The sequence below is a fragment of the Nelumbo lutea genome, chromosome 6, assembly GCF_056320005.1.
Source record: "Nelumbo lutea isolate HS-2025 chromosome 6, American lotus-T2T, whole genome shotgun sequence".
NCBI lineage: Eukaryota > Viridiplantae > Streptophyta > Magnoliopsida > Proteales > Nelumbonaceae > Nelumbo > Nelumbo lutea.
Genome location: NC_142689.1, coordinates 55,246,021 through 55,318,109, shown reverse-complemented (window position 1 = coordinate 55,318,109; position 72,089 = coordinate 55,246,021). Strand labels below are relative to the sequence as shown.

Below are 72,089 nucleotides of genomic sequence, written 5' to 3'. Positions count from 1 at the left end.
TCTCTAAGATGTATAATGGATCTATCAACCAATTGTAATGCCACTCTAGTGGGTTGGGGTTCATTCAATCCCAATTTCTTGAAGATAGAATATGGCATTAAATTAATGCTAGCTCCCAGGTCACATAAAGCTTTTTCAATTATTAAACTGCCTATAGTACAAGGAATAGTGAAACTCCCTAGATCTTTAAGTTTTTGAGGCAGCTTGTTCAGAAGGATAGCAGAACATTCCTCATTTAAAGCAACTGTAGCCACATATCCCAGCTTCCTTTTGTTTGCCAATAATTCTTTGAAAAACCTTGCATAGTGTGGCATCTGGGCTAAAGCATCAGCAAAAGGAATATTAATGTGTAAACATTTAAAAATTTCAAGAAACTTGCCAAATTCTTTCTCCATTTTCTATTGCTTCAGCCTGTTAGGAAATGAACTTGTGGCTGCTGGTGCATCCCTTGTTGTGCTTCTGTTTGTTCCTTCTTCTGTTGTCCGGTCCCAAGGCTTGTTTTTGCCTTGGGTTTAGCCCAATTCTTCTTTTCTACCTCGGGCAACTCTTTTCCACTCCTTAAGGTAATAGCTTGCACCTGCTCTCGTGGATTCACTTTAGTGTTGCTTGGAAGAGTTCCCGACATTCTGGAAGAGATTAATTGTGCCAATTGCCCCACTTGGTTTTCTAGGTTTTTGAGGCTTTCTGGATCTAGAACCTAGTTTCTGCACTTGCTATAAATTTTGTCATCAATTTCTCCAAATTGGACTTTGGGTCGGGGCTGATGATAAGTTTGGTGGAAAGGCTTGGAAGTATGCTGACTTGGCCAGGACTGATTTGAATGTCCCCTCCATCCTGGGTGAAAGGTATTGTGACTTTGGTAACCCTGCTGTCTTGACGAATTGCTGACATAGTCGACTTGTTCAGTAGATGTCCTGAACTGATTGCCAACTTGGCAGTTAGCACTGATGTGGCCTCCCCCACACAATTCACAAGTAAGGGGCTGCACATGCATGGCAGCTATCTGCATTTCATCAATTTTCTTACCGAGTGCTCCTATTTGTGCAGATAGTGTCGTATAAGTATCAACATTATGTAGGCCTTGCTGCTTCCTAGTTTGAGTCCTTTCAGAATGCCATTGATAGTTGTTGGGTGTCGTTTCCTCAATAAGTGCATGGGAAACCTCATGAGTTTTATTATTTATGGATCCTTCAGCTGCAACATCTAGTATGGTCTTATTTGAGTCGGTAAGACCATTACAGAAAGCCTGCACTTGCAGCCAAATGGGGAGGCCATGGTGAGGAACTCTTCTTAGCAGCTCCTTGTATCGTTCCCATGACTCGTATAAAGATTCCCCCTCTTGCTGGAAAAAAGTAGTGATGTCATTCCTCATTTTAGCAGTTTTAGAAGGGGGAAATATTTGGAGAGAAAACGACAGGCCATTTCATTCCACGTAGCTATTGATCCTGCTGGTAATGAATTCAGCCATGCTTTGGCTTTATCCGTCAAAAACAATGGGAATAACCTCAGCCTAATGGCATACAAAATAATCATACAAATGTCCCATAAGCCAAAAATAGCAACCCATAGTGCAGCAGTAACAAAATAATCATTCCACACATTTTCAAATTCAAGGCTGCTGTATTGTAAGCTAAAGTGCATCAGTAGCAAATCTGAATTGAGTTCAAATCTTTAGACTTTTTAATCATTCACGACCGAAAATCAGAGCTCTCTAACCTGAGAAATTACAAGGATCAGCCCAGGACCATTCATAATGCCAATTTAGTAATGTTAATTGTAATACAAACTTGTTCTCAAACCTGCCCAGATTCAGCCTTGCTGTAGCAGGTCTGCTGTAGCAGCCCTGCTAGGTCTGAACTTACTAGAAATACTTAGGAAGCTCTGCTTTTCATTAGATATTTGAGGTATCAAAAACTTTCAATTCAATCATACATCTCCTCAGATACATTAACTTAAATAGAGCAAAGAAAACAGTTCATCTAAAGGTTCTGGTTCAGATGCTGCTTACCAAAAGTGCTTTTGGGGGAACCCCATAAGTCCCCTAGGGTGAATTAGGGTGGTGATAACACTCAATTCCCCTTAGAATTGCATCAGTTCTGGTTTGAGTTCAGATGAACTCAGATCTGAACTATTGCAGATCTGTAACAGCCGAAGTGATAACTGAACTCAGATCTGAGTTCCCTTGCTATCTAGATCTGAGTTATGGTCTTAAATGCCCTTCTTTGCTATCCAATTATTTTGGGGCGTGCAGATGGATATTAGGGTGAGTTGGGGTGATGATGGCTCCCAATTCACCTCATGATTGCATCAGTTTAGGTCTGAGTTCTGATGAACTTAGATCTGAACTGTTGTAGATCTGCAATATCAGAAGAGAAGTCTGAAATAGAAAATTGTGTGGAGGTGCTGCACTGCATTAAAACTATTGAGGCATCAAAAAAAATTTCTCAAAATTAACAAACTTTTCCTCAGCCAAATCAGCTCAAATAGATCAGAGTACAAGTTATCTAACATTACAAAGTCTGCCCTGTATCCTGCTCTGTTCACAACCCCAGTTCAGATCTAGGTGATTTCATATCTGAATTTCTTTACCCATGGCTATCCAATTGTTTTTGGGAGATAGCATATTTTTTCTAGGGTGTATTGGGGTGATGATAACCCCTAATTACCCTTTAAATTTACATCGCAGATCTGCTACAACATAACTCAGATCTAAACTCAGATCTGAGTTCTAATCCGAATCCTTGGTTTCCATTCTTTTGGTTATATGGTTCTCTCTTTTTTTTTTCTTCATTGTCTAAATATATATATATATATTTTTCTTTTTGTAATGAAAGAAAAGAATAACAAAGGGCTGAAATATGAACATATTTTTTTTTTCAGCTGAGTGCTACAGTTCTGCTATAGCAGATCTGAGTGTCGAATGCAACTCAGATCTGCAACACTCATGTTTTCAATTTTTTTCTCTTTTTTTTAGAAGGTAATAACTTCAAGATAGAAAGGAAAACACGTATCCCTTTATTAAAATTAAACTGAAATAGGGAAGAGAAAGTAATCTACTAAAACACAACTACAGTAGTACAACAGTTGCAATCCAAGCTGAAATGAAAAATTAAGCAAATTAAACCAACTATGAATGCTGATGGAGGGTGATTTGGCCCGACCTCTTAGCACAGGTACACATGGGCGTGACCTTACTCAAGCAATGACTCAGCATGAAAGCACATCAAGCACAATTGCAACTCGGAGGGAAGGGCCCACTGAGTTCAGCCTAGCAACTCGATGGGATAAGCTACTCACCGAGAGCCGCCTGACCCGCACCTCCACCCCGAGGCTAAGACGTTCTGAGCTACCTCCGAGCTCGGGGTCCCCTGACCTTTCCTAATGCCCGAGCTCCTCCCAGTGGATTTTGAGCCATTCCCAAACAGGAACACCCCGATCCGCCTCTAGATACCCCAAGGTAAAGACACCTTGGGTCAGGCAGCTCGGTGTAGCTTGCTACGGGCAGCTCACCACTTGTGGAATAGCTCGGCACAGGGTAACTCGCGAAAGGGCAATTTGGCATATCGCAGGAAGATCTGCCCGACCACCGTACCTGACAAATCTGGGGACAACAGCCATGTCCCTCGTCAAACAGTGCTGTGAGTACCACCTTTAGAGGGTGCCTTACACTTGACAGGCACGTACCCTGTAATGACAGCCCGTGCGTGCCACCTCAGCCTGGTCTGTAATGGCTACGGCAGGATGACAGTGGGGGTTATACCTGCCCTGTCAGAGGCTAGTGGGCCTGATGCAACCGAATTCTGTTATAAGAAGCCCAATCTCAAGGAATAGAGGTAACTTCCACATATTCACGCTATATGCACTCTTAGCCTTCATCCTCTATTTGCATCTTTCACAGAATTCTAACTTAAGCGTCGGAGTGTTCTCGCCGGGCAAGCCCCTAGGGATCCTTCATCTTCTCCATCTCAGGTACCTTTTAGGAGCCACACAAGTGCTAGCTAGGAGTGACCAAATTGCGCACCATCAATTGGCGCCGTCTGTGGGAACCGCTTCTAAAAGCCTTCCCCTAAACCTTCACAGTTCTTTCTTCTCTGAAAACTTAAGCAGCGGCACCTGTAGGTGTTCCCCTTCCCCCCTCTGTTGAAACGACCTTTGCTGAACCGACTGTCGTCCCTCTTGTGACCAGCCAAAACCAGCTCGACGATTTGATGCAGTGCATGCGGGCCATGCAAGCCCAAGTGCAACAGCTCCAGCAACACCAGCTTTACCAGCAGCAAGTGTTGCACCATGTCTCCCAGTACCACTATCAGTAGCAATTCCCTCAGTTGCCTCAGCCTCAGCTTCAACCTTAGCTCCCTCCTCGGCACCCAGCCTCACGGCAAGCTAGGTCTTGCCGCCAGGATGAACGCCCTTCTCGCGAAGGAGAAGCTTCTCAAAACCCCCCTAAGAGCCAAGCCTCCTCCCGTGGCAGACAAGAAAGACCGGCCACTCCGATCTCGCCGCGGGCAGTTAGGTCAGGAGGGCCCCAGCTTGCCAGGTCTACATCACCTCGACAATCAAAGTTCAAAACCCCACTTTTGGAGAACTGGTTCGAGATCCAAGCTGCAGACTCCAAGTAGGATCCCTCTGTCTACAGCCATCACCAGTGGTCGGAGCTGCTTCCTACACAAACCATTCCTGACAGCATGGAGGTGAGCAACACCAATGCGGAGCCCGCCAAGAAGTAGAGACGCCGCCGCCGAGCTCGCCGGTCTACCACCCACAACCTACCCGAGCTCGGAGGCAGGGAAGAGGTAAGCTCGGGTGAAGTTAAAGCTCCCCTTCTTTCTGTTCCTTCCCCCTGTCTCCCGAGCTCTTGGCTGCTCCAATGCCTAAGGACTTCAAGCTCCCCCCTCTTGACAAGTATGATGGGTCGTTCGACCCAAATGATCATGTAGACGCCTTCCAATCGCAGAGGTACCTGGTGAGGGCCAGTGAGTCTTGCATGTGCATAGCTTTCTCCACCACTTTTAGAGGAGTGGCCCGCACATGGTACTGAAACCTTGCACCCGGATCTATAAGAAGTTGGGCACAGTTCGCGCAAGCCTTCACGTCTCATTTCATCACCAGCAAGTGGTGCCCCGCGAACTGAGGAAAGCCTTCTCAGCATAGTCCAGAGAGAGGGAGAGTCCATTTGGGGCTATATCAAGCGGTTCAATGATGCATGCATGCAGATACCGCGCCTAGATCTTGTAGTGTGTCTCGCAGCAGCCAAGAAGGGCGTGATGCAAAAAGAATACAAGTGGCACATGGTTGTCAACCAGCCGACGACCATAACTGAATTCCTCAAGCTTGCGAACAGGTTCATAGCCATGGAAGAAGAGATCAACCAGAAGGGCGAGAGTGAGCCCGAGAAAAGAAAAAGAGAAGGAGAACCGTCCAGCCAAGGAGACAACCGAAAGAAGGACGTAGCTCTGGGGGCAAAGCCGGGTCAGCTGTTTTGAGCTCCTGTAGCGGACTGAACTGATTACACCCCACTGAACGCGAAGCGGGCCAAAATCCTGATGGCAATCAAGGACGCCCCATACGTGAAGTGGCCACCCCGCCTGAGGGGGTCTCCTAATGAAAGAAATAAAATTTGTATTGTAGTTTTCACAGAGACCACGGTCATAGTACCGAGAATTGTAAGAACCTATGTGACGAGATAGAGGAGCTCATCCGTCGCGAATATTTAAGGAACTTTGTACAGAGCAATAATAATAATAATAATAATAATAATAATAATAATAATAATAATAATAATAATAATAATAATAAGGCATGTCGACAAGGGGAGCACGGTAAGGATGCGCCCGAGTCCAACAGTAGGCCGGTCGAACAGTCATAGAGGCAGCCTCCGGAAGAGAGGCTGATTCGGGGCACCATCCACATGATAGTGGGAGGCTCGATCATTGTCAGGTTGTACTTCAGCAACAGCTCGGACGTCAGTTCGCGAAGCTGCCAGGGAAGAACAAAATCCTCTGAAGCGGTCAAAGAAGGAAGAACCAATCTTCTTCACGGAGGATGATGCGCGAGGGGTCCACTACCCCCACGATGACGCACTTGTCATAAAACTAAGGATCAATGATTTTGAGGTCAAGCACGTCCTAGTTGACTCGGGTAGCTCGGAAGATATCCTCTTCAAAGCCGTGTTCGACCAGCTTCAATTGCAGGGAAGTGACTTGCGGTCTGCGAACACCCCCTTGGTGGGTTTCAACGGAGAAGAAGTCAGACCCCTTGGGAAAGTAATAGTACATGTGGAAGTTGGCACATGGCCCTGCGTAGTTAGACTCAACCATGACTTCCTGGTGGTCGCGACCCCCTCCCCACACAACGCCATAATAGGCCACTGATCACCCATGTCCTACAGGCAGTGGTCTCCACTTATCATCTAGCGATGAAGTTCCCTACAAACTTCGGTGTGGGGGTAGCACGGGGATACCAGCTTGAGTCCCGCAAGTGCTATGTCGCCGCCCTTAAGGGGAAGACTAAGGTGACCGAAGACCTCGAATTGGAGCGGCCTATGGAGCAGAGCGAAGAGCGAGATGCACCCACGAAAGAAACAATTGTTATTCCAACTTCAGCAGCAGACCCAACTCGGACACTTCAGATCGGTGCTTCAGTCTAGGAACCCCTGCGACCCAAACTAGTAATTTTCCTACTTCAAAACTTAGATGTTTTTGCATGGTCCGCGGTAGAGATGCCCGACATAGACCCGTCTTATAACTCACAAGCTTAATAATAATCCTGTAGTTAGGCCCATTAGACAGAAGAAACACAACCTAGCCCTAGAGCGATGGAAAGCAGTCGACGAGGAGGTCGCAAAACTCCTCACAACTGACTTCATAAGAGAAGTCCATTACCCGAGCTGGGTAGCCAACCCCGTTCTGGTAAAGAAGGCTAATGGCAGTGGCGCATGTGCGTCGACTACACTGACCTAAACCGAGCCTGCCCAAAAGACTGTCTCCCCCTCCCCAGAATCGACCGCTTAGTGGATGCGACCTCAGGGCATGAGTTGTTGAGTTTCTTAGATGCCTATTTGGGCTATAACCAGATCAGGATGGACCTGGCCGACGAAGAAAAGACTGCCTTCATCACAGAGTTTGGTCTATATTGTTACAAGGTTATGCCCTTCAAGTTGAAAAATGCTGGAGAAACCTTTCAAAGGCTTGTAAATAAATTGTTTGATCCATTAATTGGCAGAAAAATAGTGTTATGTAGACAACATGGTCATCAAAATTTTTTCACACGAATAAATACAAGACTTACATTCTGTCTTCCAAATTCTGAGAGATTTAATTGGAAATTGAATCCAAACAAGTGTGTCTTCGGTGTTACCTCGGGAAAATTCCTAGGATACATCGTTAACCGGCATGGTATTGAGGCTAAATCGAATAAGATTAAGGCCATCTTAGACATGAGACCACCCCGGAAGTTGAAGGAGGTTCAAAGGATGAATGGCTGCGTAGCCGCCCTGAGCCGCTTTATGTCCAAGTCGGCGGACCGCTGTCTGCCTTTCTTTAAGGCAATTAAAAGCAAAGGGTTCGAATGGACCCAAGACTGCCAGCTCGCGTTTGACGAGCTCAAGAAATACCTCGCTAGTGTGCCAATCTTAACCCGACCCGAAGAGGGCGATATTTTAGAGTTGTACCTCTCAGCAAGTGACGAAATGGTAAGCTCAGTACTGATAAAGGAAGTAGATCGGGTCCAACGACCCATCTATTATGTTAGTAAAGTATTGCAGGGAGCAGAGACGAGATATCCAGAGATAGAGAAACTAGCCTACACACTGGTTATTGCAGCGCGGAAGCTACGTCCATACTTCTAGGCTCATATTGTTATCGTCCTCACCGACAAACCTCTGAGGCAAGTCTTACTTAAGCATGAGGTCTCTGGTTGACTGACGAAATGGGCTATTGAGCTCAGCAAGTACTACCTTCAATACAAGCCGCAAACTATTATTAAAGCCCAAGCCTTAGCAGATTTCATTGCCGAGTGCACTTTCAACTCCGAAGTCCCCAGGCCAATTGAGCACGAGGCCCCCAGTTTGGGCGAGCCTGGAGCTCCCAGGCCAATTGAGTCTGGGACCCGTGAAGTAGCAACCGGTGTGGCATCTCTCCTAGTTAGGCCAAGCGTGAACTAGGATGAGGAGCCTTGGATCCTTCACGTAGACGGCTCCTCAAACCAGCAAGGTAGCGGAGCCAGAATAGTCCTGCATGGCCCAAGCGGCACGAAATTGGAGTACACACTATGCTTCGAGTTCACAACATCCAACAATGAAGCAGAATTTGAAGTGTTGATAGCTGGACTAGCCTTAGCTAGGGAAGTAAAAGCCAAGCACATTATCATCTACAGCAACTCCCAGCTCGTAGTCAACCAAGTCACAAGAGATTACGAAGCTCGCGAACCAACCATGGTTGCTTACTTAGCCAAAGTAAGAGAGACCCTGCTCAACTTCCAGTCACACTTCATCAGGCAAATCCCAAGGTCGGAGAACACTGAGGCCGACACCCTACCCCGGTTAGCCAGCACCGGCGATATCACTATGAGAACAGTGCACATAGAGGACCTGCCTTAGCCTAGCATTCTCTGGGGGGGGGGGGATGGGGGGCAGAGGAGGTCGCTCCTGTCGTTCAAGCAGAGTGATGAGAGTAGAATTTATCATATTTTTATCTCCAATTACTCTGTCTTTTATACTGAATTAGCACCTAATTGGACTCATATTTCTGTTTAGGGCATGAAAGAAGGCATCAAGAGCAAAGAAAGACAAATCGGATGATTTTTCATAGTTTCGGCACCATTCAGTAATCTGGGCATGACTCGCGTATCCAAACTCCGATTGGGCTGATTTAAGATTTACTAGAAAGATAAGAGAAAAAGCCACAACTTTTATGTTTTGGGCTTTCGCAGATTCGGCATGCATTAAAATCAAATCCTGGCCTGAAGTCGAGGCAAATTCGTAGGAAGGCCCAATCCGCAGCTGAAGCCCAACTTGTAGAAAAGCCTGGCAGCAGCCCAATTCGCAAAGGAGGTCTAATACGAATCCAAGAACAAGAAGCTGAGAAGAGTCCTTCCAGATCTAAATTCTTGATGTAATCTTAGAAAGATAAAATGATTGAGTTCATTAGATAAAGAGATAAGAGTAGGATTAGAAAAGACTTTCTATTCTTGTAAGATAAACTTCAAGAGGAAGTAGGAGACCACTCCCTCCCCTTAAGCTATATAAAGGAGGGGAAGAACCAACTTTAGGCATCACACAATCACTCAATCTTGGGGATTGAATCAAGAAGCAAGGAGCAGTCAGTCAAGAAAGGGTCAAGAATTCAAGAAACTTCAAGAAGAAGGTGGCGAAAAGAAGAGGATATCTCAGCACCATGGGCGAATTCAAGAGTTCTTTCTTTCCCTTTGTTTGCTTTAATTCTTTTATCATGAACTGATTTGTTTCTTGCTAAGACTGTGGAAAGCCTAAACCATGTTGATGAATATATTTTTATCTCTATGATTTATCCAAGATTGTGATTTCCATATAGTCTATGAATTATTGTGCTTAATGCAATTAAGAGCTTGGCCACCTCTTAATTGATTTGAGTTATGTGAATGAATTGAGAGAGGAATCCACATAATCGACTAAATAATCCATAGTGTGAATTGAATGGTATATAGAGATATATATACATGATTCATCTGAATTTAATGGTTTTCTTGGACTTAATGCACTCCCATCTTGAGAGCTCTATTCGAGAGATCGAAGGGTTACCTGATGGGTGTAGGTTTAGTATATCTCGAGAGAGAATATTAAATAAAATTGGAAAGACCTCAGCTTATGGGATTGACAAATAATCTTGGTTAATCGAATCCATTAATATTCATTACATTGGTTAGGTGGACCTAAAAGTCCTAGCGATTTCATCCATTGCATATTCGGTTTGTGATCACCATTTGCTTCTAATTTTCTTCTTTTAGTTTTTATTTTCAGTAGTTTTTGCTCATATCTGAATTTCGATTGTCCAAATAATTAGGGAAGACTGTGGTTCTAATACTTATTTTGTTAAATCCCCGTGGGAATGATATTTTTATACTACTTGATAACTAGTGCACTTGCTAGGGTTATATATTTATAGCTATCACAGAGCTGAGCTGGATTGACCCACTCGCGAGCTTCTTGCTACATGGGACCCTCCCCGTAGATCGCAATGTGGGCAAAATGGTAGAGTGCCAGGCAGCCAAATATGTCATAATAGACGAACGACTGTACAGGAGATCCTACATGCTCCCCAACCTGCGTTGCCTGCGACCTACCGAAACCGAGCTTGTACTCTGCGACACTCATGAGGGTCTGTGCGATGAACACTTGGGGGGTAGAGCTCTCACCCAAAAAGCACTACGACAGGGGTATTACTGGCCAACAATGAAGGCAGGCGCCATCGAGCTCGTCAGAAAATGTGACAAATGCTAGAAGCATGCCAATATTCACCCCCAGCCTGTCGTTGACCTCAAGTATCTTACCAGCCCGTAGCCTTTCGCACAATGGAGCATCGACATACTTGGATCATTCCTGCTAGCCGCAAGCCAGAGGAAGTTCTTAGTAGTAGTAGTGGATTACTGCACCAAGTGGGTAGAAGTTGAACCTCTTGTAATGATCACGGCCCGGAATGTCCAAAACTTCTTTTGGGAGAACATATGCCACTTCGGGCTACCTTGGGTACTGATTTCTAACAACGACAAACAGTTCGAGGACATCAAATTCTAGAACTGGTGCCAAGACATGGGAATCTGACAGAACTTCACTTCAGTCGCACACCCTTAAGCAAACGGTCAGGCAGAAGTCACAAACAGAGCTATCATCCGCAGACTGAAAGCACGCTTGGACTGAGCTAAAGGGTTGTGGGCAGAAGAGCTACCTAGTGTTCTATGGGCTTATCGAACGATGGAGAAAACTGCCACAGGAGAGACTCCCTTCAACCTCACCTACAGCACCAAAGCAGTTATCCCGACAAAAATCGAAGTACCTACGCTGCGACTGGAAGCATACAATGATAAGACAAATGAGGATAAGCTGCGTTCCAACCTTGATCTACTCAACAAAGTAAGGGACCACACGTACATCAGGACTGCAGCTTACCAGCAAAGAGTAGCTCGGTACTATAACGCCAAGGTCAAGAAGCGGAACCTCCGTGTCGGTGACCTAGTCCTTCGTAAATTTATGGTACCTGAGCTCGGCGCTGGTAAGCTCAGGTCCAACTGGGAAGGACCTTACCGAGTGAAATGCCGAGCTAACATTGTCAACTTAAGACAGTATTACCTATAACAATTGAGTAGACTACGAGTCAATCCCAGAGCCTAAGGGCCAAAAATGCCAAGCTAACATGACCTCGGCGCTATAAGACCTTGTCGCCTCTTTGGCACAGGTGAACTCTAGGAGAATGGACTACAAGCCGCTTCTCCAGCCTAAGGGCTAAAATGCCGAGCTAATGAAAGACCTCAGCACCACATGTGACCCAGCCACCTCATCGGCATAGGCTAAGCACTTGTAATGCCTAAGGCATAGGCAACTCAGGTACAAACCTTGTGATGCATAGCCCACCCCGGCATGCAACAGGTTGAACCCGCTAAGGACAAACGATGTCAACTCAAACCGGGCGTAGACAGGTCGGGCATATACCCTACTATGTTACTCGCCTCGATGCACATAAGGTTACCCCTACTAAGTTCTGGAAGACGGTTCGGGGTAACGATAGTTGAGAAACCCTCATTTCAGGTGTTTAGCTTAATAGCTTAACAGTTTAGGATAAAATAATCACTTCAGCAAATAAAGAGAGTAAATTGCACAGCATGTAGCAAGGTGTATTTTCATTACAAGAAGTTGGTTACAAAATGAAAAAAGGTCAAGCTCACAAATACAAGGACTGAGCTACTTTGGAGGTTCGTTGCCTTCGCCAAGGACCTCCTCAGGGGCAGTAACCGGACCAGTGGCCTCTGCTTCATCATCGGCGCCTTCGTCCTCAGAGTTCGGATCATCCGCTGACTGACGCACTATGCCATCAGTGATCCATGAAGTAGTGATGGCACTTGTATCAAGACTAGGATGGAGATGTCTAATCAACCACCGGCTGAGCTTGAAGCCCTTGCGGTAGGCCTCGGTCATCACATCATCAAATCTTGAAGACTGGATGTAGTCGATAACTGCTCAAACCTTAGTCTCCTTGAGGGCATCCTTGCGCTCCAACTTCCCTTTTGCTTCCTTGAGGCCCTGCACCTCGAGCTTTAGGGTGTCCCGGTCTGCCTTGAGACCGTCTCGGTCTACCTTGAGACTGTCAACCTCAAGCCTCAAGGCTTCTTGGCCGTCCTTAAACTTGTTCACTTCGGCCCTTAGTTTGTCCTTGTCTCAGGCCAGCTCGCTCTTCTCCGCCAACAAACCTCAATAAAGCTTTTCTGAGCTGAGGCATCGTTCTACAGGCAGTGGATCTGACCACGAGCTGCCCTTAGCTCGGTATGGGCTGCGCGTGATGACTTCTCAACTTCCAAAGCCCGTTTCAGATGCCGATTGGATTGAAAGGTCTAAGTGCGCACGACTGAGTTCACCTACAGGAAGGAGACCAGTCAAGAAAAAAAAGGAAGAGAGAGAGAGAAGAGAAAGAAAGAGCCTTTCACAGGGAACTCACCACCGTGGTATGAGAAGCAGCCCAGGCATCAAGCTGACCAGGAGTGAGATCAGCCCATTCTGTGACCTCTTCCTGGTACGTAGCCTCCTTGCTCTTTTGGAGACTACACCGGGGGTTCAGGACACTTTTGCCCCTGACTCTCCGAGCTAGACACCATCATCTTTGCCGCATAGGCAGACTCCTCGAAAGCCTCGACGGCGGCACCAACAGGGTAGGCCCTGGCTGTAGCCTCTACAGTGTGTGCCTCAGGGGCAGCTTCTATAGCACCTCTGACAGTAGTCTCGACAGGCTCAATGGTGGGCTCTGCCACTGTCTTAGGCCCTTGAGGTGCCATGTGCTCCTCCAGATCGATGATGGGCTGAACGCTAGGGAGCTCGGGCTCTGGAACCAGGGCCTGCGAAGGCTAAGCCTCGACAGAGGCCTGCGGAGACTCAATTCACACCTTCTTGGCTATGCGCTTCTTTCTCTTCATCTGGCGGAAGAGCCTCTGACCGTCTATCTTGTCCATCTCCATAGGACTTGCATTGAAGCTCGGCGTTAGTAACCCCGAAGTAAGCACGCAGACAAAAAAGTCGGAGTAAAGAAAAACCTACCCGAGCTCAAGCCGGCCTGGATGAACTTCTCCTCGGCTGTGAAGTCCTTTTATTCAACCCAAGCTGAGCCCAGGATTGAAGTGACTTCTTGATCTTCCCATCGAGGATAACACCAGGGTCTTGAACGACCAACCTCTAGTCAGTTGGGAAGGGCCACCACGTGCTGCTCCGCACTACGAAGTAGTCTCGCTTCCAGGTTAGGACTTTACTTGGGAGCTTGTGCATTAATTTAAAACCCAAGCGGGGAAACAGATAATAAGCCCGCCTGTGCCTGGGGAGAGTGCCCAAAGTGCTCTTCTTTATTGCCAAGATAGTACTAAGGATATCTAGGTCAATGGGGAGGGAGCAGTTGAAGCAAAGGGAAATGGTCCCAACCACATTCCGTATGGAATTCGGGTGAAGATGGTCCAAGGTAATGTTAAAGTGCACCAGCACCTCAACAATCAGGGGATGAAGAGGAAGTCAGAGTCCGACAACCAATTGCTCCCTGAAGACCACGATCTCATTGGGACCATGCTCCCATGGAAAGCTGCCGAAGGGGAGACGATAAGAGTACTCCCCAGGAAGGTTGAACCTCTATATGAGGTCCTGGAGTCTCTCCAGAGTCATGGTGGAAGGGCCGAACTGATCTAGCATCCGACCTCGATGGGAGGTGGATGCTAGATGACCCAAAGCCACTCGTACATCGGATGGTTGGGCAGTAGAAGAGCCACCTTGAGCTGAGGTACCCACTTTGGGCTTGTCGATGAGGCTATCTACACTAGACGACATCACAATGCGTAAAGGAAAGAATATTCAGAAAAGGAAAGGAAGCTCGGGGACTCACCATAGGAAACATGAACTGAACTAAGGGGAATAACCGAGCTGGAAGACCCGAGCTGGGAACCTCAAACACGATCTCAACACTGACGCTGAAGACTTTGTGGCAAAGAAATGACCAAGGGTCCCCCACTATTTATAGCCGTTGCACCTGGGCATTAACGATCAAGATGGAGGCGATCCAACGACTCTCAAAAAAACCAGCTGTGGGTTCCTCGATGTGAAATTAGTTTAGCGCATTTTTTGGCGTTCGCGAAGTCCAAATCGCGTGACGTCCGCGCTAAACCAAACATGACCCGGGTTCCTTTTGACTGAGCTGGGAACTAGACCGGTCCAGCTAGGCGAGTCGCGTGACGAAGCAGCATGAGTACCGAAGCCAAATCCACCTGGCGCGACATGAATTCCCTGCGTTGGGGCAACACTGCCAACACAAGCAGTTGGTGGCAATTGATGGAGGGTGATTTGGCTTGACCACTTAGCACGGGTACACGTGGACGTGACCTTGCTCAAGCAATGACTCAGCATGATAGCTCAACAAGCGCAACTACAACTTGGAGGGAAGGGCCCACCGAGTTTAGCCTGGCAACTCGACGAGATAAGTTACTCGTCGAGAGACGCCTGACCTGCACCTCCTCCCCGAGGCTAACACATTCCGATCTACCTCCGAGCTCGGGGCCCCCTGACCTTTCCTAATGCCTGAGCTCCTCCCAGTGGATTTTGGGCCATTCCCAAACAGGAACACCCCGATCTGCCTCTAGATACCCCGAGGTAAAGACACCTCGGGTCGGGCAACTCGGTGTAGCTTGCCACGGGCAGCTCACCACTTGCGGAATAGCTCGGCACAGGGTAATTCGCGAAAGAGTAGTTCGGTATATCACAGGAAGATCTCTTGCCCGACCACCGTACCCGACAAATCTGGGGACAACAGCCATGTCCCTCATCAGACAGTGTCATGCCTGCCATCTTTAGAGGGTGCCTTACACCTGACAGGCACGTACCCTGCAATGACAGCCCCGCGCATGCCACCTCAGCCCTGCCTATAACGGCTGCGGCAGGATGACATGGCGGTTATACCTGCCCTGTTAGAGGCTAGTGGGCCTGATGCAACCAAATTCTGTTATAAGAAGCCCAATCTCAAGGAACAGAGGTAACTTCCACATATTCGTGCTATCTACACTCATAGCCTTCATCCTTTCTTTGCATCTTTCACAGAATTCTAACTTAAGCGTTGGAGTGTTCCCACCGGGCAAGCCCCTGGGGATCCTTCATCTTCTCCATCTCAAGTACCTTTCAGGAGCCACACAAGTGCCAGCTAGGAGTAACCGGATTGCGCACCATCAAATGCAATGCTGAATGAGATCAGATTAAGAATGCCCAATGTTTCCTAATATTGTTTCCCTAAATCCCCGACAATGGCACCAAAAACTTGACATGGCTCATTGTGACACTAGCAAGTGCACTAACTGTTCAAGTAGTAAAGTAATGAATCAAGTATCGCTCCCACAAGGATTTAGAAAATAAGTATCAATACTAAATTGAGTACTTCTTATATGATTAACAAATAAGTCAAAACTTTAATGAAAGCTAAAAATCCTAAACTAACATCTATCTAAATCATTGGCCCAATTGCCTTCAAATCAGGTTAGAAGAGTAAGCAGTAAATTTCAATCTTAGAATTCATCAATCATTCAAATAAATCATGATTGAGCCTTGGTTTGGTCAGACCCCAAGCTCATGAACCTCTTTCGAGTGCATGTTCAATCTATGCATGAGTGATGATCCCCATATCTCTATCAATGATCTAATCCTCATGCATGCATTTCTTCAAACACATCTAACGTATCAATTCAAAATTGAATTGATCACTAACTGAATTGTGTAAGTTATCTCTAATCTTGCATCAAATTCAGTTCTTGAATAGTAGATCTAAATTCCTTGAGTCTCTTTCAAGCGCTCTAGGAATTGCAAGCTTTAGATCCATTCGGCCAATCTGAAATTTATAGAATTCTCTTTCAAGCAATTCAGATATTGTATTCTCAGATTTAATTGCTGAACTAAAATTTTACAAGTTGAAATACATCAAGGAAGAATGGAAGGAGAAAGATAAAAGAAAATATAATAAAGAAACTGAATTCAAATCAAAGGAGAATGAAACTATAATTGATTTATTACAAAAGACCTCTGAATCACAAACCCCCAATTTCGAACTCACCTTCTCTTCTTGCTTGCTTGACTTGAACTCCTTCAACCCTTCTTCTTCTTTTTCCTTGCACTTAGCCTTCTTCTCTTCTCTTCTCTCAAGGTGGTTGAACCTCTAAGAGTGGAAGAGCCTTCCTCTCAAGCAATTGAACACATCTCCCCCCTCCTAGAGGCCTCCTTATATAGTTTTTCAAGGGGCCTCTAGCCCCTTCTTGAAGCCTCTAGAATGGGGTGTATTACACCCCTTTCTTGAACTTTCTAGAGCCCCCTTGAAAGCCTCCTAAGGGCTGTCGTAGCTTTTTGGGCTGCTATTTGGGCTGCACTTAGGCTCTCTCTTAGCACATGATAGCTATGCTTTGATCTACTCTTTTGGGCTGAGAATGAGCCTTCTTTGCTGGGCCGAATTCTACTCTTGGCTATGATTTCTTTTCTTGGGTTTTCTCAAGGAATCCACTTGCTATTCTTGGGCCGAAGTGCTCTCTCTTGCTTCTACAACCGGGCTGGGCTGAATTTGGTCTTTTTGAACCTTCTTTCCTTGCCTTTTTCCTTCATTTTCTTGGATTAATTACCCTTGAAACTTATTCTTAGCATTAAGCTAAATTAAGGCAAAAATTAAGAAAACCAACATAAAAATCCATGCTAAAGTCTTCAAAAATTATAGATAAATTGTAGGTTCATCAATTGGAAACATCTCCGGATGATAATATCAGAAATGATGATGTCATCATCGAAAGATGCTCCTAGTACACAGTAGGGATGTGCTGTGGGATTTTGTGGGGGGCTGGTTTGAATTTTTATTAGACAATTTGGAAATGTAAGATGCATGATCGATACAATGATTGACTATACATGGTAATTATACCCATGGTTTTTAAAATCGGATTAAACCGGACCAAAAAATCGGGAACCGGTTAAGTGATTGGATCCGTTTTACCCCAAAATCATTATTTCCCAAAAAATTGTTGATTTTGTTAACAAACCGCTAACTCGGGCAGTCAAGCCATTCGAACTGTTCAACGGTGTAGCCGTTTTATTTTTTTTATTTTTTTGTCAAAACGAGCCATCTGTTCAATTCAAATGGTTGGACCTTCGACCTAGGAACCAGACCCCCTAACTGGTTCGTTGTCCAATTCGGTTTTAAATACCTTGATCATACCAACACATGCCACTTTCTTAGGTCTTAAGAACATGCTCTAACAATTATGTGGTTCCTAGAGATAGATGTTCTTAGGGGAGAGAAAAAATAGGGGATCTACATCCTTAACCACGGTTGAGGCTTAAGAATTTCACAACTTGCAAGTCCAGCTCAACTAGGGCAAAGAAGTTGAGCAAAGCCCGTTTGAACAACCTTTACAGCAAAATATCTTCCTACTTATGTGCTTTATTTCATGCAAGGTTCAAAATGTCAGCACAGGCCAATACATCCGGCTTGTATCAATACTTTTTTTTAGGTTTTATTTACCTTTTTTTTTTCAAAACCAGTTCAGAGGGATCAATTTAAGCCCCGACTACTCTCTGAACCATGGTCTTAACCTGATACAACACCTAGAGGGAAGTATCAAGAACCCATCAGTATGATAATATATCAATTGATACAGGTCGATACGTATCGATACTTTGAACCTTGAGTTCATAGATAGATATTCCCAATGCAAGGTTGCAAGAAGATGTTAGAACGGAGTGAGCACAGGCTTGCCCTGACCGAAGCCAAACTCTCCCTTCCAAGACTCTATGAGTTTGATTACAAGTAGATCCATATTTATTAAGTGTTGATAGACTCGGACTAGACTGGACAGTTGACCGGTGACAAGGTGATTCTTTTGGGTCCCGATTAATTGACAATCCTCACGGGCTGAACTAATAGTTAAACTGGTAAAACCATGACCCGGTGAACTTTTCAGCACTACTTGGTCCAAGTCTGACAACAAAGATTTCTTCAAATTATAAATATATTGAATTGAGATTGTCTTAATGAGATTGAATTTAAATTTGAAGTGGATACCTTTTGCAGCCCTAATGCAGAACCCAACTTCATATGCATTCCAATATAAAGCTATGAACCATCTAAATTGGATTGAAAATCAAATTCAAGTTTGGACAAACGATACCATTACCAGTTGCAGCCCAAATGAATAACCGCGACTTCAATGTATCCATCCTACATGCTATCCTTTTCAGAATTAAATAGCAAAACAAAGAAAAGAGGCAAACATTAAAACTCATTTCATTCCAAGGTGACCTCGGCCTCCACATTCTGAACACATAATGTTGCCACCGCCTCCACAACCTATATCACAATGAGTACAAAGAGCAACTATTAATGACCTGACCCAATCAATTATGTGTACATATGCACATGCATATACACGTACATAAATATAGTCATATATGTAAAAGAAATCGATTTTGGACTCTACCATGTATCAGTGGTAACAGGTGTTGGTGGTAATATGCAGGAGAAAAGAAAGGGATAAATTAGAACGATAGCCATTTAACCATTTCAACTATGCTGCTGTTATGCACTTGATTAATTAGGTGCCCCAAAGGACCCTTATCAGTACTAGATTAAAAGAAAGAGATATAAATTGAAAAGATAATCATTAAATCATTTCACCTGTGCTGTGAAGCTGTTGATCAATGTTCTAAGACTTGGACCATTCACAAAACCGAGAAGGCTGCCGGTTACATATTTGAACAATATAGATATTAAAGAGACAAGAACAGACACAAATACCATGATGGATAAATGGTAGTGTGTTAATTTATGCAAGGGAGAGGTCACAGGTTTTAATCTCATCATTTCCATTTTATGGTTTGTAATAAATCAGAGAACCAAGCAGGCCATTGAAACAAGTCAGTTTTCAAAGGTTCTCATGGGTTTCTGGCAGGTCATCCTCTTTTTCAGAAATTTGAAAACCAGAAACAGGTTCCCAGTTTTACAGTCCGACCATCTGGTCCAATCGAAGTCTTATAACATATCTGTCAATAATCTAACTAATAGAAGAAACAAATGACAGGAACCATATTAACAATGTTACCTAGACATTGAACTTTGACAATGATTCCTTGGCTTTCCAATATAGAGTCAACATATAAGCCCGACCCAGAGCAAGTTGTGCAAAGAACAACACCTTTGGCTTCACAATGATTGCAACGGGGACTGTCTCCAATTTTTCTTTCTGACAGAGGCAAACCAACTGGCTTTTCAATTATTTCCTCTGGTATAGTCTTATCATAGCAAAATAAAGATTCAAGACTGCTGCTTATTTTATGCACCTTTACTGCTGAACTTGACTTGGCCTGAAAACAAGTATGAAGTATTCCCTGTTAATTCCTTTTATCAATAAAAAAGGGTATAACAGTTTCTTAAGGCATCAGAAGAAGAGAGGAAGAGTTATGTGGACGGCAGTAATAGTAGCATTGGTATGGACTGTATGGGTAAAAACTTTAGACCTTTTTCAAGAATTTTCAACAAATGACATAATAAGATCCTGGACTGAAGTGGCACAGTCAGACCTGCAGAAAGTGTAAGAGTGGATTGGAAACCTCAAGCTACAAATAAGCTGAAGTTGAACTTTGATGGTAGCTCATTGGATAATCTAGGAAGGGTATGGAATCTAATGGTCTAAAGCAAATATTGAGAAGTTTCATTGGAGCGTGGTGAGGGAATGGAATCTAATGGCTGAGGTTGTAGTGGTATTGTTAATAGTGGGTTTGAGTGTTTCTTTGGTGGGTGTTACTATGCCCTTTCTTTGAGTTTTGGGGGTGTGTTTCTTTCTTTCTTTTTTCTAGTTGAGATGTTGATGGGGTGAGTTGGGTATAAAGTTTGAGGGTAGTTGGTTCTTTCTTTTATGTGTGGGTGCATGATATCCTTTCACCTATATGTATTTTCTTCCTTCCTTCTGATAAAATTTTCTTTTAAGAAAAAACTTAATGATTCCTTCTTTAGGTGGTGTCCAACACATTTGAACCACTGTCTTTTTAGAGGAGGTGGCTGCCACTTCCCCTAACTTTCTTATGATATCATTAGTTTAAGTTAGAAGAGAAAATATCTATAGATTTGGTCTAGTGTATCACCCTAATCTTAATACATTCAATAAAGGCCCTCTTGCTCCTTTTATGCTCTACAAAGATTCTTGAGTTTCTTTCCTCCCCAAATGTATAGATTGTTGCTCTTGTGCATCTCCACATGATTCTTCCTCCTTTCTTTGGCCACATGAAAGTCGCTGAGCAAAATAAGCTAGCTGTGCCCATTGGAGGATTCCACTTGCACGGTTGCACCCAAATAATGAGAGAAACCACTCCCAAATGCGAGTAACAAAAAAAAAAAAAACAGGAAATTAGTAAAGTGGTGACACACCTCACCGTCATTTTTCCAAAAAAAAATGCATCAATTTGGGGATAAACACCAATTAGACCTTTTTCTTTTGTAAAAGATCCATAGTATTAATTTTATTATGAAACACATTCAAACAAAAAGCTCCAATCTTGATATGAACATGCTTGTTCCATAAACTGAACAATGGTTACTATATCAAGTTCCAAGGCAAAGTACATTCCATGTGTTGTGAAACCTAATTTATATGGGCATGGGCTGTAATGGTTTTTATTTCTTTTCTTTTCTTTGGGCTGAATGGTCTGGGCCATAAGTCTTTCTTATGTATTTATATTACTATTGTATAGTTAGGGGCAGAGTTGTCTTTTTATCTCTTATTCATAGTTTTCAAGGTGCCAAGGCGAGGCTAGGCAATAGGGGGTGCCTTGTCGCCTTGTTGCCTAGGCAAGCGCTTGGTGTTGCCTAGTTGATGGATTTTTTCAAGTAAAAACCATATATCCTAGGGTAGTTCCCTAGGTTTCATAACCATATTTCCTTAATAATTATCCACAATTTTCATAATAAAAGTACAAAATTCATGTTAAAGTCTATAAAATCAACAAATTTATGAGAAGAAAAATAAAGAAAAGAAATTTGTAAAAATATAGGGGCTAAACCCCTATTTTTGTTATAGGAAAAGAAGAATTTTAGGTTCTTCCTTACTTATTGGTTCAGGTTTTGAAGTCTTTGAGGGTTCAATACAGCAATTAGCAATGTTTGTGTTGATTAAACCCTAACAAATAAGAAAATAATAACAAGAAATTAGTATATAAACACACAAAACGAATATTTTAGTTTAATAATGTCTATTTTATAACTATGATCTCAAAAAATTAATAATACAAAAGCATTTTATAACACAGAATACAAAACTGCTTGGCGATTGAGTGAGGCAAGCCTCCAAGGGTGCTTTGTTGCCTAAGGCACCCAACTAGGTGTTGCCTTGACAACCATGCTTATTAGCATTTCATATAAATGATAATGTTAGGGCTAGTCAGATAAAACAATCTGCCGCTGAATTTCTAACTTCTCCTTTTCTTCTTAAATACTTTTCTTTTCTTCTCTAAATCTGACTGTTTACATGGTATCAAATCAATCAATACTGTTATAGAATCTGATTGGACCTTTTCTTGATTTTTTTATTTTTTTTATTTTTCTTGAGTGTTTGTTCTCCATTGCTATCTCGTGAAGATACCCTCTGGTCATGGTTTATTGTAGAAAGTTCTAGGGTTTTTCTTGGGAAAACTCCAAGGAGGTCCATAACAGGTTCTGTTATACCCAACTAAGGTAGACAAGTTGTAATAGTCCTCAGACTACTAAAGAGAACTGAGTTTTTTTCGGACTGGATTGTCAAGAAGGGACACTAAAGATTCTTGTGACCTTTCAAGTGGGAGTTTTCAAGGTTACATGAAGGTTTTTCTGGTTGTTCTTTTCTTCACGCACTTGTTAGTTTGTGAAAGATTGAGATATCTTCCAGGATTCCAGCACAAGTGAGGTCACCCCTATAGATTCCAAATTAGCTAAAGGTGTCTCTAACATAGAGAACCCTAATTTATCCAGCTACAGATCACCAATGTGAAGTTGGATGAGTACAATTCAGAGAATGGGCCATTTCAGCTAAGCTCGTTATTTCTGGATGTGGGCTGCTAGGATGAATCAATGGGAAGATTAAAGAACCCAAGTAGGATCCAGAGTACAAGATTTGGTGCAGAGAAAACACAACTATTATGTCTTGGTTGCTTTCCTTTGTGAAACCCAAAATAGCTCGGACAGTTTAATACTATCCTACAACTTACAGGACGTGGAAAAATTGTCTAATATCTATAGGTTGACCCAAGACCTTGCAGCCTTAATTAAAAGGGACATGTCAATTTCAACTTATTTTGCTACTTTGGATGATCTCTAGAGGAGCTTGACCACCATGTAATCATAGATTGGGACTGCTGTACAGAGTCTACAGACAAAGAGAAGCATGATAAATATGTTAAAGAAGGGACGGTTTTCAAGTTTCTTTCTGGCCTTGATCCCTTGTATAAAAGAACAAATTTTGGGGAGAAACAAGCTACCTAATTTGCAACTTTTGTACTACTAAAATAAGGAGGATAGAGATGAGGACTGATGTCCATGTTCAGCCTAATGAGCAATCTGCTCTTGTTTTTGCTACCTCAAAAGGAGGAAAAGAGGTAGATAGGAAGAATCTGAAGAGTTCCACTAGAAACATACAAGGAAAACATGTTGGATTTTGCATCTCATTTTGAAACCAGCCACTTTAAGAAAGGAGAAGAAACCTCACAAGGATCCAGATGCTTTTGGACATGTAGCTAGTTCTAATGTGGTGGAAAAAGTGCACCTCCATTAGTGCTCCTCATTTGGGACAGATCACTACTCCCACTAGCAGTTTCCCCGGCTTCACAACTAAAGAGTAGCCATCCTAAATCAGGCTATGCCTTGACTGAAACTCCTTTTTCCACTTCCTCATTCACTAAGTATTGCTTCTGCCCTTAGTGTCCATCTTGCTCTTGGACCATTGACTTTAGAGCTTTTAAAAACATGGCTAGTTTATTTTCTTTATTCACATCTTTTTTTTTTTGATAAATGAGAGATTTTATTCACATGACATCCAACAGTTACAAGGTTGGAATTTGAAATATTAGCTGGTCATACTTTGCTTACTGTGGCTTACAATATAACATATAGTCACTGATAAGAAAAATAAGATATCATTTAAGTAGGTGCTAGGTAGACAATACACAAGCAGCTGATCTTAGGGTCCCAAAGGCTGAATCCTTGTGGGGAAGTTAACAGACAAGACACATAATAGTTACAATGTTGAAATTTGAAATATTCTTGATGAACAGTTGCAATTTGGAACGCTAGCTGGTTATTTTTTGTTTACTGTGGGTGGCATTACATAATTCAAATACTAATAGGAAAAAATGTGTCATTTAAGTGGATTAGGTAGTTCCCCTATTTGTAGTTTATCACGAGTATAGACTGCATTTATATGTTTACATAAGAATTCAAGATTTCTTCTGCATCTTTTCTTCCTGATAAATATTCGCTTGAAGATTTATACATTAGCTGGTTATACCCTTTTTTATTTTTATTTCTTTATCAGCAGAAATAATTTATTTATTAAAATTAATTAAGGAAGTAGTTAATACAATTTGATGACAGGAATGTTATCCCCAAAGCTTTCAGGCCACAGTTACATAGAAGCTTAACAACAGTTAATAGGTCATCCCAACAGCCCAAAGTGCATCAGATTACAACTTTGCCCAAAACAAACTAGGTCTGCCTACTCCTTTCTTTGCCAAAATATCTGTAAATCCATTTGCAGTCCTTATACAGCTAAAACTAGAATTAAACCTATTTGCTAGGATATCAATTTCCCTGAAAACATGTCTGTATTTCCAAGGAGCTGAATTGAAACTCTTGGACCAAGAAATGACTAACTGAGAATCTCTTTCAACTTCCAATTCCCTTACTCCGAGCTGTACTGCAAGCCTCAATCCCTGTAAGAGAGAGAGGATTTCAGCCTGGACTGAATCTCCAAAATCAATTGGTCCTGAAAGGTCTAAATTTTTTACCCAATGTGCTGTTCTTACTGTTATGGCTTCAATCAGTTCCTCCTTTGAAAAGATATCATGCACCCACACATAAAAGAAAGCACCAACTACCCTCAAACTTATACCCAACTCACCCCATCAACATCTCAACAAGAGAAAAAAAAAAAAAAAAAAAAAAAAGAAAGAAAGAAAGAAAGAAAGAAATAAACACACCCCTAAAACTCAAAGAAAGGACATAGCAACACCCACCAAAGAAACACTCAAACCCACTACTAACAAGCATGTTCATATCAAGATTGGAACTTTTTGTTTGGATGTGTTTGATAATGAAATTAATAATGTGGATCTTTTACAAAAGAAAAAGGTCTAATTGGTGTTTATCCCCAAATTGATGCATTTTTTTTGGAAAAATGACGATGAGGTGTCACCATTTACTAATTTCCTGTTTTTTTTTTTTTTTGTTACTCACATTTGGGAGTGATTTCTCTCATTATTTGGGTGCAACCGTGCAAGTAGAATCCTCCAATGGGCACAACTAGCTTATTTTGCTCAGAGACTCTCATGTGGCCAAAGAAAGGAGGAAGAATCATGTGGAGATGCACTAGAGCAACAATCTATACATTTTGGGAGGAAAGAAACACAAGAATCTTTGAAGAGCACAAAAGGAGCAAGAGGGCCTTTATTGAATGTATTAAGATTAGGGTGATACACTAAACCAAATCTATAGATATTTTCTCTTCCAACTTAACTAATGATATCATAAGAAAGTTGGGGGAAGTGGCAGCCACCTCCTCTAAAAAGACAGTGGTTCAAATGTGTTGGGCGCCACCTAAAGAAGGATTCATTAAGTTTTTTCTTAAAAGAAAATTTTATTAGAAGGAAGGAAGAAAATACATATAGGTGAAAACAAATTATGCACCCACACATAAAAGAAAGCACCAACTACCCTCAAACTTATACCCAACTAATCCCATCAACATCTCAACGAGAAAAAAAACAAGAAAGAAAGAAACACGCCCCTAAAACTCAAAGAAAGGACATAACAACACCCACCAAAGAAACACTCAAACCCACTATTAACAATACCACTACAACCTCAGCCATTAGATTCCATACCCTCACCACTCTCCAATGAAACTTCTCAACATTTGCTTTAAAACTCTACTACTACATACTCTCAACCGGAAAGACTTTGTTCCTCAAGTATCCCCTCCTTGCATTCTTCACCTTCTCGCTAGGCCCAACACCATAATGTCCTTTTAATCTTGCGAAAACGTGAACCATTTGCTGAGACTTTTTACTCATGAATATTCTAACAATATTAGGAATTATTTTAGCACTTTGTTCACCCTTTGTATGGTATGTTTTGCCAATATAATGAGTCTGTTCCTCTGTTGTGCATCTTTTCTGCTATTGTCCCTTTACGAATGCTGTTTTGTTTTCTAGCTCTTGGAATCTAGTTTTTCCTGCAGGTAGGTACAATAATTTGACTGATTTCCTGTTGGTTGTGTTAAATTCAAACCTGTTAAAAACTGTGATAAACAAAATGCTCTCTTGGTTGGCTATTGCTTATTATTTCATTTGGAAGGAAAGAAACAATCATGTTTTTATAAGTACCCATCGATCAATTAGGTCGGTTCTGACCTGTACTCAGAGTATCAAAAAACAAAGAGTATTTATTATGGAAACCTGCAAGTTGTGAATCTGAATCCGAATGTAACATTTTTTACAAAATCCTGGAGATTGTGCTACTCCTGTGATTCAGTCTGCTTTTCTTATTCAATGTGATAGAGGATGGATGGAAATGGTAAGAGATACTTTGGTTTCTGTGTAGTATGATTATAGTAAACAATTTCTTTTGGCTGCAGAAGGTCCGTTGGCCTAAATGCTGAACTTGGAGATATCCTGAAAGCTATGGCTTTTGCTAATGAAAAGGGTTGGAGTTCTCTTTATATGGTTTCAGATGCTAAAGCTGTTTTGCAGAAGATCCAAAATCAATTTCTAGATTTTTCTTGGAAATCTAATGGCACTGTGGACCAAATAGTTTCTCTTTCTAAACATTTTAATTAAATTAACCGTATCTATAGGACTAGGAAGTTTATTCTATCGGCTCATTGTTGGTTCAGAGAGCAAATTTTTTAAATGATGTTTGCATATGGTGGAATGATCCGCCTGACTGGTTAGCTCCTTTTGTGTATAATTTTGTTCTAATCAACGAAGGGTTTGTTTATCCAAAAAATAATCCCAAATTTTCGAAGGACTTAAAAAAGACACATTTTTTTATGGTAAAGAAGAGTAAGAAAGACGAGTAAAAAAGGAAAAAACAAAAAAATAAATAAAAAGAGAAAGAAAGGCGAACCAGATTCGCACTGTTGCAAGAAATCGAGCCGTCGTGGGAGATGGCACTGAGCTTTCTGATGGATTCTCTTCCTTTGAACGAAAACCTTGAATTCTTAACGACAAAAGAACCGAATGAGGGAATCGGCTCCATTGAAGAAATCCTGAACGTAGCCTCCATTACTGAAGATTGATAACGTGTTCTAATTGCTCTGATTATAGTTTCTGTAACCGGCAAAACAAGGGTGAAAAATGAAAATTCATTCCGAAGAGCTTTGAATGTATCGCCAGCCGCTCTCTTTCTCTTGTCTGTCCCTTTCCATCCCACACGCCCATCATTGACGACCGGATGAAGCCCGGTAGTGTTCGTGAAAGGCAAACCTCAGATGACACGTTAGTTAACTTCGGGTCAACTTGCTTTCCACACACTCTGTCTCCGTAATCTTACACCTGTTAACGGGCCGGCCCGGGTTCGAGCCGGGCTTTTTCTTTTTATAAATAGGAAATGACCAGGCCCGAGACCAAATCCAAATGATCGATTTAGACAATTAATTTATACTATATTAATTATATATTATTAATAATATATTATATATTCTATAATCTTATCTATCTATCTATCTGATGATGACGGGCATTTTGGTCAACTTAATTGATGTGGACATGTAAACGCTGTCAACAACACAACGTCCCACTCAGCAAGACAATTCGCCAATTTGACGCGTGGCAGCCAGCATCAGGTACACAGCCGAGTTAGGGTGAGATCAATCCATAGCATCCAGCATAGAAGAGCAGCTCACCAAAGTGATATGTGAAAGTCAGCATCAGGTACGCACCTAAGCTGGAGCGAGTTCGCTCGAAACCGTCCCGCTCGAACACCGTTATCGCGACTACAAGAACAGCTCGTTGAAACCGTACACCACAAGACTCGTGGGCGATATGTAACCACCGCACGGATCTAGCAATCAACTAACCAGTGCACCCTAGAATTTAGGAAACAACTCTATACAAGGCTCAGAAACATTACCCAACAGCACCTGAACCTCAGGTAGCTATAAAAAGACCCCAAGACCACTCCAAAAGGTAGGCACACATAAGCTCTCACTCTCTCCCAATTTCTTTGATAGAACCACTCACTGACTTAAGCATCAGAGTGTCCTCCTGGGCAAAATTTACCCAGGCACTCTAACCTCTCTTTCGTTTCTACAGGTCTCAGCTCAGCTTCACAGCTCAGCTCACTGCAAATTGAACCCGGTTCGAGCCACCTCATCAGACACGAGGGAGTGAACAAACCCTGTACTTCATCCATTGGTGGGCATACTTTGTGCCTCATCACCATATATATATATAGAGAGAGAGAGAGAGAGATTGGTGAACACATATCATGTATGTTTTAGATTATGTTTTCTATTTTTTTGGAGTGTTAAATCCTATTTTTTGAAAGTAAACTCTATATCATTCTTTAGTTTTTTATCATTCTGTATTGTGTTCAAAGAAAGTAAACTCTGTGACAACGTTGGAGATAAATCCTATTTCGATACTGTCAGTACGTTGGAAATAAAGTTTTGAAGAGGTTTACAGATTAGTAGTGAGAACGCTGGAGATAAGTTTCAGGTTAGTAATTTTTTCTTTGTTTTCCATTTTTCATCTTATAATAAGTTTCATTTTTCTTTGTTTTTCGTTTTTCTTCTAAAATGCATCGTTTTTCCATTTTAGGTTGGTTTTCTTTGTTTTTCGTTTTTCTTCTTCCTTGGATTCTGAAATGCGACTTCGGTAACTCTTCTCCATTTCAGGTTGGTTTTCAGGCGCACTTTCCACCAAGAAACACTTCATTCAAGTCGGTTCTGGCATTTGAAAGCTTAAAGAAATAGCAACAATAAACAAGTATGATTAAACTTCTTTCAAGTCGGTTCAATCATTTCCTATTGTAAATGACACTCAAACCAACTCATTAAAATGTCAAAAATCTGTAAAAAAACAAAAAAATGGTAAAAAAATAAGCGGGTCATTGCAGGACCCGTTTTAGCGTGCAAGTGAAGAAGATGATCTAATCGGGTTATCTTATTACGGTGTGGGTTCAGATATCCGTGTAGTAAACAGGTAAAGCAATCCGTGTATTACATGGGTAGAGCAATCTGTGTATTATACGGATAGAGCAATCTATGTAATACACGGATTACATAATAATAATAATAATAATAATTAATGAGGGGTAATTTGGTCTAACCCATCAACATCCAAACACGTGGAAGCGACCTATTGACTGGATGACAACTTGGCATCTCCTACCACCTCAGTAGACCAGTTCAGCTTGGGTACCTCATGCACCTTAGCCAAGACAGAGGTCCGAGTAGCTCGCAATAGCCCGACCTACCAAGGTGACACGTAGCTAACTTCTAGACCTACCAAGGTGACATGTAGCCAACTTCTAGAAGTTAGCTAGATGTCTCCGACCTCTACTGGATCACGCCGCACATCCACGAGCCTTATCTTCATCCCACTCGAACCGGACAGACTCAATAAGCCTTATTAGCTCACATGAAGTCCACATCCTCGCCTAGTACCATGGATCAGGGATCTCAGAGGTATTTCATAAAGCATACAGCAACTCATCTATATAAGGGCATCAACCCCAAAGACACAAGGTACACACGCTTTATTGCTCACTAGCCTACTTGCATTCAAACTTTTAGCTCACACACCAGTTCACTAACTTAAGCATCGGAGTGCCCACGTTGGGTAAGCCACCCTGGGTCCTCTGAGTATTCTTCTTCTTGCAATTCGACTGGCCAACTAAGCGGACTGACATCCGAGCTGCCCACCAGCTAAGAGCATCCAGATCGCGTACCATCAATTGGCGTCGTCTATGGGAAACACAACATAAAAGCTAAATCCCTACCTCTTACTTTCTACAAAATTTCAATGGCATCCTCAAGCACCGGAAAGAATGTCGAGATCACCATCACCGATGGGTAGGATCTACATGCAATCAACACAAAAGCCTCCTCTGTGATCATTGGACGGATCACGGTCTCACTCTTCCAGGAGTGTCAACACCACGGAACCCTGCATTCCCACTCCAACAAGTCAACACACCCCTGTCTCATGTGAGCGCCGCTCTCCTAGTGGTAGAGCCCTCTGTGGTTCCTGCTGGGATAGAAGCACGACAATTCCATGAGCTCGTGTAGAGTGTTCGAATCATGCATTTGTAGCTGCAATCTTGGGAGCAAAGATTTGGAGCATGCATGCCACCGCCTCCCCAGCAATATCAGTACCAGCATCAGCTCCTGCCTCTCCAGCAGAACCAGAGCTAGTAGAATAGACATCGTCACCTCCTCGAAGGCTGACACCACCTCGGGGTCCAACACCAATCTGGCATCCATCGCCACCTAGGCACCTCATAGTTGACTCGTGGAACCAGCCTCAGCACAACCGACAGAGCGATTAGTAGCAACAATCACAAAATGAACATCACCATCATGAGCAGCATGAACAGTAGCATCATCAGCAAGACGATAGATAGCCTAGCAACCAGAAGCTCGGAGTGAGGGGTGAGGATCTAGCCCAGGACCCATCCTATCACCTCGGTGACTAGAACCTAGCCCTCGTTCGTGAGAATGTCGGCCACCGAGACCAGCCCCTAGTATGCGACCATGTCAGAGACCGGGAGAATACCTGGGCCGAGACTCCAACCAACACAGAAGTGAATAGCACAAACAAGGTGACTAAGAAGCGACGTCGCTGACGCACACACCGCACCTCAAGTAAAAGTAGTGCTGCCTTGACAGCAAAAGTAGAGAAAAGAAGGGAAGAAGTGAGCTCGGTTGCTGCACAAACAACCTCAATTGCACTGAGCCGACCTTCTCCCCTAGCACCTAAGATCCTCTCGGCCCTACGACGAAGAACTTCAAGATGCCTACCCTGGAAACTTATGATGGAAACATTGACCCAAATGACCATGTCAACAGTTTCCAGTCCTTGATGCTGCTCGCTGGGGCAGATGAAGCCAGCCTCTATATGGCCTTTTCCACGACTTTTAGAGAAACAACAAGATGGTGGTACCGAAATCTACCCCCAGCCTCGATCAAAAGTTGGAAGTAGTTTGTGGACCTTTTTACAACATACTTTGTTACAAATAAGAAGTTCCTGAAGTCTGCGACTAGCCTTCTAAACGTGGTCCAATGGGAGAACGAGTCCTTAAGGGACTATATTAAAAGGTTCAACTTGAAAAGATTATAGGTACCCAACCTTGACTGCGTCGTGCAGCTCACTGCAGCCCATAAAAGGAGTCCGCCACCTAGATTTTCGCTTGAAGGGATGAGAGATCCATCGTATGGACACCCAAAGATTGCGGAATAAGGGGGTGAATTTCAAAAATTTTCTCTCTCCTTCCACTAGGAATTGCATTCCCTATTTAGAAAATCATATTTTCAAGGATCATTCTTGAACCATAAACTGAACCAGACTGAACCAAAAAGGAGTAGGAGAGGATTATACCTGATACAGAGAAATAGTATCCCCCAACAAAGGTGTTCACGCCCAAGGAAGGATCCAAAGACTGCTCCCACTGAAGATGACACAACGCAGGATGGAGCAGAATCAGCAGTGTTCTTGTCAAAGAACTCTGTCCTTTGCAAGAATCAGCAGGATGGCACGTGAACACAGCTTTCTATCAATTCTTTCTCAAAGAACTGATGTCAAGATCGAATCTTGACTTCTCCCACAACTGGAGATCGAACTGGCAAATAGGGCGGCAAGAATAGGGAGGCAACAAGAAAGAATACTGTAGGGATGCTTAATTCTTCCTTCTTTTTTTTTTCAGCACTAAAAAAGATCTGAATGAATCATTCTCAAGGCTGCTGCCCCCTCCTTTTGTTAACCTAAAAGATCAGCTCCTAATCCAATCAGGAGCTGCTTATCCAAATCATATTTGGATCAGCCTTCTCTTTAGGTGATAAGGATAAACCCTTATCTTATCTGAAGATTAGATCAGCTTTCTCCTAATCTCATTATGAGGTTTCTAGATCTGAATCACATTCAGATCTAGACTCTCTGAGTGGATAGGGTCAAGACCCTATCCTTATAGCTAATCCATCTCAGAATTTGCCCCATATTTAACTAATTAAATAGCCCAGTTCGAAATGGGCTTTAGGCCCATTAAGCTTATGTGCTCACTTAACCTTCCTAACTGTTGCCCAGTTGGGCTTCCTTGTATGGCATGGGACCCAAGCATTGATCTACACATCAGCCACATGGGTTCGGCCCAGCCTTTGTTACAAGGCCTGGTCGAATACACTGTTATGGACAGTGCACCCCCTGAAACCCATCAAATGGGCTCTATGCGCCCAACACTTACCCTAAGTGGTCCCTGGGCCAAGCCACCTTGTAACACCCAGGGACTGTGGGCAGATGCAAGATTAGCCCATCAGGTATTATCCTAAATGGTCTTACACTTAACCTCTCAGTCCATAATGATCACACACTACCCGACAAGAGAGGACCTCTACCTCAGCTGCAAGGAACAGTATTGCACTCTCTGCTTATATGGATCCCAGGAATTAAAACCTTCTTGTAAACATTTTAGAAACCATAAAATATATTTTGCAAAACAAATCTCAATGATTGAAATCGGCTGCCAGCAGTCTTGGTTTCCATCAGTGAGGGTGCATCCCCGATCATTACCTTTGTCCGACAAAGGGGCTGATCCTGTCACTATGATCACCCACTCAGATGAATTCTCAAACTGTCCCAACATACCCAGGTTTTGACCCCCGCTAAGGATCTCACTGATTGATATATCAAAGACAGTCCAATCTGACACCTAGTGCATTATCATAATCGAGTCTAGGGGTCGGGTGTAACTTTTCAGTTTTACCCATCAATCTCCAAGGTCCAGGGCAATACTGAAAATCTGGTCTGGTTCATAGATTCAATTAATCCTACACTATATGTGCCTAGGGTCTCACCCTGGCAGCTAAGACAGGCCACCCCAACCGACATGGTGGCACCACAGTGTCATCCTTGTCAGGATAGGTCTTCCCAAACCGACCCACTGGCTGTGAACATTCTAAACTAACATGAGTCTCATTAAGTGTCCAGTTTAAGGGTATTACACAGAAACATACCAAGGGAACATGAATCAAATATGCACTTTTATTCATTTACAATAAACTCATAAAGTACATCATTCTGATTGAAGCTAAGGGCATACAAAACTGTCTAACAGCTCCCACTTGCACTTAGGTCCAATCAAGTACAAGCCAGAGTCCCATGCTTTCCACGTGTTTCTCAAACACTTTCTGTGATAGTGGCTTCGTCAATGGGTCTGCTACATTTTGTGCTAACGCTACCTTCTGAATCAGGACGTCCCCTCTACCAACAATCTCTCGCAATACGTGGTACTTCCCCTCGATGTGCTTCGACTTCGACTGGGCTCGTGGCTGCTTAGCCTGAGCAATGGCTCCATTGTTGTCACACAACAATGGGTTGGGTGATGTGCTGGACGGAACTACTCCAAACTCGTGAACAAACTTCTTCATCCACACGGCTTCTTTTGCAGCCTCACTTGCGACAATGTACTCGGCCTTGGTCGTGGAGTCTGCAGTGGACCCCTGTTTGCTGCTTTTCCAGCAAACAACACATGATCCTATCGTGAAAACATATCCAGATGTAGACTTTCTATCATCTAGATCCGACTAGAAATCGGCATCTATATACCCTTGGAACTATAGTGATCTACCATCGAGTATTAGACAAAACTCTTTTGTCCTTCGAAGGTACTTAAGTATGTTTTTCACAGCAGTCTAGTGCTCCTACCTTGGGTTGGCCTGAAATCTGCTTACTACACTCACTGCTTGAGCAATGTCAGGACGAGTGCACAACATGCATACATGATGCTTCCCATGGCAGAGGCATAGGGAATGTCTTTCATTCCATCAATCTCCTCAGAAGTTTTGGGAGACATCTTCTTGGAGAGAGTGACTCCGTGCCTGAAAGGAACATTTCCTTTCTGGGAGTTCTCCATGCTGTATCTTTTGACTATTTTGTCAATGTAAGCAGATTGAGATAATCCTATTATCCGCTTCGATCTATCTCTATAGAGTCGATGACCCAGTATATAGGAGGCTTCTCCAAGATCTTTCATGGGGAATTACTGTGAAAGCCATACTTTCACCGTAGTTAACATTCCTACATCATTCCCAATGACTAGAATGTCATCTACATACAAAACTAAGAAGGTAACCTTATCTCCACTATACTTCCTATAGACACAGGGTTCATCCAGATTCTGCTCGAAGTCAAACGATTTGACAGCAGAGTAAAAACGGATGTTCCAACTTCTAGAAGCTTGCTTAAGTCCATAAATGGATCTATTAAGTTTACATACCATGTTTTCCTGACTTGCAACAATGAAGCCTTACGGCTACTGCATATAGATATGTTCAGTAAGATCTCCATTCAAGAATGCAGTTTTGACATCCATCTGCCAAATCTCATAATCATGGTATGCTACTACAGCTAGCAGGATCCTAATGGATTTAAGCATGGCCACAGGCGAAAAGGTTTTCTCATAATCGATGCCCTCTTTCTGAGTGTACCCTTTTGCCACCAAACGAGCTTTGAAGGTCTCAACCCTACCATCGGGCCCTTCTTCCTCTTGTAAATCCATTTGCAACCGATTTGCTTTTACCCCAGAGGGTGGATCTACTAGAGTCTAGACTCCATTGGTCTCCATTGAGTCAATCTCTGCTCTCATGGCCTCCACCCACTTCTGGGAATCTATGTCCAACATAGCTTCCGCGTAAGTCACGGGATCCTCCTCACTAGTCAAGGTTTCCACCAGGTAACTATCCTGGTCATAACCATAACGAACTGGTGGCCTGGATACCCGAGTGGATCATCTAGGTTGGTCACTACATGGAACTTGTGGGACATCTCCCACTGCTCCTGAGCTCTCCTCATCAAGAACAACTTCATGACGATGGGTGTCCAGGATGTAATCGGTTTCCAAGAATTGTGCATTTCGACTGCAGAACACTTTCTGCTCACTTGGGTCATAGAATATGTAACCTACAAAGCCTTTTGGGTAACCTACAAATAGGCAACGGCTGGTCTTGGATTCCAACTTGTCTGCACTCGTTCTTTTAACGTGTGCTGGACAACCCCAAATCTTCAAGTGTCTGACACTTAGTTTCTTTCCGGTCCAAAATTCATATGGAGTATTCGTAACCGATTTAGTTGGAACCCGATTCAGCACGTAAATCGCAGTCTCTAATGCATAACCCCAAAAGGATGTGGGTAACTCTGAGTGTATGAGAAGTGACCGGACCATATCCAATAAGGTCCTATTCCTCCTTTCTGAAACACCATTAAATTGTGGTGTAGTAGGAGGAGTTAATTGTGATACTATCCCATTGTCCTTTAAGTAGTCCCTGAATTCGTCAGAGAGATACTCGCCACCTCGATCTGATCGAAGGGCTTTAATTTCTCTCCCTAACTGTTTCTCGACCTCTTGTCTAAATTCTTTGAACTTTTCAAAGGATTCAGACTTGTGTCTCATTAGGTACACGTAATCATATCATGAAAAATCATCTATGAAGGTGATGAAATACACGTGTTGATTTCGTGTCCTAACACTCAGGGGACTACATACATCAGTATGTATTAGGTCAAGTGTGCCTGTACATCTTTCAAGCTTACCGTTAAATGGCCATTTCGTCATCTTGCCTTGTAGGCAAGGCTCACAGGTGGGAAGATCTTCTATAGTTAGAAAATCCAAAGGACCATCCTTTACCAACCTTGTGATTCGGTCAACACCGATGTGGCCAAGTTGGTAATGCCACAAACACGTGAGATAAACTGTATCACGGGCTCTCTTCTTGGGGATTTCAGCTGACGTAGTTTTGGTTATGTTAGTTTCTAGAGAAGGATGTAGAACATAGAGACCGTTCTCCAGTTCCCCGTATGCGATGAATCTGTTATTTCTTTTAATAGTATTCGTATTACTAAAGAAAGATAGAATAACCATTTGCACATAGTTTTGAGACAGAAATCAAATTTCTCCTTAAATTTTGTACATAAAGACAATCTCTCAATACAATAGTTCCTTCTCTAAAAAGTAACTCCACGGTTCCTACGGCCGCGGCTGCAACAGTTGCAGTAGTCTCCAAGTAGAGTGTGACTTCTCCTTCACTTAGCCTTCTGCTTACCTTGAACCCTTGCAGTGAATTACACGCATGAGTTGAAGCCCCAGAGTCAATACACCAGGACGTAGAAGCTACCAATAAATTGTTTTCTATAACACAAGTTTTGAAATTACCTTTCTTGGATTCCAAGTAGGCAAGACTGTTCCTTTTCTAGTGGCCAGTCTTCTTGCAGAAGTGATAGGCATTCGATGCTTTGTCTTTCTTCTGCTTCTTACCCTTAGTGGTTTTCTTCTGAGGTTTCTTTGCCTTCCTCTTTCTCTTGCCTGTCTTGCTAGCTTCAACAAGCATAGCTACAGGCTCATCCTTTCTAATCAGTTCTTCAGCTCTTTGCAACATATTGCTGAGCTCTTGCAAGCTGACATTTAGCTTGTTCATATTATAGTTCATAATGAATAGATTAAAGGAAGGAGTCAAAGAATTAAGGATAGCATCTATCTGGGTCACAAGGTCCAGCCCGGATCCAAGAGCCTCCAATTCGTTGATGTATCTCATCATCTGAAGACAATGGTCGTGAATTTGTTGGCCCTTGGTCATTTGTGCGGTCATGAACTGTTTCAAGACCTTTTGTCGAGTAGAACGATTCTGCTCTTCATACATCATCCTGAGACTGTCCAATATGTCCTTGGCAAGTTCAATCTAATCGAACTGCCTCTGTATTGGGTTGTCCAAGGAGGCAATGATGTAACATCGGACAATGGAGTTTTTCTCCTCCCATTCCTGATAGTCTCTCCTTCGGGCCTCAGAAGCCCTATTATCACCCGGATGCACCGGGGTAGGATTCTTTGCCACTTTGTCTAGCTTTTCAGAAGCTAGGACCAGCATAAGGTTCCTATACCAATTGGCATAGTTTGGGCCCTTCAACTTGTTGTCATCAAGCAATTTTGCAAATGATCCATTTGCCATTTTCTGATAAAAGAGCAAACATCAGTCCACAACCTTATTTGATTCATGTTCATTACATAGATATGGATTTTAATCTACGTTCCATTTCCATTTATCCATCTCTGAGATTTCCCTCCTTTCTCAGTGACAGAGACTACGGGTTGTCTCTGGAAATGTGGAAAATCACATAGGGTGCATGGAGCCAACTGTTTCAGCTGCATAACCCCACCACCTTTCTGTGAAGGATCATATCCACTAAACATATGAGTTTTCCCTTTGGCCTCTGTCAGACAATGTTCAGAGCTGTTTTTAGGTAAACCTTTTTGTCCAGTGAGTGCTTACCCATCATATTCGTGAATGCCAAGGTACCATGAGAGAGTTCCCATTTTTTGGCGAAGCCCCTCCCACATCGGTCTATGACGCCCCTATCATCTTATGAAACACTTAGACAAGCCCAACAACAAATGGATAGCCCATTTTCTGGTGCGTTTCCTCATTACTGAAGGACCCATCCTCATGCTAATGATGGAAGGTCTTTAGAGAGTTCATCATATGAATCTCTCTATCACATGCACTCATATTAGTTGGAGGGAACAATTAATTACGCCCTAGTTTGATTTAGGTCAAACCAAAGTGGCTCCCACTGACTTTCATAAAGTCAGATTTCGGTGGGCCTTAATCGGCTAGGGTTCCGCATGTAACCTCTTGATGAGGTGTGGGGCCCACCACTAAGGGAGGTCATCCAATGACCAAAAGGGACGCCATGGCAATGATGTGCATTCAGCCATGGTGTGCGCAAGAGCCACTGTCGATTGAGCATGGGCCAAGCACTTATGGCCCATGTATGTAGCACATCACACATCCATACGTCTCATGCAGGGATAAATTGATCCAATCAATTAATCATCTGTAAGGCCCATTTGAAGCCCATTTTAAATCCATAATATTAACCATCAATATTATCTAGGTATATGGGTCGAATGGTTCAGCCCATATAGCTTTATGTGTTAAGTGGGCTTTTAGCAATTTTAACTATTTAAAACTGGGCCTTTACAAGTTGGGCCAAATTAACCATTTAATTAATTATCAATCCTCAGGCCCATTAGTGGGAAAATTAGGGCTGACTTTCAGCCTTGATTAAATCCTAGATTTGGTCTAAACAATTTGAACCAATCTTGGTTCGAATGGGTCTAGGGTTTGATCTTTAATTAAATCTTTAATTCAAGAAAATAATCTAAAATTAAATACTGATAAAAGAAAATCAAGAATCAGTCAAACAGCGTTGTTCGCACAATCCATCATGCAAAACAGAGGTTAGATCACAGTTTGCAATTTCATAAACTACAAATCACGGATTGTAGTTCTCCCATCTGTGAAATCTCCTTCTCTACAAAATCTCCTTTTCTGTGTCGCCATCTTCGATAAAAAATAAAAATAAATAGAAATCCTATTTCTATTAATGATTACATCAGATCGAATACCTATACATTCAGTCTAAAAATAAAATAAAAAACTATCTTACAGACCAAATGTAACAAAATGATCCAAAATCTACAAAATCGCAGGTTCCCTGTGCAAATCAAGATTTCAATCTCCTCTTGTACAAACAACCCATAAATAAAAAAAATCATAAAGAACAGTTCTAAATAATAATCAAAATTATATAAAATTAATTTCAAATTATTCGCCCATTAATTTTGGGAACAAATTTCCCAAAACCCATATCTGCACAAATCGGGTAGAACGTCTTCTACCCATTTGCGCAGGTTCAGATATGAAACAAATTGGTTCAAGATTTGAACCTGGCTCTGATACCTCTGAAGGGATAAGAGATCCATCATATGGACACCCAAAGATTGTGGAATAAGGGGGCGAATTTCAAAAATTTTCTCTCTCCAACTGGGAATCGCATTCCCTATTTAGAAAATCATATTTTCAAGGATCATTCTTGAACCATAAACTGAACCAGATCCGAACCAAAAAGGAGTAGGAGAGGATTATACCTGATACGGAGAAAAAGTATCCCCCAACGAAGGTGTTCACACCCAAGGAAAGATCCAAAGACTGCTCCCACTTAAGATGGCGCAGTGCAGGATGGAGCAGAATCAGCAGTGTTCTTCTCCAAGAACTCTGTCCTTTGCAAGAATCAACAAGATGGCACATGAGCACAGCTTCCTATCAATTCTTTCTCAAAGAACTGATGTCAAGATCGAATCTTGACTTCTTCCACAACTGGAGATCGAACTGGTAAACAGGGATGCAAGAACAGGGAGGCAACAAGAAAGAATTCTGTAGGGATGCTTAATTCCTCCTTCTTTTTTCAACACTAAAGAAGATCTGAATGAATCATTCTCAAGGCTGCTGCCCCCTCCTTCTTTTGTTAACCTAAAAGATCAGCTCCTAATCCAATCAGGAGCTGCTTATCCAAATCATATTTGAATCAGCCTTCTCTTTAGGTGATAAGGATAAACCCTTATCTTATTTGAAGATTAGATCAGCTTTCACCTAATCTCATTAGGAGGTTTCTAGATCTGAATCCCATTCAGATCTGGACTCTCTGAGTGGATAGGGTTAAGACCCTATCCTATCAGCTAATCCATCTTAGAATTCACCCCACAATTAACTAATTAAATAGCCCAGTTCGAAATGGGCTTTAGACCCATTAAGCTTATGTGCTTACTTAACCTTCCTAACTGCTGCCCAGTTGGGCTTCCTTGTATGGCATGGGACTCAAGCATTGATCTACACATCAGCCACATGGGTTTAGCCCAGCCTTTGTTACAAGGCCTGGTCGAATACACTGTCATGGACAGTGCACCCCCTGAAACCCATCAAATGGGCTCTATGGACCCAACACTTACCCTAAGTGGTCCCTGGGCCAAGCCACCTTGTAACATCCAGGGACTGTGGGCAGATGCAAGATTAGTCCATCAGGTATTACCCTCAATAGTCTTACACTTAACCTCTCAGCCCATAATGATCACACACTACCTGACAAGAGAGGACCTCTCCCTCGGTTGCAAGGAACAGTGTTGCACTCTCTGCTTATATGGATCCTGGGAATTAAAACCTTCTTGCAAACATTTTAGAAACCATAATATATATACTTTTATATCTCTTATAAAATATATTTTGCAAAACAAATCTCAACGATTGAAATCGGCTGCCGGCAGTCTTGGTTTCCATCAGTGAGGGTGCATCCCCGATCATTACCTTTGTCCGACAAAGGGGATGATCCTGTCACTATGATCACCCACTCAGATGAATTCTCAGACTGTCCCAACATACCTAGGTTTTAACCCCCGCTAAGAATCTCACTGATTGGTATATCAAAGACAACCCAATCCGACACCTAGTGCAGTATCATAATCGAGTCTAGGGGCGGGTGTAACTTTCCAGTTTTACCCATCAATCTCCAAGGTCCAGGGAAATACTAGAAATCTGGTCCAGTTCATAGATTCAATTAATCATACACTGTATGTGCCTAGGGTCTCACCCTGGTAGTTGAGACAGGCCACTCCAACCGACTTGGTGGCATCACACTGTCAGCCTTGTCAGGATAGGTCTCCCCAGACCGACCCACCGGCTGTGAACATTCTAAACTAACATGAGTCTCATTAAGTGTCCAGTTTAAGGGTATTACATAGAAATATACCAAGGGAACATGAATCAAATATGCACTTTTATTCATTTACAATAAACTCATAAAGTACATCATTCTGATTGAAGCTAAGAGCATACAAAACTGTCTAACATCGCTGATAGCTCAAGTTGAAGCCACCTACTTCCATGGAGGCATTCATCACTGAGGCAGACAAGTTCATCAAGGCGGAAGAGGCTCTCGGGTCCTGGTTAGAGCTGCACCAGGCCGAGAAAAGGAAGAGAACAGAGGAAGAGGCAAGTAGTAGCAAGCATGTTAAGTGTCGTAACCTAAAAGAAAAAACTACACCACCTTGAATGCAAAGCGAGACGAGATTTCATTGTCCACCAAAGAAGCTAGCTATGTTAAGTGGCCACCCAAGATGAGAGGAGATCTAGAAAATTATAACTCGAATCGGTACTACCACTTCCACCGAGATATTGGACACGACACTGAAAGTTGTCGTAACCTCAAAGATAAGATCGAGGAGATGATCCACTATGGATATCTCAAGAAGTTCATCAAGTATGAAGACATAGACAACCGAACTGACGAGCTGTGAAAAGATGTACCAAAGTAGAGTAGGTGGAATGACCGTGACCAGCCACCTCAGGATCCACTAGCAGAAGAGAGACCGGTCTGCGAGGTAATCAATATGATTACCAGTGGGTCAATCGTAGCAGGTTGCAACACAAATAGTGGGCAAGACAACTGTCTGGGAGTTAGAGCATGAGGACGAGAACCCGTCGAAGCGCCCTTGGGTGGAGGAAGTGATTTACTTCATCAAGGATGATGCTCACGGGATCCAGTATCTACACGATGATGCATTCGTAGTCAAGATGGTCATCAACGACTTTGAGGTGAAGCAGATTCTAGTCGATTTTGTCAACTTCGTGGATATCCTTTTCCTAGAAGCCTTTGAGAAGATGGAATTAGAACAGAAGGACCTCCAGCCAACAGACACACCTCTAGTCGGTTTCGACGGAGATGTGGTAAAGCCTCTTGGTAGGGTCACAGTGTCAGTAGCAGTGGGAGCGAAGCCCAACACCGTCCGATTTGAGCACACTTTCCTTGTGGTTGCCACCCCATCCCCCTACAATGTCATTTTGGGATGACCCATCCTACATGTACTTCGTGCGATGGTGTCGACCTATTATCTCTCAATGAAGTTTCCAGCAAACTATGGAGTAGGGATAGTACGGGGTGACCAGTTGGAATCGCGAAAGTGCTACGTCGCTGCGCTAAAGGGAAAAACAAAGCTAGCAAATGACGTTAAGCTAGAGCCACCCCCCGAGCACACCGATGAGTGAGCTGCACTGATGGAGGATACGGTCCAGGTCGCGGTCTTAGATACCAAGCCCATGAAGACTCTCCAGATCGGCGCTCGCCTAAACGAACCACTTCGGTCGCTATTGGTAAGTTTCTTGTTAAATCATTTAGATGTTTTTGCTTGGTCGGTAGCAGAGATTCCCGGCATTGACCCTAGTATAATCACTCATAAACTTAATGTGGACCCTTTAGTCAGGCCAGCCAGACAAGGAAAAGAAACCTCGCCCTAGAGAAGTGGAGGATAATAGATGAGGAAGTCGAGAAGCTCTTCGTAGCAGGCTTTGTTAAGGAGGTCCAGTACCCAAGTTGGGTAGCAAATCCAATCCTCGTGAACAAGGCCAATGGCAAGTGGTGCATGTACGTCGACTACACCGACCTCAATAGAGCCTGCCCAAAGGATAGCTTCCCTCTTCCTAGAATAGATCGCTTAGTGGATGCGACTTCAGGGCAAGAGTTGCTAAGCTTCATGGATGCATACTCCGAGTATAATTAAATTCAGATCGACCTAGCCGACCAAGACAGTATTGCATTTGTAACTAAGTTAGGTTGTATTGTTATAATGTCATGCCCTTCAGACTGAAAAATTCTAGAGTGACCTTCTAGAAACTTGTAAATAAAATTTTTGAGCCTTCGATAGGCAATAAAGTGGAATGTTATGTAGATGACATGGTCATGAAGACCCAATTTTCCTCTTCTTTAATTGACAATTTAAATTGTGTTTTCCAAATTTTATGAAAATTTAACATGAAGGTCAGCCTGAACAAGTGTGTCTTCATGTCACATCGAGTAAATTCCTCGGTTATATAGTGAACCGATGTGGCATCGAAGCCAACCCAGATAAAATTCAAGCAATCTTAAATATGAGGCCGCCCCAAACAATAAAAGAAGTGCAAAGGTTAATTGGCTAAATTGCTACCCTAAACTGATTTATGTCTAAATTGGCTGGTCGGTGTTTACCCTTTCTCAAGGCCATAAAAAAAAATGAGGAATTTGAGTGGTCTGAGGAGTGCTAGCTCATGTTTGATGAGCTCAAAAAGTACCTAAGTACCCCACTAGTTTTAACCCGACCTCTAAGACTATACCTCTCAGTAAGCGACGAAGTAGTCAACTCAGTACTAATTAGATAAGTAGACCAAGTCCAAAGGCCCATCTACTATATCAGTAAGGTTTTATAGGCAGTTGAGACCAGGTACTCCGACATTGAAAAGCTAGCCTTCGCTTTAGTCATTACAGCTCAAAAACTACAGCCTTACTTCCAAGCCCACACCATCGCCGTCCTAACTGATAGACCGTGGAAGCATGCCCTATAGAAGCCTGAGGTCTCAGGCAGATTGATGAAGTGGGCAATCGAGTTGAAAGAATACAACATCTGGTTCGAGCCACACCTAGCCATCAAAGCTCAAGTCTTGGTAGATTTCGTCATTGAATGCATGTTCAGCACGCTGACCCTTGAGGTGGCTGAGCTAACCTTCACGACAAAGGCACCAACCAGCCCGATACCTGTTCTGGCTAGGGAAGCCCCAAGGAGCCCTGGATCCTCCATGTCAACAACTCATCTAATCAATGAGGAAGCGAAGCCGAACTCATACTGTATGGGCCAAGTGAGGTGAAGCTAGAGTATGCTCTCCGATTCGGATTCGAAGCGTCAAACAACAAAGTGGAGTACGAGGCACTAATAGCTGGGTTAGAAAATGCAAAAAAACACAACATAAATCAAATTTTAAAATGTAACCTAAATTCTAACCTAAATCTCCTCCCCCACACTTAAAACTTACATTGTCCCCAATGTGAGGTGAAATGCAGAGAAATGGCAGAAAAACTAAACTAGAAATGTAAAAAGAAAAAGAAAAAGGAAAAACAAACTTCCCTATTTTTAAAACTCATGAATCAGATCCTCTAACTCTCGTGGTTGCAGCTTTCTATGTTCTCCCCTTTCATCCATTATGGGCAGGTTCAAATCTGGAATAGGGGCCTGCAAAACAGAGGGTGACGATTTCTTCATATCCAATTGTGCACTCAATTCGAGCTCCTCATTCAAATCCTCTTCTCTAAAAACTTCATGTACAATTGAATCAACAGTGTCACTAGAACAGATCAAATGGCATTCATTTGGATACTTCATATCTTAAAAAATATTAAATTTAACAATCTCCCCGTAGAACTCGACGGAGAGGGTACCCTCATCCACATCTATTTTGGTCTTGGCCATTTTCATGAATGGACTGCCTAATAGAAGTGGGGCTGAACTTATGATCGTGTCCTCCTCCATCTTCAGAATGTAAAATTTGGCCGGAAAGATTAGATCATTAACCTACACTAACACACCCTCAACGATCCCTTCTGGGTAGGCGTTAGAACGATCAGCTAGCTGAATGACTACCCTAGTTTCCTTTAAGGGACCTAATCTCAAAGCACAATAAATCAAGTATGGCATGACATTGATGGATGCACCTAAATCTAACATAGCACGCTCGATTCTTTTGTTGCCAATCACAGAAGGTAAAGTGAACATACTTGGATCAACACGTTTTTCTGGCAAGGTCCTCTTAATGATAGCTGAAACATTTTCTCCAACCCTTACCTTCTCATCGATTCACAGCCTCCTCTTGTTAGTGCACAACTCCTTCAGAAATTTTGCATATTTTGGGATCTGTTTGATGGCATCTAACAAGGGTATATTTATCTCCACCTTCCTGAAGGTCTCCAAGACTTCTTGCTCATATTCTTCCTTCTTGGATTTTTCCAACCTACTAGGAAATGGAGGCACAATGGCATTAGTAATCTTTGGGAGAGGGGGGTCAGATATTACTTTAATGGGGCTCTCATTTGAATCTTGTTTCTCCTCTTCCTTCTGTCCCTCATCTGCCTTCCTTGGTGAGGTAGGTTGTGGCTGCAATTCCTTCCCGCATCTCAGCACCACTGCACTAGCATTGTTTCTCCTCTTCCTTCTGTCCCGCTTCTAGAGTTCTGTGCCTCCAACTTTCTAATGGAAGTAGCAAGCTGATTGATTTGGTTCCCTAAGCTCTGGATGCTGGCCCTTGTTTCCTGTTGAAATTGTTGAGTGTTAGTAGCAAGAGCCTTAACGATTTCATCTAATAATATACTTGAACTTGAGGCTGATATCTCTGTGGTCCTCCTTGATTTTCGTAGCTTAGATTGGGATGATCCCTCCACCTAGGATTGTAGTAATTGGAATAGGGATCATACTTGCATTGAGGTAGGCTCAGAAATCCTCCTACAACACTAACTTGCTGCATCGAACCATCCTGCAATGATGGACACATATCCATAGGATGCCCAGGAATCGAATAAACACTACATACCCTTGCCATTTGCAATTGCCTTGCAGCCAGTTGTCGAACCAAGGCAGTTAGATCAGAAATTTGATTTTCTAAATTAGAATGACTGATGTGTGGCTCATTGTGACACTAGCAAGTTCACTAGCCGTTCAAGTAATAAAGTAGTGAGTGAAGTATCGTTCCCACGAGAATTTAGGAAACAATTACCAATACTAAATTGAGCACTTCTTATCTGATCAACAAATAAATCAAAACTCTAATGAAAGCTAAGAAATCCTAAATTAAAATCTATCTAAATCATTGGTCCAATTGCCTTCAAATCAGGTTAGAAGAGTAAGCAGTAAATGTCAATCTCAGAATTCAGCAATCTATCAATTTGGATCATTCGAATGAATCATGATTGAGCCTTGGTTTGGTGAAACCCCAAGGTCATGAACAGCCTCTCTCAAGCGCATGTTCATCCTATGCATGAGTGACGGTTCTTCTATCTCTAGCAAGAATCTAATCCCCATGCATGCATTTCTTCAAACACTTCTAAGGCATCAATTCAAATCTGAATTGATCACCAACTGAATTGTGCAAGTTATCTCTAACCTTGCACTCAATTCAGTTCTTGAATAGTAGATCTGAATTCCTAGAGTCTCTCTCAAGCACTCTAGGAATTCCAAGCTGTAGATTAATTCGCCCAATCTGAAAATTTCAGATCTGAATTCTCTTTCAAGCAATTTAGATCTTGCAATCTCAGATCTGAGAATTCATATCTGAGTTTTGAAGGTTAGTTGGCCGAATTAATCTACAATCACACCCTTATTCAAGAAACTTCAAGTACAATGCACGACCATTTGAATGAATAAAAAAGAATTAGATTGTTGAACTGAAATTTTACAAGCTGAAATACATCAAGGAAGAATGGAAACAAGGAGAAAGAAGAAAGAACATATAACTAAGAAACTGAATTCAAATCAAAAGATAATGAAACTACAAATGATTTATTACAAAAGATCTTTGAATCACAAACCCTCAATTCGAATTCACCTTCTTCTTCTATCTTGCTTGTCTTAAACTTCCTTCAGCCCTTCTTCTTCTTCTTCCTTGCGCCTAGCCTTCTTCTCTTCTCTTCTCTCAAGGTGGCCGAACCTCTAAGAGTGGGAGAGCCTTCCTCTCAAGCAATTGAACAACTTTCTCCACTCCTAGAGGCCTCCTTATATAGTTTTTCAAGGGGGCTCTTGCCTCTTCTTGAAGCCTCTAGAATGGGGTGTATTACACCCCTCATGAACCTTCTAGAGTGCTCCCTCCTTCTCTTCAAGAAACTCCTAGAAGTTGCCGCCCCTAGCTCCCTTTGGGCTGCTATTTGGGCTACAACTTAGCTTGCTTTTGAGCTCATGTGGGCTACACTCTAGGCTGTTATTTGGGCTAAAAATGGGCTGGACCGAAATTTCCTTCTTGCTAGGCTTCTTCCCTTGGATTTTCCAAAGAGTTTCACTTGCTCTTCTTGGGCCGAATGAAATTCTCTTGCTCTCATGGCTGGGCCGGGCTGATCTTGATAAATTTTGGGTTTTCTTTTCTTGCTTTTGCCTTCTTTTTGTTGATTTGGCTCCCCTGAAATCTTTCTTGCAATCAAGCTAAAATAGGGCAAAATTTAATTAAACCATCATAAAATTTCATGCAAAAACCTCATAAAATATAGATAAATTGTAGGTTCATCAAATACCCCCACACTTAAGCTTTTGCTTGTCATCAAGCAAAGACATCAGCCATAAACTTAACATTCCCCCCTTCTGTTCTCACCATTTACCTGGTGAACTTTTTAAGATAGAAATGCATTGAGTAGTCGGGGAACTTTTGTAAGTGCTCAACTCTTATTCTTGTAAATTACCATTTAAGATATGTATCAGATCCGAGGAAAGGAGAATATGAATTTCATCATAGTCTAGCCTTCACTCCTAATTCATATATAAATCAGCTCCTTAATTGTCAAGGTTAATAATCAAATTTCACTAAGTTTCACATCTGTAACTAAATCTCAATGAGAGTTCAACTTTAGAGTGCCCCTTTGAACCTCGGTTGTCACCACAATTACTTATTTCTAAGGGTGAGTGCATCTTATGCTCCATCTCACCCTTTTTTTTTTTTTTCGGTGTGAGTGCATTTTATGCTCCATCTCACACTTTTCTCTCTCTTTTACTTTTCTCTTTTTTTTTTTTTTTTTTTTTTGGTGTGAGTGCATCTTATGCTCCATCTCACACTGGTCACTTACTTGAGGTAGGACTCATGTTCTAAGCTGCTAATTTTACTATTCAGCTCAAAATAGCGGAGTCAATTTGGGCTTTTGTCCTTCTTTGCAATTATTGAACCTCAAGAATCAGCACTTCAGATGTGCACTAGCTCTCTTGACCATTAACCATGAAATCAAGGGCTTCCATACACATGAAGATAGTTAGGGCTAGTCATGCTGAAAAGCATATTCAGCTCCCCTTTTCTCATGCATAAATCAAATTGGGTCATTCACAAGAATAAAAACCTAACAAGTACATCAGTCTCTCTCAACTCATTGAATTCCTTCTTAAAAAAAAATCATCAAATAAATAGTAACGAACTTGAGGGGTTCCAGTCTTTTTTTTTAGGTTATGTCATTGCCTGCATATGTGTGTTGGGGTGCATGAGGTGCATGGTTTCAACCCCCATACCCTAGCCTCGGGCTCACTCCCCCACACTTAAGATGAACATTGTCCTCAATGTTCGTAGTGTTAGGGAGTCACACTTGCTAGAGCAAACTGAAGAAAAGAAAATGATGAACTGAGTCCTTAAAGAATTGGAATTTTGAGAATAAGATCTTTATTTTACTAACTAATATTCTAAAAAGATAAATGACAAAAAGACTCCTTAACTTGTTCATGAGCAAGCATAAGAGATTATTGGTTATCTAGATAAACAATGGATGGAGGGGGTACAGTACTGCCCATTAAATATGGTTTCAGGCGCTGACCATTTACTTTAAACGTGCCCTGAACCGGGTGGGTGAGTTCTATAGCCCCATGGGGAAAAACCTGTGAAATGGTAAAGGGTCCAGACCACCTGGATCTCAGCTTACCTGGAAACAAGCGGAGACGGGAATTATATAACAATACCTGTTGGCCTACATAAAAGTCCCGTCTCAGCAAGTTCTTATCATGCCAGTTTTTTATTCTTTCTTTATAAACTTTGGCATTCTCATAGGTGGTAAGTCTGAATTCATCCAATTCATTCAATTGCAACCGCCTTTTAGCCCCTATGGCCTGAATGTCAAAATTTAAGAATTTAAGAGCCCAATAGGCCTTGTGTTCCAATTCAACTGTAGGGGGACATGCCAATGGGTGTCTTAAATGCAGTTCTGTATGCCCATAATGCATCATCTAATTTGATGGACCAATCTTTTCTGGCGGATGCTACGGTCTTTTCCAGAATTCTTTTGAGTTCCCTGTTAGCCAACTCCACTTGGCCACTGGTTTGAGGGTGATAAGGGGTAGCTAATTTATGTGTAATTCCATATTTTTGCATTAACCTCTCAAATTGGCTATTGCAGAAGTGAGTTCCCCTATCACTAATTATAGCTCGCGGAGTGCCAAATCGAGAGAATAGCTTCTTTAGGAAGTGTACCACCCTTCTTGAGTCATTTGTGGGTAAAGCCATGGCTTCTACCCATTTGGATACATAGTCAACTGCAACGAGGATGTACTTATTCCCAAAAGAATTCGGGAAAGGTCCCATGAAATCTATACCCCAAACATCAAAGATTTCACAGATTAAAATATTGGAAAGGGGCATTTCATTCCGTCGGGAAATGTTTCCCGATCTTTGGCATTTGTCACATGTGGACACATACCGATGGGCATCTTTGAAGAGTGTGGGCCAATAAAAACCTGATTACAAAACCTTGGCTGCAGTGCGACTAGCTCCAAAATGACCTCCTGCTTCTTTATCATGGCAAAATTGGAGTACCGACTCCATCTCCTCCTCGGGGACACATCTCCTTATGATTTGATCTGCACACAATTTATACAAAAAGGGTTCCTCCCACAGATAGTATTTTACATCAGAAAAGAATTTCTTTTTCTGTTGATATGAAAGGTTAGGAGGAAGGACTTGTGCAGCTAGATAATTAGCAAAATCAGCATACCAAGGATATGAGTATTTCTGTATTGAGTACAACTGCTCATCCAAAAATTCTTCTCGAATGTTGCTGGTTATCTCCTCTTTTGAGCTTACCGTGTCCAACCAGGAGAGATGGTCAGCAGCCAGGTTTGCAGCACCCTTCAGGTCTCTAATCTCAATGTCAAACTCTTGCAATAAAAGGATCCACCTGATCAGTCTTGGTTTTGAGTTTTGCTTGGTAAGCAAGTGCCTTAATGCCGAGTGATCTGTGTAGACAACAACCTTGGATAATATCAGATATGAACGAAACTTATCAAGTGCAAATATTACTGCTAGCAGCTCCTTTTCTGTGGTGGTGTAATTGAGTTGGGGTCCAGTCAAGGTTCTGCTAGCATAGTAAATTGGCTGAAAATGTTTGTTCATTCTTTGTCTTAAAACAGCTCCTATAGAAAAATCACTCGCATCACACATCAATTCAAATGGGAGGGTCCAATCTGGTGCTACCATGATAGGTGCATGGATCAATTTGTCTTTCAAGATGTTGAAAGCATGAAGGCATTCAGTTGAAAATTCAAAAGGCACTTCTTTCTGAAGCAAGGTAGATAATGGCTTGGAAATTTTTGAGAAATCTTTAATAAACCTTCTATAGAATCCGACATGTCCTAAGAAACTTCTCAAAGAACGAACAGATGTTGGGGTTGGCAATTTTTCAATTGCCTCCACCTTGGCCTTGTCGACTTCTATGCCTCTTTGAGAGATCTTGTGTCCAAGCACTATGCCTTCTTGCACCATAAAATGACATTTCTCCCAATTCAACACAAGATGTGTTTCTTTACATCTAGTAAGCACCTGTTTCAGATTATTCAAACATGCATCAAACGAAGAGCCAAAAACTAAAAAATCATCCATGAAGATCTCAATAAATTTTTCAACCATATCAGAAAATATAGACATCATACATCGCTGAAAGGTTGCTGGGGCATTGCATAACCCAAAGGGCATCCTTCGGTATGCAAAGGTTCCATATGGGCAAGTAAAAGTGGTCTTTTCTTGATCTTCTGGTGCAATTGGTATCTGGTTATACCCTGAATATCCATCCAAGAAACAATAATACTCATGCCCGGCTAGCCTCTCCAACATTTGATCCATAAATGGGAGAGGGAAATGGTCCTTCCGGGTGGCTTCATTTAATTTTCTATAGTCAATACACACACGCCATCCGGTAATGGTTCTAGTAGGGATGAGTTCATTTTTCTCATTTGGAACAACAGTCGTACCCCCTTTTTTGAGCACAACTTGCACAGGGCTTACCCAAGAACTATCAGAAATAGGATAAATGATCCCAGCATCTAACAACTTAATTATTTCAGCCTCTACCACTTCTTTCATGTTGGGGTTCAGGCGCCTTTGGGGCTGAACGGAAGGCTTGCTGTCCTCTTCCATCAAAATTCTGTGAGTGCAGATTGATGGATTAATGCCTTTGATATCTTCTACCTTCCAAGCTATAGCATTTTTGTGTTCCCGCAGCACTCTTAATAATTTTTCTCTTTGTAAGGGATTCAGCGCTGCGGAAATTATCACGGGGAGATCTGATGGTTCCTCAAGGAAAGCATATTCTAAATGGGATGGTAATTGCTTCAGTTCAAGGGTGGGGGGTTCTTGGGGTGATGGCTTACCTGATGGTCCGGGCAATTTGCCTAAGTTCTCTAATTTAAGAAACCCCTTTCCCTTGAATTGAGGCTTATCATTCAGGTATGCTATCATGAGGTTTATTTTTTCATTTTCTGCTTCTTCAAGTTCTCCCTACTGGAGGCAGAGTTCAAGAGGATCAGTTATTCTACTTACCTGGAAGCATTCATCAATTGTCAATTCAATGGCATCAATCATAAAACAAGAATCATCACTAGAGGGTGCATGTTTCATAGCATCAGACATTTTAAAAATTATCTCCTCATCTTGTATCCTAAGGCTGAGTTGTCCTTGTTGGACATCAATCATTGCTTTCCCGGTAGCCAGGAAAGGTCTCCCTAGGATAAGCGGGACTTCCACATCTTCTTGCATGTCTAACACAATGAAATCAACTAGAAAAATGAATTTGTCAACTTTAACTAACACATCTTCTATGATCCCCCTAGGATGCCTAATGGATTTATCAGCCAATTGTAATGCCACTCTAGTGGGTTGGGGTTCATTCAACCCCAATTTCTTGAAGATAGAATATGGCATTAAATTGATGCTAGCTCCCAGGTCACATAAAGCTTTTTCAATTTTTAAACTGCCAATGGTACAAGGAATAGTGAAACTCCCTGGATCTTTGAGTTTCTGAGGCAGCTTGTTCAGAAGGATAGCAGAACATTCCTCATTTAATGCAACTGTAGCCACATCTCCCAGTTTCCTTTTGTTTGCCAATAATTCCTTCAAAAACCTTGCATAGTGTGGCATCTGGGCTAAAGCATCAGCAAAAGGAATATTAATATGTAAACTTTTAAATATTTCAAGAAACTTACCAAATTCCTTCTCCAATTTTTGTTGCTTCAGCCTGTTAGGGAATGGAACTTGTGGTTGTTGGTACATCCCTTGTTGTGCTTCTGGTTGTTCCGTCTTCTGTTGTCTGGTCCCAAGGCTTGTTTCTGCCTTGGGTTCAGCCAAATTCTTCTTTTCTACCTCAGGCAACTCTTTTCCACTTCTTAAGGTAATAGCTTGCACCTGCTCTCGTGGATTCACTTCAGTGTTGCTTGGAAGAGTTCCCGGCAGTCTGGAAGAGATTAATTGTGCCAATTGCCCCACTTGGTTTTCCAGGTTTTTGATTGAGGCTTCCTGGTTCTGGAACCTAGTTTCTGCATCTGCTATAAATTTTGTCATCAGTTCCTCCAAATTGGATTTTGGTTCAGGCTGATGATAAGTCTGGTGGAACGGCTTGGAAATATGCTGATTTGGCCAGGACTGGTTTGAATGTCCCCTCCATCCTGGATGAAAAGTATGGTGACTCAGGTAACCCTGCTGTCTTGACGAATTGCTGACATAGTCAACTTGTTCAGTAGATGGTCTGAACTGATTGCCAACTTGGCAGTCTGTACTGATGTGGCCTCCCCCACACAATTCACAATTAAGAGGCTGCACATGCATGGCAGCTATCTGCATTTCATCTATTTTTTTACTGAGTGCTCCTATTTGTGCAGATAGTGCTGTATAAGTGTCAACATTATGCAAGCCTTACTGCTTCCTAGTTTGAGTTCTTTCCGAATGCCATTGATAATTGTTGGCTGCCATTTCCTCAATAAGTGCATGGGCAACCTCAGGAGTTTTATTATTTATGGATCCTCCGGCTGCAGCATCTAATATGGTCTTATTTGAGTCAGTAAGACCATTATAGAAAGTCTGCACTTGCAGCCAAATGGGGAGGCCATGGTGAGGAACTCTCCTTAACAGCTCCTTGTAACGTTCCCATGACTCATATAAAGATTCCCCCTCTTGCTGGAAAAAAGTAGTGATGTCATTCCTCATTTTAGCAGTTTTAGAAGGGGGAAAATATTTAGAGAGAAAACGGCTGGCCATTTCGTCCCATGTGGCTATAGATCCTGCCGGTAATGAGTTCAACCAAGCTTTGGCTTTATCCTTCAAAGAAAATGGGAATAACCTCAGCCGGATGGCATCATCACTTACCCCATTGTGTTTGAAGGTGTCACAGATTTCCAAGAAGTTAGCAATATGGGCATTCGGATCCTCATGGGCCATACCACAAAACTGAACCGTATTTTGTATCATTTGGATTATGGCCGGTTTAATTTCGAAGTTATTGGCAGCAATAGTTGGCCTGATAATGCTGGAGACAGTCCCGATGAGGGTGGGCTTGGCATAATCCATCATAGTTCTTTGTTCAGCCATTTCTTGTGCTTCTTGTCTGACTTGCTTAGCAGCTCTCAAACGGACATGGAGAGTCCGTTCAATCTCCGGGTCGTAAAGGATCTCTTCCAGTTCAGGTCTGCTTGTCATAAACTGTTAAAGTCAAAGCAATAAAAATGCCAATATTCACAAAAGAAAATAAATAACTAATCCTATCACACTGAAAATGTAAAGTGAATTATTGGAATACAAAACCTACATCCTATCATGAATAAATGAAGCCGGTTATACTAAAAGCAGATTTAAACCAATCATCTTATTCAAGGTTCCTTTATCTACATCCATCGATTGCAACATCTGAATTCAGACCCAATTTAGATCTGAGTTCAGATCTACAAGTCTTTGGTATTGTTAGTCTAGAGAAATTAATAAATAATAATTCAGATCTGAGCTGGATATCTCATACACACTCATTGGTATACACTACAATATACATTCATTAAGGTTGGAATCAATTCTGTGATGCTTTAGGGCTGAAATCAGATCTGATCTGAAAAAAAAAAAAATTTAAAAGGATCTGAAATAAACTAAAACCAGTCTTGAGTTAGGCTTGGGTTAAAGATTTTAAACTCTACAATTGAAGCTCAAACCTGTATAGCTGATGCATATCAAACACTTGCTAAGACCTGAAAATTGGGTCTGCAATGTTTGGTATTGCAAGCTATTCGGTCCATACAACTTTTGTAGAAATCTGAAATCAGGTCTGCTAACTGTTGCACTATAGCAGCCCTGCTACAGATTTGAATGCTAATAGAAATACTTGGAAAGTGCTAATTTTTCTTAAATATCTGAGGCATAACAATTATTCAATCCAAAGATACACCTCCTTAGCTAATGTAGCTCGGTTACAAGTGGGTAAAGCCAAGAATTCAGTCCACCCAGAATTCATAGTATGCTCTGTATCAGTTCAGTCCTCACATCATATAAACTGCATTTCAGATTTGAATTTCTCTCATTCTTTGCTATCTATTCACCCTTGAGGCAGGTTGGATGTATCATAGGGTGGATTGGAGTGGTGATGACACCCAATTCCCCTCAAAATTTCATCAGTTCAGGTATGAGTTCAGAGGAACTTAGATCTGAACTGTTGCAGATCTGCAATAACAGAATTCAGATCTGAACTCAAATCTGAGTTCTGATCCGAATTCTCAATTGCTCCTCTGGTTGTTCAAAAGATCTCCCCCTTTTTTTTCATTTGTTTTTTTTTTTTTTTGTAATGAAAGAAAAGAATAATAAAATCTGAAACACAAGCAATTCTTTTCGGCTGAGTGCTGCAGATCTGAAATCTGCTGATCTGAGTGCCGAATGCAACTCAGATCTGCAACACTCATGTTTATGTGAATTTTTTTCTTTTTTTTTTTCTTTTTGAAGGGAACAACATCAAGATTGAATAGAAATCAAATATGCCTTTATTAAAATGAAACTGAAACCAGAAAAAGAAAGTAATCTACTTAAGAAAGAAGAAACATAACTACAGTAGTACAACAGTTGCAGTCCAAGCTGAAATGAAAAAGTTAGCAAATTAACCCAACTATGAATGCAATGCTGAATGAGATCAGATTAAGAATGCTCAATGTCGTTGTAGTATAGTGGTGAGTATTCCCGCCTGTCACGCGGGTGACCCGGGTTCGATCCCCGGCAACGGCGCCAAAAACTTGATGTGTGGCTCATTGTGACACTAGCAAGTGCACTAGCCATTCAAGTAATAAAGTAGTGAGTGAAGTATCATTCCCACGAGGATTTAGGAAACAATTACCAATACTAAATTGAGCACTTCTTATCTGATCAACAAATAAATCAAAACTCTAATGAAAGCTAAGAAATCCTAAATTAAAATCTATCTAAATCATTGGTCCAATTGCCTTCAAATCAGGTTAGAAGAGTAAGCAGTAAATGTCAATCTCAGAATTCAGCAATCTATCAATTTGGATCATTCGAATGAATCATGATTGAGCCTTGGTTTGGTGAAACCCCAAGGTCATGAACAGCCTCTCTCAAGCGCATGTTCATCCTATGCATGAGTGACGGTTCTTCTATCTCTAGCAAGAATCTAATCCCCATGCATGCATTTCTTCAAACACTTCTAAGGCATCAATTCAAATCTGAATTGATCACCAACTGAATTGTGCAAGTTATCTCTAACCTTGCACTCAATTCAGTTCTTGAATAGTAGATCTGAATTCCTAGAGTCTCTCTCAAGCACTCTAGGAATTCCAAGCTGTAGATTAATTCGCCCAATCTGAAAATTTCAGATCTGAATTCTCTTTCAAGCAATTTAGTTCTTGCAATCTCAGATCTGAGAATTCATATCTGAGTTTTGAAGGTTAGTTGGCCGAATTAATCTACAATCACACCCTTATTCAAGAAACTTCAAGTACAATGCATGACCATTTGAATGAATCAAAAAGAATTAGATTGCTGAACTGAAATTTTACAAGCTGAAATACATCAAGGAAGAATGGAAACAAGGAGAAAGAAGAAAGAACATATAACTAAGAAACTGAATTCAAATCAAAAGATAATGAAACTACAAATGATTTATTACAAAAGATCTTTGAATCACAAACCCTCAATTCGAATTCACCTTCTTCTTCTAGCTTGCTTGTCTTGAACTTCCTTCAGCCCTTCTTCTTCTTCTTCCTTGTGCCTAGCCTTCTTCTCTTCTCTTCTCTCAAGGTGGCTGAACCTCTAAGAGTGGGAGAGCCTTCCTCTCAAGCAATTGAACAACTTTCTCCCCTCCTAGAGGCCTCCTTATATAGTTTTTCAAGGGGGCTCTTGCCTCTTCTTGAAGCCTCTAGAATGGGGTGTATTACACCCCTCATGAACCTTCTAGAGTGCTCCCTCCTTCTCTTCAAGAAACTCCTAGAAGTTGCCGCCCCTAGCTCCCTTTGGGCTGCTATTTGGGCTACAACTTAGCTTGCTTTTGAGCTCATGTGGGCTACACTCTAGGCTGTTATTTGGGCTAAAAATGGGCTGGGCCGAAATTTCCTTCTTGCTAGGCTTCTTCCCTTGGATTTTCCAAAGAGTTTCACTTGCTCTTCTTGGGCCGAATGAAATTCTCTTGCTCTCATGGCTGGGCCGGGCTGATCTTGATAAATTTTGGGTTTTCTTTTCTTGCTTTTGCCTTCTTTTTGTTGATTTGGCTCCCCTGAAATCTTTCTTGCAATCAAGCTAAAATAGGGCAAAATTTAATTAAACCATCATAAAATTTCATGCAAAAACCTCATAAAATATAGATAAATTGTAGGTTCATCAATGACTTACCTCATTAACATGCCTAATAGTACTATATGTTCTTGCTCCTAATTGTTGTGAATTTTTGGCCATGTTGGAAATCAATTCCCTAGCCTTTTCATGTGTTTTATTGACCAAGGCTCCTCCACTAGCTATATCTACCACACTTCTATCCATAGGTTGGAGTCCTTCATAGAAGTATTGGATCAAGAGCTATTCGGGTATTTGGTGGTGGGGACAGCTAGCACAAAGCTGTTTAAATCTTTCCCAATATTTTTATAGTGTCACACCACCAATCTTCCAAACTCCACAGATTTCCTTCCTAATATTTGTAGCTCGGGATGTAGGAAAATATTTATCTAAAAACATTCTATTCATCTCATCCCATGTACGTATCAAACCGGGAGGAAGAATGTATAACCAATCCTTTGCTTTATCTCGTAAAGTAAAAGGAAAAGCTATAAGTTTTACCTGATCCTCAATCATACCCTGTGGTTTCATGCTTGAACAGACAACATGGAATTCCTTGAGATGCTTATGAGGGTCCTCACCTGGAAAGCCATGAAAAATAGGAAGTAGTTGAATCAATCCAGATTTTAGTTCAAAGGCTACCTCGAGAGTGGGATATATTATGCACAGGGGCTGTTGGTTCATGATTGGTGCAACCAACTCCCTTAGCATTCTCTCCCTATCAGCCATCCTTTCTTCTTCTTCGAGAATGAGAATAGGTGGATCAAGTTGGCAAGTCGAATTCAGAATTCACCCTTGGAGGTGAACGGTTCTTCCTTTGCTTTGCCTCCTTCCTTAAACGACGGGTAGTCTTCTCAATTTTGGGGTTGTACTCTAATTCACCTCTTTGAGAAGCACGAGTCATAAAACAAAGAAGGTTAACACAAATAGAAGGTAACAAGCTAAGAAATTAAAGTAGCTCCCTGGCAACGGTGCCAAAATTTTGACGGGTTGTCGAAGCCCTCAAAATTATTGCTAGTCCCACAATAAATTTGTAGTAGTAGTGGTACTAGGTCGAATCCCACAGGGAGCTAGGGAAATAATTTCTCAGCCAAGTGTGCAATATAAAGAGTGGGAAAATTAAATAATTAAAATTCAAAAAGAATCAAGAGAGCAATATCAACTTAAGAGAAATCAGTCTTACCGAATTCTGATTCAAGGGTTCGGATTTAATCAATTGGTCATCGATCCTAGGTAGACTTCGGCAGTCTTGCAATTCAAGCATTTAACCTTAGATTTATTAGGATAGCCATAATAAACCTTGTGTGTTACTAAATCAGCTAACCAAACCCAACATTTGGTCAACACTTATCACTAATCGATTGGGTACGATAGCACTCCATATTAACTAGTGATAGCATTAAACTTTATGAAAACAGTTAAACCAAAATAACAATAATTGAGATAGCTGCAATTATCGAATCTTGTTCCATTGATTCCCTTTAGGTTAAAACATGTCAATACATTGGTCAAAGGATATCACGAACAATTGACCCAGAAAGATATTAACCTAATTGCTACTTGTACCACTATTTGTGACAATTACGGATCACCGAACCATGGATAGTAGTAGGAAAATCAATATTAACTAATTTGTCAGATTAATTAACATTAACATCCATAGAGAATAAGCACAAGAATCAATGAATACTTGAAAAGAAAACAAGAACTTGAATTAAATACTGAACCTCACGATGACATAATCGAACTTCCCCCCTTGAACCAGAAAAGAAAAGCTTAATTGCTCATGATTTTCGAATCCTCCATGCTCTGCTTCTCAGAAGGCCGAACTGATCTTTCTTGATTGATCGAGTTGCTTGATGCTAGATTGATGGATTTTTTGATTGATTGATGCCTAAAGCTAGTCCCCACCCCCCCCTTTATATAGCTGAGGGAGAGGGCTGTTTTCCAACTCTTTTTAGGAGACTAACCTCAATTAAGAAAGTCCTAATCTGTTTTGAACTAATCCTATCCTATCTCTTATCTAGTGATCTAATGTCAATCATCTTATCTTTTTAGGATTACCTTCAAAACTTAAATCTGATAAGACTCTCTTTCAGGAGATTACATTCGAAATTGGGACTCTTGGCTCTTGAATTCGAGTTGGGCTACTTTAATAACTTGGACTGCTACAAGGCTCATCTACGAATTGGGCTTTAGCTGTGAAATGGGCTTTGCTATGAATTTTCTCAGACTCTGGGCCTGATTTCGTCTATGATTCAGACCGAATCTGTCAAAACCTAAAACATAAAAGTTGTGTGCCTATCCCTTATCTTTCCATTTCATCTTAATTATCCAAAACGGAGTCTGGAATAGAGAGTTATGCCCAGATTACTGAATGGTGCCGAAACTGTGCAAAATCATCTGATTAGCCCTGTTTTCTTCCAATCGCCTTCTTGCTTGCCCTGAATCGAAATACAAGAGTAATGAGTCCAATTAAGTGCTAAAATAATGAAAAAGAGTAAATATTTGGTGATAAAAATAGGGTACTTTCTAGTCTCATCACTAACCTTCACGACAGAGGCACCAACCAACCCAATACCTGTTCTGGCTAGGGAAGCCTAGAGGAGCCCTTGATCCTCCATGTCAATGGCTCATCTAAGCAATGAGGAACGAAGCCGGACTCATACTGTACGGGCCAAGTGAGGTGAATCTGGAGTATGCTCTTCGGTTCGGATTCAAAGCGTCGAACAACAAAATGGAGTACGAGGCACTAATAGCCGGGTTGGCATTGGCGAAGGAGGTCGATACAAAGAACATCATTGTATGCAACAACTCTTAGTTGGTTGTGAACCAAGTGAATGGAAAATACGAGGCTTGGGAACTTGCCATGATGGCCTACCTAGCCAAAGTGGGGGAACTCCTACCCAGCTTCCACTCTTGGTTCATCCAAAAAATACCAAGGTCAGAAAATGCAAAAGCCGACGCACTATCAAGGTTGGCTAGCACCAACGATATTATGATGAGGATGGTGTACATTGAAGACCTGCCTTGACCTACCATTGTTAGGCTAGTAGAATAGGTTGCTCCCGTGTTGCAAGTCGAACTGAGCTAGATCGATCCGCTTGTCGACTATCTGCTCTACGGGACCTTACCAACAGAACGTAATGCAGCTTGGAGGGTAGAGTGTTAGTCAGCCTGTTATGTCCTCATTAACGGGAAGTTAGTTATATACGAGTCCTTTATGCTCCCCTACCTACACTACTTACGACCTTCAGAACTGAGCCAGGTGCTACACGAGATCTAGGAAGGTCTTTGTGGAGGACACTTGGGGGGCAGAGTGCTTGCCCAAAAAGCACTAAGGCAATGAGACTATTGGCCTACTATGAAAGCGTATAAACTCGAGCTCATCTGGAAGTGTGACAGCTGCCAAAGGCATGCCAACATGCTTCACCAACCCATTGCCGACCTAAAGTATTTGACCAGCCCATGGCCTTTAGCCTAGTGGGGGATAGACATCCTTGGTCCATTCCCACCTGCAATTGGGCAGAGAAGATTCTTGGTCATGGCGGTTGACTACTTTATGAAGTGGGTGGAGGCCAAGCCGTCGATGACCATCACAACCCGAAATGTACAAAACTTCTTCTAAAGAAACATAGTGTGCAAATTTGGACTGCCAAAGGTGTTGATCTCTGACAACGGGAAGCAGTTTGAAGAGATAAAGTTTCAGAATTGGTTTTTCGAGATGGGGAACCAAAAAACTTCACATCGGTGGCACATCCACAAGTAAATGATTAGGTCGAGGTGACGAATAGGGCAATTTTCCGTAGACTAAAATCTCAGGTAGTGCGGGCTAGGGATTTGTGGGTTGACGAGCTGCCCAGTGTCCTATGGGCCTACTGGACAACCATCAAGACGGCAACAAGTGAGACCCCATTCAATTTGACATATGGTACGGAGGTCGTCATCCCATTTGAAATCGAAGTACCAACCTTGTGGCTTGAGGCATATGATGAGGAGGCCAATGACGATGATCTACGGACCAACCTCAACCTGATCGAACAAGTACGCAATCTGGCCTACATCTGGAGTGTGGCTTACTAGCAACGAATAGCTCGGTATTACAATGCCCAAGTCAAGCAATGCTAGTTCTGAGTTGGCGACCTTGTACTTCAGAAAGTGATGGTAGCTGAGCCCCGTGTAGGTAAGCTTAGACCAAACCGGGAGGGTCCCTATGGGGTAAGATGGTTGTTCGGTGAAGGGACATACAAACTTGATACATTGGAAGGGAGGCAAGTGCCCCATGCCTGGAACATCGACAATTTGAAGAAGCATTACTTATGAGCTCGTGGTTCAAGCATTCACACTATCAAATAATTTGTCCAAGTATAAATGACCACCCGCTTAAGCGAACTGGCCAGGCCGCATGTTGGTTAACTTATATATCGAAGAATGGACCACAAGTCATTCTAAAGCCTAAGGGCCACGATGCCAAGCTTATAGTGATCTTGATACCAAAGTTGAATAAGACCCAGTCACTTTCTAAGCATATGGAAACCATGGGTAAACTTCATCTATGCCTCACTAGTGTATAGACAGTTTGGGTCATATACACTACTATGCCTCTTCACCTCAGCTCACAGTTATTTCGGATCATCCCTTACCATGCCTAACCGTTTTAGAAGCTAGGCACCTCGGGGCAACCTACACTTAGAAAATATTGATTTTTAAGAAAAGTTGTTATATGCAAGGTGATAAAAAGAAGAATCGCATTTCATTACTTCAAAAAGCATTGATTTGTACACTCAAAAAAAAAGTCTACTAAGCCAAGTACAGAGGCTCGGTTGATGATGATTTGTGCAGGGAGGTCCAAGAAAAGAGGCAAAGTTTAGTCGTCATAGGGCTCCTCACCCCCACCTTCAACAATCCCAGAGTTATCTTTTGCTTCCTCGGTCTACATAGCATCCTCTGCAGTGGCAGCTTCCTCGGTCTCCATGACTTGCTCAGTGGTAGCATCTGGGCTGTCCTTCTCCATGGTCCCCTCATCGATGTTGTCATCACTTTCTTCCTCAGAGTCAGGGTCCTTCTTTGCCTCGAGCACCTGCTCCGTAGTGACCCCGACAGTGGTGATGGTTCCGAGGTTGAGATAGGGGAATGAACGCCTGGCCAACTAGCTACATAGCTTGAAGCCCTTCCAGAAGGTTGCTATGGCAACATCCTACTTAAGCTGATTAAATTCCAAGGAGTCTTTAGAAGTCTTGACAGCAAGGACCTCGACGTCCTTGATCCCCTGAGTAAGAACAGCTTCACGCTCAGCGAAAGCATTCCTCTACTCCCCGGCCTCCTTCACTAGTTCTTCAATGCGCTCCCTCTTCGCCACCACCTCAGCTTCCAACTTTTTGATGGCGTCTACAACCTTTACCAGCTTAGTTCGACACTCTATGGCCATTGCCTCGGTGGCTTGTGCCTTCGCATCGGTAGCTTGTGCCTTCACCCCGACAACTTGCATCCTTATAGCATACTACTTGAACTACTTAAGCAATGAATGCATCATGGAGTTCTCCTACAAGAAGAGCAGATTTTGTTATGTACAAAAGGAGAGATAAATGAAGACATAGTGTTGAGATCAGAGATATACCACCATGAGGTGACCTACAGCCTTGGCGGCCACCTTGACAGGCTACAGATTAGCATACTTGGACACTTCCTCAGAGAAAACTTCCTCCTTACTCTTGTTGAGAGCGACTCAAAAATTCAGTACGCTTCAAACCTCCTTGTGGCCCGTAGGGGTGGATTCAAGCCAAGCCGAGCCAAATAGTATGAGGCTCGAGCTCGGTTTGCGACTGTTCTACAAGGCTCGAGCTCGAGCTCGGTTCGAGCCAAAACCTTGAGCTCAAGTTCAATTTTGAGAAAAAATATTTTATAAAAATAAAAAATTATATATAAAAATATTTTTTATTTAATATTTAAAAAATTAAGAATTATAATATTTTTATTATATACATATTACTTTCTATAATTTTCTTATATAATATTATATATATTAAATATCAAATATATATATTCGAGCTGGCTCGCGAGCCGAGCTCTAGTAGGCTCAAGCTCGGCTCATTTAATAATCGAGCCAGTGAATTGGGCTCGAGCTTGAGCTCAGTTGAAACTGAGTCGAGCCATGCTCAAGCAGCTTGTGAAAAGCTCGGCTCGTTGCCACCCCTAGTGGCCCGTGCCTGGAGTGCTGGCCTTAGGATGATTGGACTGAGGTTCTGGAGTCTGGGTCACCTCGGGTTAGTGAGGCGGTGACTTTGTCCTTTAGTCTTCCTTGACTAGGTCGATGACGATGACCTCCTCTTCCCTAGTGGGTGTAGCAGGAGTAGCCACTTCGGCTGCTAGTTTTTGAGAGGAGTCACCTCGGGATGCCTTCCTCTTCTTTCTCTTCTTGATGTTAGTAAATAGATCAAACATCGGAATATCAACCATGATACCTGTGAAAGATGAGCAGAAGATCAGTTGAAGCAATACAAAATAAAGTATGCATGAAAAGAAAGCACATGCACCCAAAGAAATGACCTACCCGGAGGACTCAGCCCGGCCTTAACAAGCTTATCCTTGTCCAAGTAGTCTTCCAATCTCATGCCGAGCTCTGCCATGGATCACATCTTCATTTTCATCTTCCTAGTTAACCGATCCTCGGGGTCACTGATGCCTTTTCTCCAGTGATTTGGGAAAGGCCATCCCTATCGACAACAAGGGTGAAGTACCTACTCTTCCAGGCTGGGACCTTAGAGAGATACTCATGAAGAAGCTTATATCCAGGTTGGTAAGATATGTAGTAGCTATATTTGTCCACTCCCTTGGGATCGGCTAGATTTTTCTTGATGGAATAGAGCGAGAAGGAAATGGTACCGACCATAGTAGGAACCGAGTTTTGGTGAAGCTAGTCAATGATGATGTCAAAAAATTTAATGACTTTGACAATGAAAGGATGAAGAGGGAAACAGAGCCCGGCGATCAGTTGCTCCTCGAATACCATGATCTCCTTGTGATTGTGCTCCCAGGGGAACCCCTCCAAGGGTAGTTAATAACCATAATGGTCAGGAAATTTGTAACGAGCAGCTAGAGCGCTAATCTTCTCAAGAGTCAAGGTAGAAGGACCAAAGGTGTCAGGACCTCGGGGTTTTGCGGGTGCGACGTGAAGACGATGCTTTTTTACTGGAAGCCTTCCATTCCTAAACCGAGGTGTCCATCTCGGCCAAACTAGAGTCTAAGTTCTAGGGCAAAGTGACCATCTCGGCTGGGTTGAACTCTATGTCTTGAGCCGAGGTGCCCTCCTTGGCTCGACTGGACTCCCCACTCTCATTAAAAAGACTATCACTACAAGACACGTTGGAAAGAAGAATAAGAAACTATAGGCATTGAAAGACAACTTACCTAGAAAAGGGAAATGACCTCGGAGATGGGAGAAAGACGACCGACCTGGAAGCTAGCATGCGACCTCCAGAATGCGAGAATTCCAATTGAGACAAAATGAATGGAATGCCAAGGCCCCTATTTATAGCTGTTGTAGTCGATCACAGAAAACTCATATCAAATTGATATGATGGCTCCCATGAAAACCGGTCGCATGACTTTCGAGGTTGAAATTGGTTGAGCACTCGTTTTGATGTCCGTGGAATTTTTAATTCGAGTGACATCCATGCATCCCCGATACGCGATCTAATTTTGTGGTTGAGTCAGTTGGGTCATTAAGGTCTGACCTCTAAACCGAACCTTGGCCAGGACAAAGACCAAGCCAAATCTACCTAGGCTCATCATGAACTTCGGCACCAGATCAGGACCCCTGGCATGAGGAGTAGAGGGGCAATTGATGAGGGGTAATTTTGCCCGACCTATCAACACCCAAACACGTGGAAGCGGCATGCAGACTAGATGACAACTTGGCATCTCCTACCGCCTCAACGGGCCAGGTCAACTCAGGTTCCTCAGTCACCTTGGCCAAGATCAAGGTCCGAGCAGCTTGCGATGGCTCGACCCGCCGAGGTGACATGTAGCCAACTTCTAGAAGCTAGCCAATTGTCTCTGACCTCTATGGGATCACGCCGCACGCCCGCGAGCCTTATCCTCATCCCGCCCGGATCGAGCAAACTCGATAAGCCTTATCAGCTCATATGAAGTCCACCTCCTCGAGCAGAACTGATTCCTAGTAGCACGGATCGAGGATCTCGTAGGTGTTTTGTAAAGCATACAACAACTCATTTGTATAAGGGCATCAACCCCAGTGACGCAAGGTACACACGATTTATTGCTCGCTAGCCTACTTGCATCCAAACTTTCAGTTCGCACACCATTCACTAACTTAAGCATTGGAGTGCCAACGCCGGATAAGCCACCCCAAGTTCTCTAAGTATTCTTCTTCTTGCAATTCAACCAGCCAACTAAGCGGATCGACATTCGAGCCGCCCTCTAGCTAAAGGCATCCAAATTGCACACCATCAAATAATAATAATAATAATAATAATAATAATAATAATAATAATAATAATAATAATAATAATAATAATAATAATAACAATAATAAATATAATAAAATAGTATTTTAAAAATTATAGTATTTTATTAATTAGTTGTATTTTATTAACACTAATTATTAATTAATAGTAATAATTATTAATTAACAATAATGAACACTAGTTCACACTAATTATTAATAACAACATTTAATAGAAATTGATTAACACTACTTATTAATTAATAGTAATATAATTCATAGTATTTTAAAAATTATAGTATTTTACATAAATATAATATTTTATTAGTTAATAGTATTTTATTAACACTAATTATTAATTAACAGTAATAATTATTAATTAACAATAATTAACACTAATTAACACTAATTATTAATAACAATATTTTATTAATTAACAACAATTAAGAGAAATTGATTAATACTACTTATTAATTAATAGTAAGATAATTCACAGTATTTATTTTAAGTTGTAATTAAATTATTTTTAAACTATAAATATAATTTAAGCTATAATTAACAAAAAAATTCATTTAATTAGTTTTACCCAAGAAATTATGAATATAAATTAAATAAATTAATGTATTTAAATAAATACAGTAATATAATAAATATAGTATTTATTGAAAAACAATATTATTAATTAATAGTATTTTTCATAATTATAGTATTTATTGAAAAACAATATTATTAATTAATAGTATTTTTCATAATTACAATATTTTTTAAAAATAATAGTATTAATTAATTAACATAATAATTTAAGATAGTACTAATTAATAGTAATATAATTCATAGAATTTATTTTTAAGATGTAATTAAATTATTTTTATACAGTAATTAACAATAATTATAATTTAAGCTATAAATAGCATAAAATTACACAAACTTATCATAAAGTATTAATTAACAATAATTATTTTTAATTGTAACTAAATAATTATTTTTCAACTATATTTAATAGTAATTATATTTCTTTGATAATACAGTAATTTAATAATTACATTATTATTAATAATTACAATATTTACTGAAAAGCAATATTAATAAATATTTTCTAAATAATGTATTTATTAATTAATGGTAATGTAATTAATTGTAATTATTTTTAAATTGTAACTCTTAGTAATTACATTTAATTACATTTAATAATAATTAATAAATACATTATTTTTTAAAAAATAATATATTTTTTAACTAATAGTAATTAACACAAATTAATTTTAATTATATTTAAAATAGCATGAAATTACATTTAATTACCAAAAAATTACATTTAATTACATTTAACAGTAATTAACAGTAATTAATGAACACTAATTATTAATTAACAATAATATAATTCACAATATTTATTTTTAAGTTGTAACTAAATTATTTTCAAACTGTAATTATCAGAAATTTACATTTAATTAGTTTTAGCCAGGAAATTACCAATATATTTCTGAAAATGTGATAATTTCTGAAAATTAATGCATTTTAAATAAATACAGTAATATAATAATTACAATATAGACTTTTTCCATTCTCATTACGTGATAGAGCTAAGGATTGGCTTAACTCACTCCTTGCAGAAAGTATCACTACTTGGAACGACTTGACTCAAAAATTTTTGGCAAAGTATTTTCCTCCCTCTAAAACAGTAAAATTGATCAATGATATCACTACTTTTGTTCAACTAGAGAGGGAATCTTTGTATAAGGCTTGGGAACGATTTAAAGAGATGCTTAGGAAGTGTCCTCACCATGGAATACTAGTTTGGCGTCAAATTCAGACATTTTATAATGGTATTACTCCATCTAATCGCTCCATTATTGATGCAGTTGCAAGAGGCACAATCATGAGGAAAACTCAAGAGGAAGCCTATGATCTAGTAGAAAAGATGGTATCAAATAGCTACCAATGGAATAATGACCGAGCTGTTCGAAGGGGAGTGCATCATCTAGATTCTTTTTCAGCTTTATCTGCTCAGCTTGCTACTTTGAATAAAAAATTAGACAATCTTAGTGTTGCAGCAATAAATATGTCATCTTGTAATCCATGTGATCTTTGTGGCCAATTGGGACATATAAATTCTGATTGTCAGGTAGGTAATCATTTTGCTTCACATGAAAGTGTTAATTTTATTTCTCATGGTGGCAAGCCAAATTTCAACCCTTATTCGAATACATACAATCCAGGGTGGAGGAGTCATCCGAATTTTTCATGAAATAACAACCAACAAAAAGCACCCATGGGATTTCAACAACAGCTGTCCCCACAAGAGAAGAAGGGAAATTTAGAGGACATGATTTCTAAGTTCATTAATACTGCAGAAGCAAAGTTCCAAGATCATGAAAATATATTCTTAAATCAAAAGGCATCTATTAAGAACTTAAAAGTTCAAGTGGGGTAGATTGTGAGCATGCCATCAGAAAGAAGAGATGGATGATTGCCTAGCAATACAGAGAAGAACCCAAGGGAGCAAGTGAATACCATTGCCTTAAGAAGTGGAAAGACTATTGGCGAGATCAATGATGATGATCAAAAAGTTGATGTAGCCGATTCACAAATGGAAATCGAAGGTAGTACACCTAAACTAAATTTAGATGCCATTAAACTTCCTCTCCCCTATCCTAAAAGAGTTTTGAAAGCTAACTTGGATAAACAATTTGAAAAATTTTTAGAGGTATTTAGAAAAATACATATTAATATTCATCTTTTTTATGTATTATCGCAGATGCCAAAATATGCCAAATTCTTGAAAGAGGTGATGTCAAATAAAAGAAAATGGGAGGAATGTGAAATGGTGAAACTAAACGAAGAGTGCTCAGCAATTCTTCAAAATAAATTGCCCCCAAAGCTCAAGGATCTAGGGAGTTTTTCTATTCCTTGCACCATAGGAGATACTAAGTTTGAGAATGCTTTATGCGATTTAGGTGCTAGTATAAATCTAATGCCATATTCTATCTTCGAAAAACTTGGATTGCATGAACTAACACCTACTACTATTACCCTGCAATTAGCTGATAGAAGCATTAAATATCCTAGGGGAATAGTAGAAGATGTTTTAGTCAAAGTGGGCAATTTTATTATTCCTGTTGACTTCATCGTGTTGGATATGGAGGAAGATAGAGCAATGCCTTTGATTTTAGGGTGACATTTTCTTGCTACTGGTAATGCTTTAATTGATGTGCAAAAGGGTCTACTTACTCTTAGAATCAATGGTGAAGAAGTGGTGTTTAATGTATTTAAAACCATGAAATATCCCAACACAATTGAACATGAAATATATGTAATCGATTGCATTGATGTTTGTGCAGCTGAAATTAATGCATCTAAATTAGATGATCCTTTAGAAAGTTGCATTCTTAATTCTTGTAAAAGTGTATAGGTCTTGGATGAGGAAGTTAAGGAGGTATTGAACTATTTGGAGGCCGGTCAAGAAGGGTTCAAGCCAAGACAAGGAAAATTTTTACCATTTGATGGACCGACCTCTACCAAGCAATTGCGACCTTCCATTGAATCACCTCCAGCTCACACAAAACTCCTCTCATTTATTGTGCAGGCTTCTATTCCAGGTTTAAACCCAGCCATGATGGATGGAAGGGGAAAACATCGGAAGTTGCAACTACAAGACCTGGAGGATCCGGTTTATGATTAAAAACAGGGAAGTTTGTTTTTCTTTTTTTTTTCTTTTCTTGTTTTTATAGTTAAGTTATTTCCACCTCTTCTTTTTTACATTAAATTGAAGACAATACGTAGACTAAGTGTGTGTGGGGGGGGGGGGGGGAGAGTATAGGATTCTATTTCAGTTCAAAAAAAATCAAAACCTCAACTCTTTTGAAATCAATTGAAACAATGTTCTAGGAAAATTCATGTGAACCTAGTAATGAGGTACGATCAAGGAGTACATGACTTATCTGAAGCCATTTCCAGTTAAGCTAGTCCTAAATTCAAGTTTAAGTAAATGGGGTAGTTGTTTTACCATTGCTACAATTGGTTGGATGGAGCATAAAATGCACCTACCAACCAAGTAATTCAATAGTAGGATGGATCATAAAATGCACCTACTAGCCAACAAATTTAATAGTAGGATGGAGCATAAAATGCACCTACTGGCCCAGTGATCCAAAAGTGAGATGGAGCATAAAATGCACCCACTCCCAATAAAAAGAGAAAAAAAGGGAAAAAGAAAAAATCAAAATAAAAATAAAAAGAGAGGTCTTCCCTGATTTACTACTTGGCTTGCAATAGAAAAAATTGGATTGACTGATGAATGAGTCGTATATGACTTGGTTGTGTTGATTTAACAGTTTGCAATAGTTAAACTAGAATATCTGTGGAGAAAGATGGAGAGTTGAGTTTAAAAATCAATAGGATAGTTAGTTTGTTTTTGTTTTATTTTTGCTTGAATTTTGTCTTGCCCAAGGACGAGCAAGGTTTAAGTATGGGGGGATTTGATAAGAATAAAAATTATCATATTTTTATCCCTAAATATTTAGTCTTTTATACTTAATTAGTACTTAATTGGACTCATTATTCTTGTATTTTGATTCAGGGCATGAAAGAAGGCGTCAGGAGAAAAACAAGGCTAATCGGGTAATTTTGCATAGTTTCGGCACCGTGTAGTAATCTGGGAATAACTCTCCCATCTGGACTCCGATTGAGATGATTCAAGATGAATTGGAAAGATAAGGAAAAAGTCTACAACTTTCATGTTTTGCATTTTGACAGATTCGGACTTTATCAAAGTCAAAATCGGGCCCAAATTCTGAGAAAATTCATAGGAAAGCCCAGTTCACAGCAGAAGCCCAATACGAATACAAGAATAAGGAAACTACAAAGAGTCCTATCAGATTTAATTTTTTGATGTAATTCTAGAAAGATAAATGAGATTGAGATTACCAGATAAGAGATAGAATAGGATTAGATCTAAACTAATCATTAGGAATTAGGACTCTCTATTTTTGAGAAAGAACTCCAAAAAGGAGTTGGAAACAACCCCTCCTCCTAAAGCTATATAAAGGGGGGGGGGGGGGGGGGACTATCACCATAATCAATCAATCTCTGGAGCAATCAAGGAGAAATCCTCCAAGAGAGCTTCAGCCTTCAAGAAGGCAGTCGGCAATGCAGGAGGAGAAAAGGGGGAAGGCGGCGGCAAGGAGAAGAAGTTCATCGATCTCAACCTCAAGGGGCAACATCATGAGTTCTTTCTTATACCTTGTTTGTTTAATTTCCTTTATCATGAACTAATCTATTTGTAGTTATGGATGTGGAAAGTCTAACCATGACCATGGGTTGATTTTTATTTAATTCAGCCAAACTGTTTTTATTTTCATATTGTCTATGAGTTATTATGCGTAATGCAATTAGGAGCTTGGCCACCTCCTAGTTGATTTGGTTTATATGAATGAACCGGAAGGGGAATTCATATAAAAGATTAAATAATTCATAATGTGAATTTTATGGTATATAGGAATATATATACATGATTCATCTGATGACATAGATTTTTCATAGAACTTAATGCACTTTCTATCTCGAGAACCCTAATCGAGGGATCAAAGGGTTACTTGATAGAAGTAGGCCTAATATATCGTAGGAGGGAATATCAGATAAATTAGAAAAGACTTCAGCTTATGAAAATAATAAATCATCTTGGTTAATTTAATAAATTGATGTTCATTGGGATGGTTAGGTGGACCAATAGTCCTAGCGCTTTCAATTAAATCGTTGCAAGTTCAGTCGTTGATTGCCTTTGTTTTTATTTTTGTTCTTTCTTTTTCTATCTTTAATTTTCAATAGTTCCTATTGTTAGAATTCGGTTGTTCAAATAATTGATGGAATCTATAGCTCTAATACTTATTTTGTTAAATCCTCAAGGGAACGATATCTTTATACTACTTGATAACTAGTGCACTTGCTAGGGTTATTTAATTATAGCTATCAAAGTGTGAGGTAAAGAATTCCACGAACTGCACCCAATTCTTGATTGTTCCTGGCACAAGGTTTTGGTGCCATGTGCGAGCTACTCTTTTGAATGTGGTAGAGAAAGCCACGCACATGCAGGACTCATCAACCCCAACTAGGCGCATCTGGGACTGAAAGGAGTCTACATGGTCATTAGGATCAAAAGATCTGTCATACTTGTCAAGGGGAGGCATTTTGAAGTCTTTAGAGATTGGGGTCGCCAACAGCTTAGAGGATAGAGGGGACGACTTGGAGAGGAGAGGAATAGTCTTTGTGGCTACTAAGCTCACATCTTCTTTACCTTTAATTTGTTCTTACTGGTTTGGCCTCATGAGCTGGCTGTTTTGAGTTGAAGTTCGGCGTGCCTTGCGATGCCTTCGCTGCTGCTTCTTCGTCGGCTCTGCATTGGTGCTGCTAACCTCTGTGTGGTATGGTACTGTTCTACCGCGAGGTAGCTCTTGGTTCCTTGGATGTTGAGGCTGACTACCATGGATGGAAGGGCCTTGCCTTGAGTTTGCAGCCAGAACCTCGAACCGGTTACCTGCGAGCAAACTACCCTCTTGATGTGAACAACGAGGAAGAATGGCTCTGGTAGGTTGAGTGTCTCCGGACCTGTTTCTGAGATTGTCTTGTGAAGCAGGTGGAGTGATGTGTTCGTCTCTCCTCCCATAAGGTGAGACTTGGCTCCTAGGAGGGATTGGGACCTGAGAAGTCTCCTCACCTCGGTGGGGAGATCGAGTGATGTCCTGCACGCGAGGTCGGTTCTGCTGAGATGCTAGGTGCCGGGGTGGAACCGGCTACTGGCTTTGCGGCAGTGGAGGGAACTGCTACTGGTAGAACTGGTAGAACATCTGTTGCTGGTATTGCTATAATTGTTGGACTTGTTGCATTTGGACATGATTGGCCCACACGCAGTGTACCAGGTCGTCAAACTGGGATTGCCCGACTCCAGGGGGAACCATAGACGGTTCAGCAAAGGCCGTGCCCACGACTTGAGGGAGCGGGTCGTTTACTTGTGTAGCACTTTGTGGCATGGCCAGTGTTGGGATCCCAGCTGCAGTAAGTGGTATGGTGAACTGACCAATGCACACTGATGGCAACTGAGGTTTCCCCCTAGAGATGTTCATTTCAGTGCTATGTCCGGCGTAACTAGAGGAAGCCATTGATTTCAAATGAGCTGTTGATTGTGGAGAAGGCTTTTTGCAGCAGTTCCCGTAGACGATGCCAATTAATGTTGTGCGATCTGACTGCTCCCTGCTGGAGGATGATCTAGCTTCCAATCGGACGATGAGCCAGATAAATCTGCAAAATGAGACGAGAACCCAGGGTGGCTAGCCCGGCGAGGTCGCTCCAATGCTTAAGTTAGTAAGCTGTTTGCGAGCTGAATAGTTTTGAGAATGTAGAAAGCTAAAGAGCTAGAGAGCAGAGAAATCATGCGTACCTTGTGCCCTCGGGGTTGGAGCCTTTA

The 72,089-nt window shown here is 41.4% G+C and overlaps 1 protein-coding gene, 4 non-coding genes and 1 pseudogene across 5 annotated transcripts; 3 read left to right on the top strand and 3 right to left on the bottom strand.

The window, feature by feature from the left end:
- The first annotated feature begins 1,268 nt into the window (after positions 1-1,268).
- On the top strand, positions 1,269-1,375 carry LOC148848961 (small nucleolar RNA R71). The gene has a single exon (XR_016101553.1). It is a non-coding gene; the product is annotated as a small nucleolar RNA R71 (small nucleolar RNA).
- Positions 1,376-18,339: 16,964 nt separating this feature from the next.
- On the bottom strand, positions 18,340-26,988 carry LOC148848960 (DnaJ/Hsp40 cysteine-rich domain superfamily protein). Its single transcript, XM_088950706.1, has 3 exons — positions 26,595-26,988; positions 19,330-19,591; positions 18,340-18,578 (listed from the first exon to the last, which is right to left on the bottom strand). The coding sequence occupies exons 1-3, from the start codon at positions 26,751-26,753 to the stop codon at positions 18,511-18,513; spliced, it is 489 nt and encodes a 162-aa protein (XP_088806832.1). The 5' UTR covers positions 26,754-26,988; the 3' UTR covers positions 18,340-18,510.
- Positions 26,989-47,840: 20,852 nt separating this feature from the next.
- On the bottom strand, positions 47,841-62,792 carry LOC148848957 (uncharacterized; annotated as a pseudogene).
- On the top strand, positions 52,460-52,566 carry LOC148848959 (small nucleolar RNA R71). Its single transcript, XR_016101505.1, has one exon. It is a non-coding gene; the product is annotated as a small nucleolar RNA R71 (small nucleolar RNA).
- Positions 54,538-54,609, top strand: TRNAD-GUC (transfer RNA aspartic acid (anticodon GUC)). Its single transcript has one exon. It is a non-coding gene; the product is annotated as a tRNA-Asp (tRNA).
- Positions 62,793-66,314: 3,522 nt separating the features above from the next.
- LOC148848956 (small nucleolar RNA R71) lies at positions 66,315-66,421 on the bottom strand. The gene has a single exon (XR_016101562.1). It is a non-coding gene; the product is annotated as a small nucleolar RNA R71 (small nucleolar RNA).
- Positions 66,422-72,089: the final 5,668 nt, after the last annotated feature.

Excerpts from the sequence above, each read along its gene's own strand:
- LOC148848960 (XM_088950706.1), bottom strand. The coding sequence starts at position 26,753 with ATGGAGGCTACGTTCAGGATTTCTTCAATGGAGCCGATTCCCTCATTC. Across the intron at positions 19,592-26,594 it reads CTTGCAACAGTGCGAATCTG|GCCAAGTCAAGTTCAGCAGT; the intron begins GTTCGCCTTTCT and ends ACTTGTTTTCAG. Across the intron at positions 18,579-19,329 it reads TGTCAAAGTTCAATGTCTAG|GTTGTGGAGGCGGTGGCAAC; the intron begins GTAACATTGTTA and ends ATTGTGATATAG.